Raw genomic sequence first — 63,952 nt, forward strand, 5'->3', positions numbered from 1 at the left:
GCCTTGCTTGGCTGGGATCGCTGGTGCTGCTTTCTCGCTGCGCGGGCTTCGCTAGGCGCGGGCCTGGCTTCGTGCTGGTGTCTAGCAAGCTCGTCCGATGATTATTTCGTACGTCGCGCTTCCGATTCGTTTTCCGATTTCGAAATTCATTTCCGATTCGAACAATATTTAATTTTTCCGATTCCGGAATTTATTTCCGTTTCGAACAAATATTTAATATTTCCGATTCCTGAATTTATTTCCGATTCCGATAATATTTCTGATTTCGGCAATATTTCCGTTTCCGGCAATATTTTCGATTCCGGCAATATTTCCATTTGCAATAATATTTTCCGATACGTACCATGTTTCCGGCAATATCTACGACTTGGATAATATTTATATTTCTGATACGATCTCCGTTTCCGGCAATATCATCGTTTCCGGAGTATTAATATTTTGCCTTTTGACGATTTCAGCTCCCACTCGAACCGAGATCCGTCGATTCCGAATATTCATAAATGGAGTATTTAATTCACTTAAATACTTGATCCATTCACGTACTATTTTTGTGACCCTACGGGTTCAGTCAAGAGTAAGCTGTGGATTAATATTAATAATTCCACTCAAACTGAAGCGGCCTCTAGCTAGGCATTCAACTCACTTGATCTCATTGAATTATTAACTTGTATAATTAATTAATACTGAACCGCATTTATTAGACTTAGTATTGAATGCATACTTGGACCAAGGGCATTATTTCCTTTAGTATCCCACTTGTCCTTAGGGACAAGTGTGCATTGCCTAATTCCTTTGTCTCTTGATGCTTGCTCATGAACATAAGGTAAGAGTAGTCATCCTTATTATGTCTAGAGGTATTTTCCCGGTTTCAGAGTTCAACTGATCAAATAGACAAATAATCATAGCCTATGATTCATCTGAGCACGACCATGCATTTTTCAGTTTCTAGCTCTCCGAGTGGCCTTGTACAACTTTCAGCATCTCATCCCGACTTATGGGAGGACAATCCCAATCTTGCGATCTTGAGGTTAGACTTCGTTTGATAAGTGATTACCCGAGCGTTGCCGTTATAGCCTCCTTTTACGGTGCGACGGTTGACAACGTCAAAGTAACCAGTTCTTAAACAAGTAATCTCAAATCACTCAGGTATTGAGGATTAGTGTCTAATAATGTAATGAAATTTACTTATGACAGATTTTCATCTCTTACAGTAAAGTTTCATAGTCTGTCCGATACTAGTCTTCTCAAAGTAAGTATCTATGTAAATGATTGCGACATTGCCATGTCCACATAGTTCAAGAAACAGAACTACTAGTCATCTTGCATTCTAGTCGTCTAGCGTTTTCTATGCGTCCACCTTTATAGAAAAACTTCCGACCAGGGACCATTTTCATCTTTTGACATTCAAGTTCACTTGATAGACATTTCTTAGTCACAGGACTGGTCCTGAAAGTCTACCTTGTGTTAGGTTATGATACATATGACAATTCATAAATCATGCGGGAAAAACCATAAAGCCAGGAAAACATATTATTTACACATAATCATTTAGCATAGTTTAGATGCATACTCTTTGTTGCGTGCCTTCCCTAGCTGCGCCCGAACCGAACAAGAACAAGTCTTTAGGACTCCAAGTGTCGTCCCTCCGTAGATAGTCCACAGCACGTCCGGATCCGCCTTAAGATTGACCAACTAGAATCGCACTTAAGGTACTATTATTTTCGGCACTTTATAGGCAAATGTGTGACTGAATTTTTCTCTCAAAAACTCACTTTGAATACTTTGAAAACTTGTTATAAATTGTGAGCCCTAGCCTCATATTTATAGGGGTATGGAAAGGGAATCGAAATCCTACTCAGATACAAATTAATTAAACCTAGAATCCTACAAGAACTCTAATTTAATTAATTTATCAAATAGAATTAGGAATTTAATCATTAACCGAACTCTGCATGTTTTAGGAAACGTGCACGAACACAAACACTTGCACACACACGCACGGCAGCCACGATGGGCCCCCATGCGTGCGCGCGAGCAGCAGCCCACGCAGCGCCCGCGCGCGCTGCGCGCTGCGCGTGTTGTGCGCGCTGTGCGCGCTGCGCAGCCTGCTGGGCCTGGCCTTGCGCTGGGCCTGGCGAGGCTGTTTGTGCGGCGCGCTTGGCTTGCTGGGCGATGGCCTGGCTTCGTGCTGGGCCTCGTCCGGCAGGCCTCGTCCGATGCTTATTCGTACGATGCGCTTCCGATTAAATTTTCCGATTCCGGAATTCATTTCCGATACGAACAATATTTAATATTTCCGATTCCGGAATTAATTTCCGTTTCGAACAAATATTTAATATTTCCGTTTCCGGAATTATTTTCCGATTCCGGTAATATTTCCGATTCTGACAATATTTCCGTTTCCGGCAATATTTCCGATTCCGGCAATATTTCCATTTCCGATAATATTTTCCAATACGTACCATGTTTCCGTTTCCGGCAACATCTACGACTTGGATAATATTTATATTTCCGATACGATCCATATTTCCGTTTCCGGCAATATCATCGTTTCCGGAGTATTCATTTCTTGCCTGTGACGATCTCAGCTCCCACTGAAACCAAGATCCGTCGATTCCGAATATCCATAGATGGAGTATTTAATGCCATTAAATACTTGATCCGTTTACGTACTATTTGTGTGACCCTACGGGTTCAGTCAAGAGTAAGCTGTGGTTTAATATCATTAATTCCACTTGAACTGAAGCGGCCTCTAGCTAGGCATTCAGCTCACTTGATCTCACTGAATTATTAACTTGTTAATTAATACTGAACCGCATATATTAGACTTATCATTGAATGCATACTTGGACCAAGGGCATTATTTCCTTCAGTCTCCCACTTGTCCTTAGGGACAAGTGTGCATTTCCTAATTCCTTTGTCGCTCGATGCTTGCTCTTGAATATAAGGTAAGAGTTGTCATCCTTATTATGTTCAGAGGTGTTTCTCGGTTTCAGAGTTCAACTGATCAAATAAACAGATAATCATAGCCTATGATTCATCCGAGCACGGCCATGCATTTCACAGTTTCTAGCTCTCCGAGTGGCCTTGTACAACTTTTAAGCATCTCATCCCGATTTATGGGAGGACAATCCCAATCTTGCGATCTTGAGATTAGACTTCGTTTGATAGGTGATTACCTGAGCGTTGCCTTTATAGCCTCCTTTTACGGTGCGACGGTTGGTCAACGTCAAAGTAACCAGTTCTCAAACAAGTAATCTCAAATCACTCAGGTATTGAGGATTTAGTGTCTAATAATTTTAATGAAATTTACTTATGACAGATTTTCATCTCTTACAGTAAAGTTTCATAGGTCTTGTCCGATACTAGTCTTCACAAAGTAAGTATCTATGCAAATGATTATGACATTGCCATGTCCACATAGTTCAAGAAACAGAACTACTAGTCATCTTGCATTCTAATCGTCTAACGTTTTCTATGCGTCCAATTTTATAGAAAACTCCGACTAGGGACCATTTTCAACCTTTGACATTCAAGTTCACTTGATAGACATTTCTTAGTCACAGGACTGGTCCTGACAGTCTATCTTGAATATATCGTCAAATTGAAGGGACTCATCATTTAATAAACCACAAATTAAATGGGAAAATGAATTCTTTTCATTTATTGTGAATGATTAACCAATAATGTTTTACAAAGATTTAAACTCTAAAACTTTAAAACATTAAACAGGGTCATCAAAGCCATTCTCCAATATGCTTGATTCCCATAGCTGCAGTGTGCGAGTTGTGCTTCGCCTGCGGCAGAGGTTTAGTCAATGGATCTGATATGTTGTCATCAGTTCCAATTTTGCTTATCTCGACTTCTTTTCTTTCAACGAACTCTCGTAGAAGGTGAAATCTACGAAGTACATGCTTGACTCTCTGGTGGTGTCTAGGCTCCTTTGCCTGTGCAATAGCTCCGTTATTATCACAATACAGGGCTATTGGTCCTTTAATGGAGGGGACTACACCAAGTTCACCTATGAACTTCCTTAGCCATATAGCTTCCTTTGCTGCTTCACGTGCAGCAATGTACTCCGCTTCAGTTGTAGAATCCGCAATGGTGCTTTGCTTAGCACTTTTCCAGCTTACTGCTCCTCCGTTGAGGCAGAAGACAAACCCAGACTGTGATCTGAAATCATCTTTGTCGGTTTGGAAACTTGCGTCCGTATAGCCTCTAACAATTAATTCATCATCTCCACCATAGACCAGGAAGTCATCTTTGTGCCTTTTCAGGTACTTCAGAATATTCTTGGCAGCAGTCCAATGCGCCTCTCCTGGGTCTGACTGGTATCTGCTCGTAGCACTGAGTGCGTACGCAACATCCGGGCGTGTACATATCATAGCATACATTATTGAACCAATCAATGATGCATATGGAATCCCATTCATTCGTCTACGCTCATCAAGTGTTTTTGGGCACTGAGTCTTGCTTAGAGTCATTCCATGAGACATGGGTAGGTAGCCTCGCTTGGAGTCCGCCATCTTGAACCTATCAAGCACCTTATTGATATAAGTGCTTTGACTAAGTCCAATCATCTTTTTAGATCTATCTCTGTAAATCTTGATGCCCAATATGTACTGTGCTTCTCCTAGATCCTTCATCGAAAAACATTTTCCAAGCCAAATCTTGACAGAGTTCAACATAGGAATGTCATTTCCGATAAGCAATATGTCGTCGACATATAATACTAGGAAAGCAATTTTGCTCCCACTGACCTTCTTGTATACACAAGATTCGTCCGCGTTCTTGATGAAACCAAAGTCACTGACTGCTTCATCAAAACGTATATTCCAGCTCCTGGATGCCTGCTTCAATCCGTAGATTGACTTCTTTAGCTTGCATACCTTTTTAGCATTCTTTGGATCCTCAAAACCTTCAGGCTGTGTCATAAACACAGTTTCTGTTAAAACGCCGTTTAAGAAAGCAGTTTTGACATCCATCTGCCATATTTCGTAATCGTAATATGCAGCGATTGCTAACATTATCCGAATAGACTTTAGCATTGCAACTGGTGAAAAGGTTTCATCGTAATCCACACCGTGGACTTGCCTGTAACCTTTTGCGACCAATCTAGCTTTGAAAACTTCAAGTTTCCCATCCTTGTCCTTTTTCAGTTTGAAAACCCATTTGATTCCAATGGCTTGGTAGCCATCTGGCAAATCGACCAAATCCCATACTTGGTTTTCAGACATGGAGTCTAATTCAGATTGCATGGCTTCTTGCCACTGCTTGGAGCTAGGGCTCGTCATAGCTTGCTTGTAAGTCGCAGGTTCATCACTTTCAAGTAATAGAACGTCATAGCTCTCGTTCGTCAAAATACCTAAGTATCTTTCCGGTTGAGATCTATATCTTTGCGATCTACGCGGGGTAACATTTCTAGATTGACCATGATTCTCACCAGATTCTTCTAAAGATCTCTGAGTTTCATCCTGAATGTCATCTTGAGCATTCTCTAGAGTTTGTTGTTCGACTCGAATTTCTTCGAGGTCTACTTTTCTCCCACTTGTCATTTTGGAAATGTGATCCTTCTCCAAAAAGACACCATCTCGAGCAACAAACACTTTGTTCTCAGATGTATTGTAGAAGTAATACCCCTTTGTTTCCTTTGGATAGCCCACAAGGATACATTTGTCAGATTTTGGATGAAGTTTGTCTGAAATTAATCGTTTGACGTATACTTCACATCCCCAAATCTTAAGAAAAGACACATTTGGAGGCTTTCCAAACAATAATTCGTATGGAGTCTTTTCGACAGCTTTAGACGGAGCTCTATTTATAGTGAGTGCAGCTGTATTTAGTGCATGTCCCCAAAATTCTAATGGAAGTTCGGCCTGACCCATCATTGACCTGACCATGTCTAGCAAGGTTCTGTTCCTCCGTTCCGACACACCGTTCCATTGTGGTGTTCCAGGAGGAGTCAATTCTGATAGAATTCCACATTCTTTCAGATGGTCATCAAATTCATAGCTCAGATATTCACCGCCTCTATCAGACCGCAGTGCCTTAATCTTCTTGCCTAATTGATTCTCTACTTCACTCTGAAATTCCTTGAATTTGTCAAAGGATTCAGACTTATGCTTCATTAGGTAGACATAACCATACCTACTGAAGTCATCAGTGAAAGTGATAAAGTAGCTGAAACCACCTCTAGCATTTGTACTCATTGGTCCACATACATCTGTATGGATTAAACCCAATAGTTTATTTGCTCTTTCTCCAACTTTAGAGAAAGGTTGCTTTGTCATTTTGCCAAGTAAACATGATTCGCATTTACCATAATCCTCTAAGTCAAATGGTTCTAGAATTCCTTCTCTTTGAAGTCTTTCTAAGCGTTTCAAGTTTATATGGCCTAATCGACAATGCCACAGATAGGTGAGATCTGAATCATCCTTTTTGGCCTTTTTGGTATTTATGTTATATACTTGTTTGTCGTGATCTAATAAATAAAGTCCATTGACTAATCTAGCAGATCCATAAAACATCTCTTTAAAATAAAACGAACAACTATTGTCTTTTATTAAAAAGGAAAATCCCTTAGCATCTAAGCAAGAAACTGAAATGATGTTTTTAGTAAGACTTGGAACATGGAAACATTCTTCCAGTTCCAAAACTAGCCCGGAGGGCAACGACAAATAGTAAGTTCCTACGGCTAATGCAGCAATCCGTGCTCCATTTCCCACTCGTAGGTCGACTTCACCCTTGCTTAACTTTCTACTTCTTCTTAGTCCCTGTGGATTGGAACATAAGTGTGAGCCACAACCTGTATCTAATACCCAAGAAGTTGAATTAGCAAGTATACAGTCTATAACGAAAATACCTGAAGATGGAACGACTGTTCCGTTCTTCTGATCTTCCTTTAGCTTCAAGCAATCTCTCTTCCAATGCCCCTTCTTCTTGCAGTAGAAGCATTCGGATTCAGAAGTGGGTTGACTGACCTTCCTCTTTGCAGATTTGGCGCCAGTTTGCTTAGTTGGGCTGGCCTTGTTGCCACCTTTCTTAGCATTCCTCTTCTTTCCAGATTTCTTGAACTTGCCCCCACGCACCATAAGCACATCCTGCTTATCACTTTTGAGCGTCTTTTCAGCGGTCTTCAGCATACCGTGAAGCTCAGTGAGCGTTTTGTCCAGACTATTCATACTGTAGTTCAGTTTGAACTGATCATACCCGCTATGAAGAGAATGGAGGATGGTGTCTATAGCCATTTCCTGAGAAAATTGCTGATCCAGCCGACTCATATTCTCAATGAGTCCAATCATTTTGAGAACATGTGGACTTACGGGCTCGCCTTTCTTAAGCTTGGTCTCAAGAATTTGCCTATGAGTCTCGAATCTTTCGACTCGAGCCAGATCTTGGAACATGTTCTTCAACTCACTGATGATTGTGAAAGCATCTGAGTTGATGAACGTTTTCTGCAGATCCGCACTCATGGTGGCGAGCATTAGACATTTCACATCCTTGTTGGCATCAATCCAACGATTGAGGGCTGCCTGAGTGACCCCGTCGCCTGCAGCTTCGGGCATCGCCTCATCTAGGACATACTCCTTTTCTTCCTGCATAAGAACTATTTGCAAGTTCCTTTGCCAGTCAAGGAAGTTTTTCCCGTTCAACTTCTCCTTTTCGAGAATTGATCGAATGTTGAATGAATTGTTGTTTGCCATATTAAAAACTACAATTGAAAAGAATAAACAAATAAATAACCATTCACAGTTTCTCTTAATAAACTTAAATTCTAGCATACATGCATAATTCAATGTTTATTAAGCATTTTATTCAAATTATGTGTTCCGGCAGGTGTGAATAAAATGATTCCAAGATCCTAAAATCATTGAAGAACTAAGCACAGTTTGTCGACTTAATCCTAGAACATCTTAGGTAAGCAAAAGCCTTTTGCTAATAGTCTAGAAACTATTCTTGGTTGATAGGTACGTCTAAGAACTTATTAGGTAAACCTATCGAATTTGCCACGACATAAAAGGACTCCTTACTTATATCGTTGAGTTTCACCAAAACTAACATGTACTCACAATTATTTGTGTACCTTGCCCCTTTAGGACCAATAAGTAACACCTCGCTGAGCGAAAACTATTACTAGATTGATGTAAAGGATATCCAAGCAAGTGTATATTTTGGCATGGCACCTTTTAACTCAATTTTTAAGTTTGGAACTTAAGGCTCTTACTATGTTGGTTAGATTTTAAGTGAACTAAAATCCTTAATCATGCAACATAATCAAGCTTTTGATCTCATGCATTTTAAGACATATTTAAAACAATAAATAACTTAAAACATGCATAAGATATTTGTGATCTAGTATGGCCCGACTTCATCTTGAAGTTTTGACTTCAAAGTCTGTCTTGAAAATCTCCGTGGGAGGCACCATTTTCTTCAAATAGGATAAGCTATAACTAATTACAACTATTTGATGGTTCGCAGACCATATTTGAATTGAAAAAATAACTTTGGTACTTTAGACCAATTACATTCAAATTAATGGTACGCAGACCATATTTTCTATCCTATTTGGGCCATACTAGTCACTTCATAACCTGCAAAACAGTACATATACAATATATACCATTCACCCATTCATTATCATGAATGGCCCACATAGCTGGTTAGTAAAACACATTATGCATCACGTAAACATTTGCAGCAATTAATCAAGGGCACCAATAATCTACCAATTATTCAGTCCTTATTAATTCTAATCAAGTTGTTTTAACCTTAAGGATTTGTAGACCTAATCAAGAGTTTATGACTAAAATACGCTCCCACTTAAACCAATAAATTCATATGCTTTACTAATTTTAAACATAAAAATGTATTTCTAGTCTAACCGGAAACATACAAATTTAATTAAAATTTAAAGCTTATATAAACTTATAATTGAATCCAAAAATTTTAATTTAATTTCAGTCGTATTTAAATTAATTCATGATTTTAATTTTAGTAAAATAATTAGAATAAATAAAATTTATTATAATTACAATATTCAAAATTAAAATCCAAGAAAATAATTTAAATTATTAATTTTAAAATTAATTAAAATTACGTGAACTGAAATTTTCAAATTAAACATTCAAAACGATCTTTAATCGTAACGCAAACACCCTACGCGTTGCACGCCCATGGGCCGCACGCACACAGCCATTGCTGGCCATGTGCGCGCAGCCCATGCGCTCGTCGCATAGCTGCTGCATCCCCATCGCAAGCCTCCGCACGCATTGGTGCTCGCTGCGCGCGCCAGCGCTCATCGCACGCGAGCTATCGCTCGCAGTGCGCGCGCGACATCGCTCGCTGGGCGCGCGACAACGCTCGCTGGGCGCGCGAGCCATCGCTCGCTGGGCGCGCGACATCGCTCGCTGGGTGGGCGACATCGCTCGCTGTGCGCGCGAGCAATGCTGGGGGCAGCGCTCGTGGCACGCGAGCTTGCGCTCGCTGCGCGCGAGGCTGCGCGCTCTTGTGCGAGGCAGCGCGCGTTGTGGCGCAGCTCGCTTGCTGCCCACACGCGACTGCCTTGGCTCGCCCTTCGCCCATGCCCATTCGTCCATTGCTCGTGGCACACGACACAAGGCAGGGCTTGTGCCTTGTGCTCGTGCACTACGCCCTTGCTCATTGCATTCGTGCCGCACGGGCGACGAGCTCCCTTGCTCGTCGTCGCATGCCCGCATTATACAACACCCCTTAAGGGTTACACGAAGCGTCCATTGCTTTGTGCGTGCAAGTTATATGAACGAATCGCATAAAAAATTTAAAATTTATAAAATTAATGACAAATTAATAAATATTATTAATTTCATAATTTTAGGGCGAAAAATCGAAAATTTATTATCCAATTGATTTCCGATTGTTATGGATTCAAGTCTAGGTCATAAAAATTTAAAATTTATCATAAATTTACAATTTTTATGGTGGTTTTTAATCATAGGTTTCTAATTAAATTACAATTAATTATGAAAATCAAATTAATTCTAAATTATTCTAATTTTCAACAAATTAATCATAATTACAAATTAGATTGCATAATTAACAAGACTAGGCATTCAAACTTGTTAAACATATGCAGTAGGTCAATCAAAAATTCAAGATTTATCAACAAGAATCGCAAATATTTAATTTAACATCTTAAATTTACGAAATTTTGCATTCGAAAAACTAAAACCTTCGAAAAGTCATAGTTAGGCTTCGAATTTGAGAATTCTGGGTTCGACAGAAAACATATTATTTTTGTCAAAATTTTAGAATGCCTTTTACATGCGGAATTGACACAAAAATCACTCAATTCGGATGAGTAACGAAGAAACGGCCGAAAAACTGCGTACGTATAATTAAATAAACGCAATTTGCAATTAATTAACAATTACGAAAATTAATCACCCCTTTTAATTCTTGCAAATTTGTAATGTTTAACCATGTTCATGCAATTTAGATTATGAAAATAATAAGGGGCTCGTGATACCACTGTTAGGTTATGATACATATGACAATTCATAAATCATGCGGAAAAACCATAAAGCCAGGAAAACATATTATTTACACATAATCATTTAGCATAGTTTAGATGCATACTCTTTGTTGCGTGCCTTCCCTAGCTGCGCCCGAACCGAACAAGAACAAGTCTTTAGGACTCCAAGTGTCGTCCCTCCGTAGATAGTCCACAGCACGTCCGGATCCGCCTTAAGATTGACCAACTAGAATCGCACTTAAGGTACTATTATTTTCGGCACTTTATAGGCAAATATGTGACTGAATTTTTCTCTCAAAAACTCACTTTGAATACTTTGAAAACTTGTTATAAATTGTGAGCCCTAGCCTCATATTTATAGGGGTATGGAAAGGGAATCGAAATCCTACTCAGATACAAATTAATTAAACCTAGAATCCTACAAGAACTCTAATTTAATTAATTTATCAAATAGAATTAGGAATTTAATCATTAACCGAACTCTGCATGTTTTAGGAAACGTGCACGAACACAAACACTTGCACACACACGCACGGCAGCCACGATGGGCCCCCATGCGTGCGCGCGAGCAGCAGCCCACGCAGCGCCCGCGCGCGCTGCGCGCTGCGCGTGTTGTGCGCGCTGTGCGCGCTGCGCAGCCTGCTGGGCCTGGCCTTGCGCTGGGCCTGGCGAGGCTGTTTGTGCGGCGCGCTTGGCTTGCTGGGCGATGGCCTGGCTTCGTGCTGGGCCTCGTCCGGCAGGCCTCGTCCGATGCTTATTCGTACGATGCGCTTCCGATTAAATTTTCCGATTCCGGAATTCATTTCCGATACGAACAATATTTAATATTTCCGATTCCGGAATTAATTTCCGTTTCGAACAAATATTTAATATTTCCGTTTCCGGAATTATTTTCCGATTCCGGTAATATTTCCGATTCTGACAATATTTCCGTTTCCGGCAATATTTCCGATTCTGGCAATATTTCCATTTCCGATAATATTTTCCGATACGTACCATGTTTCCGTTTCCGGCAACATCTACGACTTGGATAATATTTATATTTCCGATACGATCCATATTTCCGTTTCCGGCAATATCATCGTTTCCGGAGTATTCATTTCTTGCCTGTGACGATCTTAGCTCCCACTGAAACCAAGATCCGTCGGTTCCGAATATTCATAGATGGAGTATTTAATGCCATTAAATACTTGATCCGTTTACGTACTATTTGTGTGACCCTACGGGTTCAGTCAAGAGTAAGCTGTGGATTAATATCATTAATTCCACTTGAACTGAAGCGGCCTCTAGCTAGGCATTCAGCTCACTTGATCTCACTGAATTATTAACTTGTTAATTAATACTGAACCGCATTTATTAGACTTATCATAGAATGCATACTTGGACCAAGGGCATTATTTCCTTCAGTCTCCCACTTGTCCTTAGGGACAAGTGTGCATTTCCTAATTCCTTTGTCGCTCGATGCTTGCTCTTGAACATAAGGTAAGAGTTGTCATCCTTATTACGTCCAGAGGTGTTCCTCGGTTTCAGAGTTCAACTGATCAAATAAACAGATAATCATAGCCTATGATTCATCCGAGCACGGCCATGCATTTCACAGCTTCTAGCTCTCCGAGTGGCCTTGTACAACTTTTAAGCATCTCATCCCGATTTATGGGAGGACAATCCCAATCTTGCGATCTTGAGATTAGACTTCGTTTGATAGGTGATTACCTGAGCGTTGCCTTTATAGCCTCCTTTTACGGTGCGACGGTTGGTTAACGTCAAAGCAACCAGTTCTCAAACAAGTAATCTCAAATCACTCAGGTATTGAGGATTTAGTGTCTAATAATTTAATGAAATTTACTTATGACAGACTTTCATCTCTTACAGTAAAGTTTCATAGGTCTTGTCCGATACTAGTCTTCCCAAAGTAAGTATCTATGCAAATGATTATGACATTGCCATGTCCACATAGTTCAAGAAACAGAACTACTAGTCATCTTGCATTCTAATCGTCTAACGTTTTCTATGCGTCCAATTTTATAGAAAACTCCGACTAGGGACCATTTTCAACCTTTGACATTCAAGTTCACTTGATAGACATTTCTTAGTCACAGGACTGGTCCTGACAGTCTATCTTGAATATATCGTCAAATTGAAGGGACTCATCATTTAATAAACCATAAATTAAATGGAAAAATGAATTCATTTCATTTATTGTGAATGATTAACCAATAATGTTTTACAAAGATTTAAACTCTAAAACTTTAAAACATTAAACAGAGACATCAAAGCCATTCTCCAATATGCTTGATTCCCATAGCCATCTTTAAATCCACTTCTAAAGTCCTTAAAGAATAAGTGTTCGAATTTTCTAAAGAACTTCGAAAAGCCTTCGGAATGTCCGTTTTATGTTTGTTGTTTGCCTCGAATACTTTCGAGGTCTATTTTCTTCCACTTGTCATTTTGGAAACGAATCTCCAAAAGGACATTATTTCGAGCAAACAAACATTATGTTCTCAAAAATTCGTGGTAGAAACAATACCCGTGTGTTAGAGCTGATCATGGGCGGGGTAACCCGCTAGGCCCGACCCGCTCGGCCCTCTAAAATAGCGGGCTTGGACAAAGCTTTTTGAAAAAAATTGAAAGTTGGGAGGGCTAGGCCCGGCCCGTTAATAAAAATGGGCGGATTATGGCGCACAAAATTTATTAACGGGCAAGCCCGCCCAGCCCGCTAAATTAAAATAAACTTACTTTTTATTTGAAGTAAACTTGCTTACAATTCTGATGGTAGATCATTCTAGGTTTCTAGAGTAACTAATTAATACTTCCTATTGCCTAAAAGAAACCCTAAAGCCCAAAGGCAATCTAATAGACTAACACTTTCATTTCACAAAAATGCCGCCAGTTACCCTTAGTCCTCTACTCTCTTACTCTCTTACCTCCTTCTTCTTCTTCTTCTTCTTCTTCTTCTTCTTCTTCTTGCTCTACTCTCTTACTCTATTGCAAATATCTAGTAGGTATAACAAGGTTAATTAATTAACTACCAGTTAAAATAGTGCTGAAAAAATTATGTATTACACTTTCATAAGCCCGATAGCTCGCGGGCAGCCCGCATTTTATGTACAGGGCGGGTAAGGGTAATAAATATATTTTTGGCGGACGGGTAAGGGCAGCATTTTTAAGCCCGTTGGACAGATTTTTGGGAAGGTTGCCCGTCCGTTTCCCGTCCAAACCCGCAAACGATCAGCTCTACCGTGTGTCTCATTTGAATAAATCACAATGAAACATATATCTATACCTGGGCCTTAGTTTGTCGAATAACAAACACTAAGCTCCCACTGAGTTTAGGAACTCTTTAGATATATATTATGAAAGGATATTCTGAAATTACTTTTCAATAGCTTTGACGAATTTGGTTTAGTTTGGTGGTAGTTGAGCATTTTGTTTTAGAAATTATAGGAAAAGTCATTATGATTCATCATTGATCGAATCAAGTACTAATTGACTTCGATCATTCCAACGTAGATATGCCATATCTTATGGAGCTAGATCGTGAAATTACAACACACAATCATTGATGATCATTTTTGGTCTTAAAGTAATCATCGTCATGAGCTAGATCTTTATGATTTCTTGCCATGTGGATTTTATACTTCTGAATCTTTGAACTAGCCAAACATATTCGAACTTATATCACATTGAGTAAATAAACCTATATTCACTCAAATCCATGTGAAATAATAAAGTCATAAAATCTTTCTTTAGCTTTGAACTCTATTGTCTAGGTGTTCTAACAATAGTTCATTTCTTTTGTTACTTTCAACAAGTAAGACTAACTCGTCTTGAATGATCTAGAAATCAATCAACTTTCAAAAGTCCATCAAAATAGAGCTTTTGAATGTTAACTTGTTGACATGGTCTAAGTAACAAAGCCAAATATTAGTGGAACTCAAATCAAGAGTTTGATTTGAACCTAGTAAAGTTCTTATTGTTAAAGAGTTGTTTGTTTTAATCAAGCATACTGACTCAACCCGTAAATGACCATTTCATTCAAATAAACAAACAAACATTGTTTTTGTTTTTCTTGAATGTGAGTCTTTCTGTGTTTGAAAACAGAAATTTAGGTATGTTGATTATGGAACAAAATAGCCTTTAAGTTCCAGCCTTTGAAAGGACTTAAAACAAACTAGATGACCCTACAACTAATGTAGCATCAATAGTGTAGCCTAGCTTCCATTGTTTGAGTTATTACCAAAGTAAGAACCTCAAGCGGTATATGATACCAAGGAAGTTTGATTGCCAGGTTACTTTTCTTTAAACATAAACTTATAGGTAGAAACGGAATCGTAAATTCCTTTCATTTGTTCCTTGTTTTCCTATTTCTTGTACCCTTTCTTATAGTCTTAAGAATTGAATTCTTTAGTGTTGACTTTTATACTTTGTTAGACATGTCCAATGTCACTCCAACAAAGTTCTTACCATTTTATTTATGTTGAATATTCTGTTTCAACTAGACGATCTTACCAGAAGCTTCTAAAGTTCTCTAAGCATCGATCTATGCGAATGTCTAGGGACTAGACTCATTCGAGAATTAAATGGATAAAGATATTAGGTTGTTAACCATTGGTAAAGCTGAGTGTTAAACTCAATGCTTTATGATCTCAAAACTACATTGTATTTTGAATTCACAAGCACCAATCGGTTTGCCATTCGACTTTGATATTCGAAAACAACCATAAAAGTCGCTAAAAGAAACGTACATTTTAAATTGCTCATTTTCACTCATTTCCGTGAATCGTTCTTGGATTCACTACCAATCGAGGAAATTTAATGTTACCTTTCTAAAAGGATTTACTGCAGTGCAAGATATTTAATTATAAACAATAATTAAAACATACATTGAAGCATGCAAAGTCCAAAAATTTATCATGAGTAATAACTTGAAAATTAAAGCAATCGTGCAATTTAAACAAGTCATTGGCATTTTATTCGAATTTATTGTTCCGGCAGGTGTGAATAAAATGAATCCAAGATCCTAAAATCATCGAAGAATTAAGCACATTATGTATTTAGACTCAATTCTAAAATATTTTAGGTAAGCAAATCCTTTGCTAATAGTCTAGAAACTACTCTTGGTTGATAGGTACGTCCAAGAGCTTATTAGGTAAACCTATCTCATTTGCCACGACATAATAGGACTCCTTACTTATATCGTTGAGTTTCACCAAAACTAACATGTACTCATAATTATTTGTGTACCTTACCCCTTTAGGATCAATAAGTAACACCTCGCTATGGCGGAAAACTATTACTAAGATTGATATAAAGGTTATCCAAGTAAGTGTTATTTTGGCATGGCACCTTTTAACTCAATTTTTTAAAGTTTGGAACTTAACTACTTAAGGCTCTTACTATGTTGGTTAGATTTTAAGTGAACTAAAATCCTTAATCATGCAACATAATCAAGCCACAATCTCATGCATAATTAAGACATATTTAAAGCAATAAATAACTTAAAGCATGCATAAGATATAAATGTGATCTAGTATGGCCCGACTTCATCTTGAAGCTTCAACTTCAAACTCCGTCTTGAAAATGGATTGGAAACTCCGTCTTGAATTTCACCATGGGAGGCGTCATTTTCTTCAAATAGGATACGCTATAATTGAAACTAATTACAACTATTTGATGGTACGTAGACCATATTTAAAATTAAAAACTTTGGTGCATTAGACCAATTTTACATTCAAATTAATGGTACGCAGACCATATTTTCTATCCTATTTGGGCCATACTAGTCACTTTCCATAACCTGCAAAACCGTACATTTACAATATACCATTCACCCATTCATTTATCAATGAATGGCCCACTTAGCAAGTTAGTAGAACATATTATGCATCACATAAATATTTGCAACAATTAATCAAGGCTTCCAATAATCTACAAATTATTCAATCCTTATTAATTCTAATCGAGTTGTTTTTAACCTTAAAAGAATGTAGACCTAATCAAGAGTTTAATGACTAAAAGCTCCCACTAAAACCAAGAAATTTACATGCTTTACGAATTTTAAGCATAAAATTGTATTTCCTAGTCCAACCGGAAACGTACAAATTTAATTAAAATTTAAAGCTCATATAAAATATTATTTAAATCCTTTATTTTATTTTCAGTTGATTAAATTAATTAATTTAAATTTTATCAAGGTTTTAATTTTAGTAAAATAATTAGTATAAATAAATTTATAATAATTAAATTATTCAAAATTAAGTTCCGAGAAAAAATTAAATTACGAACTTAAATTTAATTAAAATCGTTTTCAACCGAAAAATTAAAACGAACAAATCGGGCTAAGACAAGGCCATAGGCTTGTGCCCATGCCTCGTCGAGGCCTTGAAGCAGCAACACCCATGGGCCGCCACTCGTATTGGTCGTAGCACAAGCATGAGCAGCCACGCGTAGCACGCAGCAAGCCGAGCAAGCCACGCCTACGCGCAGCAGCTCCCTCGCTAGGCGGGGCAATGCTCGTTGGGAGACCCAGCGCACACTGCCCGCGCCCGGCCTTGGTGCTCGATGCCTTGTTCTCTCCTCTCTCCCACGTGCACACAGCACACACCGCACAATAGGGATCCCCCCCCCCCCCGCGTGCGCGCGTGTGCCATGCCTTGCTCACTGCATCGTACCGCATGTCGTCGCATGCCCGCACTATGCAACACCCCTTAAGGGTAACACTTAGCTCCCATTGCTTCGTGCGTGCAAGATTTGTGAACGAATTTTCATAAAAATTAAAACTTTTATAATTTAAATTTATTGACAAAGTAATAGCTCATATTAGTTTCATAAATTTAGGCGAAAAATCAAAAATTTATTATTCAAATTAATTTCCGATTATATTTATTTTCACGGATTCAAATCAAGGTCATAAAATTTTAAAACCTTAAATTTCAACAAATTTTATGGTGGTTTTTTAATCATAGGATCCTAATTAAATTGCTAATTAATTATGAAAATCAAATCAAATTCTAAATTATTCAAATTTCAACAAATTAATTACAATTACAAATTAGGTTGTATAATTATCAAGTTTAGGCTTTAAAATTGTTAAACATATACAGTAGTTCAATCACAGATTCAAGATTTACATACAAGATTCGCAAATATTTAATTTAACATCTTAAAAATTATAAATTTTGCGTTCGAAAAACTAAAACCTCCAAAAAGTCATAGTTAGGCTTCGAATTTGGAAATTCTGGGTTCGGCATCAAATCTTTGATTTTAGTCAAAATTTTAAAACGTCGTTTACATGCGAAATTCACTATAAAAATATACGATTCCGACCATTATTGACTAAACTGCCGAAAATCCTGCGAACATATAATTAAATAATAGCACGAATTTGCAATTAATTACTTTCAACGAAATTAATCACCCCTTTAATTCATTGCAAATTTATAAATTTAACCATGCTAACTATAATTGATTATGGAATTATTTAGAGGCTCGTGATACCACTGTTAGGTTATGACAAATATAAAACATATATTTCATGCGGAAAAATCATAAAGCCAGGAATCCAAATTAATTGCCACATAGTCAATCATCATAATCTAGGATACATACATGTGACGCGTGGCTTCCCTGGCTACTCCCGAACCGAACAAGAACAAGCTTAGAACTCCAAGTGTCGCTGTGAGGAGGTCGAAAAAGCACGAGGCTAATGCGTGACCTCATCCCTCGTGGGTGTGACGATTCTTTTTATTCAATCAAGTGTAATTGGATTTCTTGTGAGTTTACACCCAATTGACTAGTAATATAGGAGTCGCCATTCAGTTTTTAACGACAATGAGAAAAACTGACAAAACCCGGTTATCGTGACATAAAGGGAGTGCAATTATGTTTGACCACGACGGCCGTAGGTTCCCTTGTGATCCCTGGTGTGGGGATCTCTCAACATACACCCGCAAGGTAGAGATTGAGGGTTCGGGGGACTGTAACTACCGAGAGGAGTACTCGCTCGTCGATAACTCCAGAGGCAGGATATCCTTACTAGCTCAGCATAAATAATTGAAGGGACATGCGTTAACTATTAAACTAATCTGAGTTGATTTTAGCAATATGCAACATATAATACTAGATCGATCGCGATTATCTGATTTAGATTGCATTAAGGGACCTAGCATGATAATCCAATTTCCCAAAAATATTATATTTATTAAGCGTGATAGAACAATCAGATTTAGTTAGTTTAACAGTTCATAAAAAGGGCGAGGAAAGCAATTAAATCATAGAAAAGGGACACATTACGACGCACCCTTGAGAGGTGCGTCACGGTTCTCAGGAAACTAGCCACGTTGACTTTGCTATTTCTCCTTTTTATTTAACGAATCTCAAATTATGGGACAGGATACGTTCTGTTCGATTTATGGATCGATTGCGACAGAACGCGTGAACAATTTCGCAGCGTGAGGCTTAGGCTAGGGGTTGGAGTCAATACTCAGAATATGAATTGTGTGTTGTTGTTTCACGTCGAACTTGGGCTATATTTATAGAAAAGAGTTTGTGGAAAGATAGAATTGCAGAGCTCTAATCCACAAAGAATTAGGAAAAAACACGTACCCAGGTAATTCCAGCGCCCAGGCCTGGGCGCCGAAGATTTCGGCGCCCAGAGCCAGGCGTTGAAAATAGGGTCTGGGCTGTTTTCTTAGTCAGATTCGGATTCCTGAAATCCGTAGTGTTTGAGACTTAATCGAGTCTTTTAGTGCGTATCAATTTCATGACGGAATGCGTCTGGGCCCGTTACGAACTCTAGGCTCGTTAGGATTTTAATTAATACGTAACTCTTATTTTCGAATCATATTAGGAATAGGATTCTCGCAGTTTTCTATCTCATTTAGGATTTATGTTGGAGTGCAACACCTAATTCTGACAGGTTTCTATTTTTTATGACTTGCCACTTTTAGAAGCTACCCTTTACGGCAGTTACTATTTTTAGCAGGTTTCCATAAATAGCAGGTTTCTATAAATAGCAGGTTTCGGGTGAAACGAGAAGGGTGATTGAGATTCGTTATTTTATAGGAGATGCGTTGTTAAGTGGAGATTTATGTTTTCATCATCGAACCTTCCCTTTCGGGAATGGGGACAAAAGTAGGTGTCTACAGTTAGCCCCCACTTTGACTGAGTCTTGGAGTAAGACGATGGTCAAAGTATTAGACGGAGTGCGTCACACAAGCCATGGTGACCTGTTTTTTTGCGAGGGTCTCACGAGCCCCCGAGTGATAACATTTGACTTAAGGGTCATCACTTTGAAGTGTCGACATATCCCTCACGTGTCATTGGGATTTGTCAACTGATAGTATAGAAACTTCCTCACTTTGTCATTGGAAGGATCTAAAGGTGCGTAGAAACTCCCTCACTTTGTCATTGGGAGTAGCTACAGATGTTTTCGAAATCAAAGCTATAAAGTGTAATTGGGCCTGGCCAAGCCCAACCACGAGGTAAAAATGTTTTTAAAGATTCTCATTTTCAGGGTTAGCTAAACGAGAAAAACCCCCTTGTTTTTATGGGACGTAAAACGAAGGAAAATCCAGCACATCGTTCTTTTTTGGAAAAAACGGAAAACCAATCCTTTAATATTTGGAAAAAGGGAAAACCGATCCTTTAATTTTTGGAAAAAGGGAAAACCGATCCATTAATTTTTGGAAAAAGGGAAAACCGATCCTTTAATTTTTGGAAAAAGGGAAAACCGATCCTTTAATTTTTGAAAAAAGGGAAAACCGATCCTTTAATTTTTGGAAAAAGGGAAAACCAGAAAAAGTTATCGCTGCAGCGACTAAGGACCTGCGGTTAGTGGCGCAGACCCCGCCGGCTAAAGATGGCGAGCCTGTCCGCTAAGGGTGGACACCCCGTCCGATAGAAGTGGACGAATCTGTTTTTAAGTTTGTTTGCTTTTTTTTGAAAATAAGGACCTACGCGGCTTGTGACGTAGACCCCGCCGGCTAAAGATGGCGAACCTGTCCGCTAAGGCTGGACACCCTGTCCGATAGAAGTGGACGAATCTATTTTGAAATTTGTTTGCGCTTTTTGAAAATAAGGACCTACGTGGTTTGTGACGTAGACCCCGCCAGCTGAAGATGGCGAGCCTATTTTGAATTTGAAGACTTTATTTTTCGAAAACTGAGGACCTAAGCGGCTAGTGACGCAGACCCCGCCGGCTGAAGATGGCGAGCCTATTTTGAATTTGAAGACTTTATTTTTCGAAAACTGAGGACCTGCGCGGGTAGTGACGCAGACCCCGCCCGCTGAAGGTGGGCGAGCCCTGTCCGCTAATGGTGGACGCCCCGCTCGCTGGAGGTGAGCGAACCTGAATTCGTCTTTTGATTTGGGATTCGCGTGGTTCGTGGCGCGATCTTGCCCGATTGAGGTGGGCAAGTCTTGATTTCTTTTGAGAATTTCTTTTATTCATTCTTGCAAGAGCGAATTCTTTCGAGGGATGCTCGGATTTAGTTGTAACCTGAATGTGGGTTGACAACGTGCTTGAACGGACCATTGTCTCGTGGTCATCACCTTTTCATGGTTTTGAGCTAGTCTTTTCGGCTCAATTTTGCCACCACCTGGGTCCTTGATTATGGCACTATGTATAAGTATCAACGGCGACCTTTGTCTTGAGGTCGTAAATTGGTTTTATTTTTTTAAGACATCCAAACACGGGACTTCGTACAGCGTAGTCTGGGAATATTGTTTTAACTTTGCATAATATATATTTTCTTTCGAGCCCCCAAGCATTCGTGCTTGACGGTCATTTCTTGTCAAAGAGGTTCCTTGGGGATACGCATTCTGTAATGTCCTTGATTGTGTTTGGGATCGTGCTCGTAAGTGCGAGCGATCTTCGTAGTGGTGTGCTACTCTTGACAAAGTCGTGAGGTGCAACTTTCAGTAAGGAAATTGGCAATTTTCGAGTCAAATGGATGCGGCAGGGCCCAATAGAAGTTAGGACCTTTTTTGAGCCTGGGTTCATTTTCGGCGCCCAGGCCTGGGCATTGAAATAATTCACGCCCAGGTGGGGCGTTGAAAATGTTGTTTGGGCTGGTCTTTTGATGACACAGTTGGCCTCTTGTTCATTCGTTTATTTCACTTGGAAGTTCTATGTATTCTCTTCTCTTTTGTTTTTTCTTTATTTTTAGAACGTGATGATTTTCTTGAGAAGCCGTAGCCGATTGGTGGACTACGGTGCTTGTCGCTTTGGGGCGATTATTTTAAGGAACTGTTGCTCTTAAGGCGTACAGTTATTGCGATAGTTGGGCGAGTCTTTATGGCCCGAGGAACATACCTTGAGGCATAAGACTTTGACCGCTCTTGTTGTTGTATATTTTTCCTCTTGAACGCGTTCGTGAATGTTCGATGTATGTGCGAACGAGCGTTCATAGAATGGCCGTCGTGTGCAGTCCATTAATCAGTTTGCTTGAATCATTTTTTTTGAACAATGACTGATTTTGAATAGTTTGCTTAGAAGCTTGATATGGGTCAGGCCCATTCATGAAGTGGGCTCAAACATCGTGCCCTTTCGATTGTTCAAACATTAGCTTCGAGATTTTTTATTTTTCTATGGTTGTTTCGTAGCTTGGAGCCCCCAAGTATGTATGTTGGGATGCTTCCTTTTGGCGTACGATTTTTGTAGGTTCTTTCGAAAAAGATGCCTTGGGGTTCCTGCTCGTGTGGGTGCGAGCTATCCCTTCCGTGGTAGGTAATGTTTTGCTACCTTTAATCCTTAATATAGAAGTCGTGTGGCTTGCATTTTGAATTTGGGCGATAAGTAGTCTTTGCCTCTTTTACACATGCTCTTTGGTCGTGCCCGCATTAGTGCGATATGCCTTACTCTTTTTTTAGACTTGTACCGTGGGACGGTTGAACGTAGGCTTGTGTGGCCTAACGGTGTGTCTTAGAACATTCCTCCAGGCGTTGGGATATCATTATTATTTTTGCATTGGAGTACTTCATCATGCCTCGTTCAGGTGTTCGAACAAGTGTAGCACCTTCTGCGTGGGTTTGCACGGCTTATTACTTCGTTCGATGCGAGGATTCATAGGTGTTTCTTTTTTATTTTTATATCTGGGCAAAACATGGCTAGCAGAAAGATTCAGCGCCCAGGCTGGGGCGTTAAAGATATCGGCGCCCAGCTCTGGGCGTTTGAAAATGATTTCTGGGTATATTTTGACAGTTCTTATCCTTGATTTTTTTCTTTCGCTTTTGCTTTGGAACGATGTAGACTGTGTAACGGGCCCTTTATAGGGCGAGCGTTATGTGCAGTGGTTTGATCGGAGTTTTGGTGACTCGCGATTTTCAGTTACCCTTGATAGTGGGGTGACTTTATATATTCTAAGTAGTGCTTTAGAATTTGGGAGGGGTTGTAGCCATTCTAAGGTTCGTTTTACATGATTAAAGCTTAGGATTGTGCCCCTATGATGTATGTATAGCATTAGCGTCGAGAATTTGCGATAAAATCGTCATTTCGAGCATTTTTAGAGTGTTTTTCTCAAGCCCCCAATTGTAGCTACGGGATTGGCTTGGTTCTATAATGCTTTTCATACGTCTTTATGCATTCATGGTGACATGGATCATGAATAGTTTGAACCAGACTCGTTTAGTGCGAGGTACGTTCGAGTAGTGACCTGCTACTTCTCTTGTAAATGTCGTATTATGCGACATCGCCATGGTCAAGGTAGTAACATGTGGAAGTGTGCCTTGACCAAAAGTTAGGTGCCTTTCTTTACCCATAATTATATTTAGAAATCTTTTTGACTCACTTGCAACATCGGGATAAACGCATACTTAGATTAAACCAACGACTCTTTATTATGTTCGAAGAAGTCTTTGAAAATTATTTGGAAATTATTTAAAATCCGAATCCTACTGTGTAGAATCCGAGGTGTCCTAAGTAAGTTGACTTATAGAAGGGTTCGTACAGGATTATATGAGTGAATCAAAATACTGTTACGATTTTTGGAATGCTGTCTAAGGATTTGCTGGAAGCCAGGGTGCAGGTGTCAAGATATTACTTGTGCCCGTTTGGCATATGCTTTAGGCTTTTAGGGCCATCTTTTCCAGAATTTGCGGGAATATAAACCGTTTTCAAATCGACTTAGATTTACTTGGTGTATGTCTGCATAAAAGGTCAAGGTATACTTAGTTCTTTCCCTAGCTCTTTCATTTCAATTTTTAGCCCCCAGTTGCTATTATGTCTTCCCATTAATGATGCTTTTAGATTTCTATTTTAGATGCCCGTATCATATGTCTGAGTAGGGTGAGCCTTGGTTAAGTGCCAAGTCCTATTGACAATGTCTGTTTTTTTTTTCAAAGGGGATTCGCAAATATTTGAATTACCACGAACGGGTGCCCTGAGTTCGAATGAACGATGGGGCGATGCCGTAGAACAATCCTCTTTATTGCAAGCTTACTGCCTTTACTACTTGTTGGCGATTATGACTGTGTCTAGTGGTGAAAGAAGGTCTTTAAGCGAATGACTATGACTAGTGGTGAAAGAAAGTCTTTAAGTGAGTTAGTTCGCTTTAGGGAGGGTCAAGTTGAGTACTTTAGAGGTCATGGACGCTTGCGCTAGCTCCCATTCAATTGAGGCAAAGCGATCTTTTGAGTCTTGGCTAAGTTCTTAGGAGTGTGAGTGCTCCTTCTGGCAAGGGTACGTGCCCTTTATTATTTTTCGATGTGTGCTCATTTTGGCATCTTGACGACTTGGATTCTTTCCTTGACTTGAATTTTTCTTTCGACTTGGACTGCGAGTAATTCAATTTCAATAAGGGACTCTATTTCTTATTCTTGTTTTTCTATAGGCTTTAATATTTTTGCAAATTGGTTGGACCGAATCATGGATTGCCTACGTATCCGCTTTAAATAGATTTAATTTGGAATTAGGTCTTGCGTAGTTCTTAGCCTAGAAAATGGTTTCTTAGAATGCCGATTTTAAACAAGTACGTTCCGAGGTGGAAACATATTATTTGAAATGGTAGAATAAGTGAAGTTTATTATTATTTAAATCTGCTGCCTTGCCGTAAGCCAAAAATTTGTTTTATATCATATTTTTTTGAGTACATGTATTTTTTGGTGGTACGTATATCTGAATACGTGTTGTACCCCTCCAAGTGTTCGTTATTTTTCCGTGCATGTGCGGATAAAATGACGAGCACTTCTGGACAAATTTTAGCAAGCAGAGAGATTCAGCGCCCAGGCTGGGGCGCTAAAGATTTCGGCGCCCAGCTTTGGGCGCTGAAAATGACTTCTAGGAGGATCTTTTTTGGTGCGCTAAATGCTTCTTTTTCTTTTTAGACGAACTTTTAAAGGCGCTTTGCAAAGTTTCTTTTTTACATTTTATTTTTATTTTTACGTTGAGCGTAGAATGTACTCTTCATTTGTCTCTCTCTTTTTTTTTACATTCGTGACTCAAGACGGTTTGAAAGATGGGTTGAATGAGATAGGATAATTTGTATAGGTATTGGTCAAGCATGAGGATTACATTTGCTAGGGCTCACAATTTGCAGCCTCGAACTAGTGTCATGAGTTTACATCAACCAAGGTCAATGAGTAGCATGGGGACGGCTCAAGGGAATATCAACAGGATGCATTCAAACAAGTTATATGGTCATTATGGTGGTGTAATAATGGGTTTGGGCTTTGGAAATAACGGGTATGACGCACGTGTCAATGGCCGTGCGTGGTTTGCGGTTGACAACAAGTTCAAGAGCAAGAGTCGAGGTAATGGTTTCTTTGGGTTATGGCGATGAGAACATGGATGGGTTAAATGAGCTGAACAGGGACCCCAGAGCGAAGGCGTCTAAGAGCATAAGGATTGGAAAGGGTAGATATCGTAGAATCCTATGATTTGGATTGGTTGACTCGATTCTTTTCCTTCGTTTACTTGGGTAAATGTTGCACTTTTGGGAGGTACGGGATAAGTATTCCATGGCTCGCTCTTTTCGCTCTCCCTTTTCTCTTTCTCTTTTTTCTTTGTTTGCACTTTGGGAGGTGCGGGCTAAGTATTTCATGGCTTGCTCTTTTCGCTCTCCCTTTTCTTTTTCTCTTTTTTCTTTTTCGCTCGAGATTTCCCTCCCCTTTTTATTTAGGCTAAAAGGTAGATGGTTGTGGTCTTTGAGTCACGAGGCGAGACTGAGTGAGCCTCGTTTGGTAGGCCTATAGTGGACCTTTAGCTTTAATAGGCCTAGGGTGGACCTTTTAATTGTCTTACTTTGCAAGCATATTTAGTCGTTTCTTAAAGTGTGCAAATAGCGTAGATTCGAAACGTTGTTTTTACCTTATTGAAATTTAACGAAAGAATTACATCGAAAATAAATTTTTTTCGTTTCTTTTCAGACTCCAGTTTCTGGGATTTAATTGGAAGTTGTGATTTAGACTCGAACTTTCATTAATCTTTCTGATTATAACCCGTGTATGAATACAAGGAGGTGGCCTAGACTCAAAATAATGACGTGGCGTAAGCCTATAACACTTGACCAAGCGACTCTCAGACTTAGGCTAATTGGACCATACCTTTCGTTGGTTGACACTTTAGATTTTAACCCTTGGGTGTTCATTTGTCATGCGCCATTTTGCTTAATGTTGGCAAGGTAGTTAATTGGGGAGATCGAATTTTTATTTTTGCAAGACTAGAATCATTAGTGCGGCTTCTCTCTTAGTGTGTATTGCTTTACCCCAATGGTAGCCTTATGGTATGCCGATTTGGGTATTTTCATGGTTGGTCATGTTGCATTCATGGAAAATCTTTTAGTCCGTACTTAGTAGTATTTCAAGGAGCGAGTGACTCGAGAGGACTATGATAGTCGTGACCCAATGTGATTATAAGCCTTGAGGCCATTAATTTTTTCTTTTCCAATGGTATTGACACCTTAGGTTCACTTTGGGGGTTGTGCGACTATGGGGGAATGATTTTCAGAATGTGACCGTTTCCATTTTGCAAATACATAACATATTCTTTTTGTGGGTGAGAGAGAGTATTGAGGCCGTAGACTCTTAGCAAGGGATGACAATTACATATGGGTGCTTATTGATTTAAATGTTAGGAAGGGAGACTCAATATGGTTTAACCTTTTGACTTGCAGAACGACACCAAGCATTAGGACCGATTTTATGGATAAGACAACTAAGACTTAGGATTTAGATTGTACTTTTGGCATAGCCTAGTCTAGACTCGGTTTTTTTTTTTATTCGAACATTATTTTTCTTTAAAGACTCTATTTGAACATTATTTTTTTTGAATACTTTGCCCATGTGACATCCAAGGTTATTTTGATTAGCGTGCTCGGTTTTGGAGCCGAACATTGTCGTCATAAGAGGCCTAACGACGACACAAAGAGTTATTTTATTTTTTTACAAGTCGCTTTTAGAATCGAGTGCCTTTTCATACGCCCTCGCAGCAATTTTTTCGAAAAGTTTTTCTTGCTACGTATATTTTTTTTATGCGCGGGCACCGAGGCTACTGTGCCTGACCAAAAGGTCAGGCAGCAACTTCAGCGCCCAGCAGTGGCCGTGAGAAATATTGGCGCCCAGCCAGGGGCGTTGAAAATGCGTCCCTGGCTGGTTCTCGTTTTCAGTTTTCGTCTACTTTTGTTTCTGCGACTTTAATTTTGCGTGCCTGCCTAATAACGTCCTTTACGCGTTGTGCAACGTTTGTGGGATTCGTTACAGGCCATCCCGAGCGTCGCTTATTTTTGTGGCGATCATTCGGGTTTGCGGAACACGTATTTCGGTATAACTCTTTGGCAAATTAGTCTATGAATGTTTGGGCAATTTTTAAGGTTGTTGGTTTTCTAGGATAGTTTGTCACACACAATCATATATTTCGCTACACATAACTAACATTCCATCATGAGGCAATAATAATATGTCATGTAGTTTATGATAGGCTTCTATGGGTAGTTATTTGCGCCTGACTTGGTACTGCTTCTATCGTAGATCCAACCCATGCCCCGGTCGAGGTAGTGTCTTCAACAGACGAATTTCACTCAAGAGGCCAACCCGCAAGTGCAAGCCAAGGGGGCATGCAGGCGAGAGGGACCTAATGGGCGAGCGATTGGGTTCGGGATAGGTGTACTACCTGCACAAGTACCTAGTGGGAAACATGCGCGGCGTGTGCACCCCCCTATTGGCGAAAAGAGGGTATCCTTAGTCCCAACTCCCGAGGGAGCCGAGATTCGTTATGCGGTTCTGTCCCTTCACATTAAAATGTTGATTTTCAGGTCGTCCCAACTTGATGGGGAAATAAACGCGGGGTAGGATCGTTTCACCCTTCGGCTATTTTGATTACCTACGAGCACGAGTATTTCCTTCACTATCCCCAGTGGAGTCGCCACTGTGAGGGGGTCGAAAAAGCACGAGGCTAATGCGTGACCTCGTCCCTCGTGGGTGTGACGATTATTTTTATTCAATCAAGTGTAATTGAATTTCCTGTGAGTTTACACCCAATTGACTAGTAATATAGGAGTCGCCATTCAGTTTTTAACGACAATGAGAAAAACTGACAAAACCCGGTTATCGTGACATAAAGGGAGTGCAATTATGTTTGACCACGACGGCCGTAGGTTCCCTTGTGATCCCTGGTGTGGGGATCTCTCAACATACACCAGCAAGGTAGAGATTTGGTTCGGGGGACTGTAACTACCGAGAGGAGTACTCGCTCGTCGATAACTCCAGAGGCAGGATATCCTTACTAGCTCAGCATAAATAATTGAAGGGACATGCGTTAACTATTAAACTAATCTGAGTTGATTTTAGCAATATGCAACATATAATACTAGATCGATCGCGATTATCTGATTTAGATTGCATTAAGGGACCTAGCATGATAATCCAATTTCCCAAAAATATTATATTTATTAAGCGTGATAGAACAATCAGATTTAGTTAGTTTAACAGTTCATAAAAAGGGCGAGGAAAGAAATTAAATCATAGAAAAGGGACACATTACGACGCACCCTTGAGAGGTGCGTCACGGTTCTCAGGAAACTAACCACTTTGACTTTGCTATTTCTCCTTTTTATTTAACGAATCTCAAATTATGGGACAGGATACGTTATGTTCGATTTATGGATCGATTGCGACAGAACGCGTGAACAATTTCGCAGCGTGAGGCTTAGGCTAGGGGTTGGAGTCAATACTCAGAATATGAATTGTGTGTTGTTGTTTCACGTCGAACTTGGGCTATATTAATAGAAAAGATTTTGTGGTAAGATAGAATTGTAGAGCTCTAATCTACAAAGAATTAGGAAAAAACACGTACCCAGGTAATTCCAGCGCCCAGGCCTGGGCGCCGAAGTTTCGGCGCCCAGAGCCAGGCGTTGAAAATAGGGGTCTGGGCTGTTTTCTTAGTCAGATTCGGATTCCTGAAATCCGTAGTGTTTGAGACTTAATCGAGTCTTTTAGTGCGTATCAATTTCATGACGGAATGCGTCTGGGCCCTTTACGAACTCTAGGCTCGTTAGGATTTTAATTAATACGTAACTCTTATTTCCGAATCATATTGGGAATAGGATTCTCGCAGTTTTCTATCTCATTTAGGATTTATGTTGGAGTGCAACACCTAATTCTGACAGGTTTCTATTTTTTATGACTTGCCACTTTTAGAAGCTACCCTTTACGGCAGTTACTATTTTTAGCAGGTTTCCATAAATAGTAGGTTTCTATAAATAGCAGGTTTCGGGTGAAACGAGAAGGGTGATTGAGATTCGTTATTTTATAGGAGATGCGTTGTTAAGTGGAGATTTATGTTTTCATCATCGAACCTTCCCTTTCGGGAATGGGGACAAAAGTAGGTGTCTATAGTCGCCCCTCCGTAGATAGTCCACAGCACGTTCAGATCCGCCTTAGATTCAATTAACTAGAATATTATCTAAGGTTTTATGTTATTCGAAAGCTTAATTATTTGGCAAATTATTAAGTTAGTTAAAACTTAAAACTATATAAATACTTGTGATTGTGATCTGTAAATTGTGATTATGTATCACCTATTTATAGGGAGGAAATATCGGACTTAGATTTCCACTAGGATTCAATTTACTAATTCGATTAGAATTCTACTTAAATTAATCCTTTTGAATTAAGTGTTCAATCAAACAACTAACTCTTGTGGATTTAGGAAAACCATTAATCGAACAATCCTAAGCGTCTAAGGATTCGAAGCATCGCACGAACACACACACACACACACACACACACACGCAGCCCACGAAGGGGCGCGATGTGCGCGGCTCGGCCCAGCATTGCTGGTAGCACGCGGCCCATTGCTTGGGCGCTGCTGCTGGCCTGCCTTGTTTTGCTCGGCTGGCCTGGCCTTGCTCCGTGCTCGGCTGGGCCTGCCTTGCTTGGTTGGGCTCGCTGCTGCTGCTTGCTCGCTGCGCGGGCTTCGCTAGGCGCAGGCCTAGCTTCGTGCTGGGCCTTGCGTCTAGCAAGCTCGTCCGATGATTATTTCGTACGTCGCGCTTCCGATTCATTTTCCGATTCCGGAATTCATTTTCGATTCGAACAATATTTAATATTTCCGATTCTGGAATTTATTTCCGTTTCGAACAAATGTTTAATATTTCCGATTCCGGCAATATTTCCGATTCCGGCAATATTTCTGTTTCCGGCAATATTTCCATTTCCAATAATATTCCGATACGTACCATGTTTCCGTTTCCGGCAACATCTATGACTTGGATAATATTTATATTTCCGATACGATCCATATTTTCGTTTCCGGCAATATCATCGTTTCCGGAGTATTCATATTTTGCCTTTTGACGATTTCAGCTCCCACTGGAACCGAGATCCGTCGATTCCGAATATTCATAAATGGAGTATTTAATTCACTTAAATACTTGATCTGTTCATGTACTATTTGTGTGACCCTACGGGTTCAGTCAAGAGTAAGCTGTGGATTAATATTATTAATTCCACTTGAACTGAAGCGGCCTCTAGCTAGGCATTCAGCTCACTTGATCTCTCTGAATTATTAACTTGTATAATTAATTAATACTGAACCGCATTTATTAGACTTAGCATTGAATGCATACTTGGACCAAGGGCATTATTTCCTTCATGTGACTACCCATCAACAACATAAAACCAAAACAGAAGTGCAAGATCTATATATTAAAATTATATGACAACTAAATCGAACAATCAATCAAAAATTATATACATCCAAAGTAAGATATAATATCTAAAAATCTAAAATGTAGTGGGCATTCTCCAAGTTCGTAGCTTTTTTATGATAACAGGCTGCCAAAATTTCCTTGAATAAATAGCCCTGCCAAAAACAGAACTAAAGATATATAATAATATTAGCTTTTTTAGAAATAAAACGGAAACAAAAATTAGATCGGAGAAATTATAATCCACGAAATTATTCATAGACAAACGTATAATCAAAGAAATTATTCATACAAATCCACGCAAATCGATGAAAATACACAAACCATACAAATCGACGAAAATATTCTTACACAAACATGCAAATCTAGAAAATTATTCTTACATAAACATTCAAATCACAAAATTACTCTGAGATAAATTTATAATCCAAAACAATTATTATTGAATTATGATGAGAAACCATGCATTAATATGCAAATCCATAAAGTATTATAAAATGAGCAATAATGAAGTAATTCTTGAACGAAAATTGAAATAAAGACATAAATCATTGTTAAATAAATTAAATAATACCTTTATTTCCCTTTATCTAGTTGAGGAGGAACACTGAGAGAGTTGCAGTAGTAGAAACGTAGTTTAATTGAGGAAGAATCAATCAGAGAAGCCACCGCCGTGATTGAGAGAGAGAGAGAGAGGAATGAGAGAGAGAGGGAGGTGGGAGGCTGAGAGAAGTAGAAAATGAAGGGAAATGTTAGGGTTTTCTATTTAAACCAACTAATACATTTGGGTTTGGGCCTTTGGTCCAAATCTAAAGTATTGTAAAATACGGACATATCTTTTTCAGTTTACCTAAATGGAAAATTCGTTGCTTCTTCTTTTATTTCGGGTTATCAGGTCGGGTCAACCCGACCTGAAATTGACCCATTTAATTAATCGGGTTACACAGGTTAGTTCCGGGTTGAAATTTTTAACCTTAACCTAACCTATTTAACTTCAGGTTGGGTTCGTGTCGACCCATTTAATTAATCGAGTTGAAAATCTCAACCCGAACCCGACGTTATCAGGTCGGATCAGCTTTTTCCAGCCCTATCTCCAACAAGAACTATCTCTTGGCCCAACATTGGGGCTCTTGAGTAGTTCTTCAGGGGCTATTGAGCGGCTATTCATGGAGAGCTACTTCAAGGTAGCTCTTGCCCAAGAGGCCTCTAAGAGTAGATTCTTGTTGAAAAGTGGATAGTAACTTTGGTTAAAAGACAATTAATTATGGACCACCAAATGGTAAAAGAGATTGGAGAGCTCACTTGAAAACCCAACCAATGTTTGGTGTTTTTAGGAACGAATTCTTGAGTGTGTCTTGTAGAGAGATAGTGGTAGAGAAATAGTGGAGAGCCCTTCAAGAACTCTTTTTAAGAGCCAACAAATGTACATGCTCTTATGCCAAATTTGTGCTTTAATTGTGTTGAGAGGCTCATTGATTTTTTATTGTGTCAAATCCTGACTATACTGTCTTTCCCTTTAATTATTTTTCTTTTACACTAGTTTTTTGGGTGCGAGTTAAGGTGGCATGGACTGGCGGTGCGGGTGTTAGTGTTGTTGCATTTTCGATTATGCCTTTAGAGTTAGTGATTTTGTCTTAGAAGAGGAATTCGCTCCTCTTCCATCCAAAACCCACCTCTCAACATTCTGATAGAGAAATATACGCTTACGCAATTATATTCTACTGATTAATCTAGTATGAAGTACTCCCTATGTTCCAGAATACTCTAACCGTTTTGACTTTTTGCACTACTCACATAATTCACTTTGATCCTATTTTATTTATAGTATATGAAAATAAATGTTAGTATATAACAATTCCTCCGTTCATTTTTATTCGTAACGTTTGTCGCTTTCACGCATGCCAATGCACAACTTTGATCATTAATATCTTTAATTCTCTTTAAGCAAAAATTATAAAAATTAATATTTTGAAAATATAAATCAAGACGAATCTAATAAGATCCCACATGACTATGTTTTAACTTACGTATAAATTACCAACAATAGTCAAAGTATAATATGTGAATAGTATAGAATTCACAAATGTTGCGAGTATTAAAAATCAGAGTAAGTATATTTTTGGCTTCATCTTATTATATATTTAAATTTTTATAATATGTAGTTAAATATATTGGTGGTCAAAGTTGTACATTAATAAACATGTCGAGTTGTTAAAATGGTGCGACTATTTCAAAATGGATGGAGTATTTAGTTTGGATTAAAATTTTTTTTAAAAAAAATAACATGTAGAATTGTGACACATTTTAAATGAGGTAAACTTGCAATCTTTTATAAAACATCCAAACTGAAAACAGCGCGTACGATAACATTTCCTCCTTTTTACAGAGTAGAGTACCATTTTATTTCTCTGGTCGCTCATTCAAACCTAGACTTGTGGGAAAATAACAAAAAAAACAAATCTCAAACCACTTGAGTCGTCATCTTCCCCATAACACATACTCCAATAAAAAAAAAAAAAAAAACTGAGATTCAATATTTGAATCCTTTCTAGTTTGTAACCTCATCTCAACAAAAATATGATAGAAGAAGCAGGACGGGGTCCTCCTCACGGCATCCTATTTGCAGTAGTAGTATTACTAGTAGTCTCAGCACCCGTCTTAATCGGCGACTGGGAAGCCATTACTGAGTCAATCTCCGAGTTACTCAGTCCAATTGGACTCCTTTTACTCCCTATTATACTCCTTTTAACTATTCAGTTTCTTTCTTCAGATCGAGGCAACTTTTTCACCTCCATTTTCACCGCCACCGGTGAACCTGACTCTATCCACCGTGCTAGTGGCTCCCCTTTCGGTGTCGCACTTGTCCTTGTCATCGTACTCTTCCTTGTCTACAACCGTATGTCGCTCTTTGGCGGTGACGATGATTCCGATGATTAATGGTCATATCATTATATATTATTTATATACACGTCTCCATAGATCTGTCATCATGGGTTCAATGTTTTTGAGTTGGAAATTTGTGAGATCTACTGTGGATTTGTTTTCTTCTTTCTCTAATCAACTTTGTATTTCAGTTTTTGCTTAATTTTGTTGCTTTTCATTTTGATTGTGCATATATGTCAGTGTAATACATTCTTCGTAGTTACTATAGTTAACTAAGTGAAGCTTGTTTTTTTATTACTGTATCAGTATTATCAAATTTGACATTAATGCATACACGTTTCGAGATTTACTGCTATTGCCTTATGATTTTTCAAAACCAGCTACTATGTTAGCTACTATGTTAGCTACTATGTTGACAATTGCAAGACTTAGTTTTTTCTTTCTTTTAGGGTTTTTTTTTTTGTTTTTTTTGACATATGCTTAGTTTGTATAAAATAAAAGGATTACAAACTAAAAGTACAAACTAAAACTAAAATTAAACTAGGGTCCATGAAATACCCTTCACCCTTACATAGCTTATAAACAGGGGGCCAAAGATCACTAGACGTTCCCTTGAGAACCTATCATACTTGGAAGATAAAAAGGGAAGATATAGAAGAAGACAAACAAGCAGGCAAGCAGCCCTAGTTGGGATATCCTTGTGATTCATTCACAAGAGAAATGAGTCACTAACAGTGACTTGAAAAAGATATTATGAACCCCAAAAACATTTGGGGAGCAGCGTTCAAACATGAGTTTTTGAAAGCAGTGAGAACTAATCTCATTGCTAACAGTGGCGGAGGCAGGAATTTTTTTTGGGGTGTCGGCAGTGGTGTTCCCAGGATTTTTAGAGTGTTGTGTCCGGTGATATTCCACAACACACAATATATTACTAAAAAAATGTATCATCCTAAAATTAATCAATATTCATATTATAATCGTGCAAAATTATTACAATTATAGATGTGTGGTAAAAACTGAAAAGAATTACTTAATTTAAGAAAGCGGGTGTTTAAATTCAAAACCCTAAGTGAGCAGTTATTTATAAAACTGGTCTCTTAGGATTATCCCCCTATATTTTTCCAGAAATCTAAGAGATCAGTCGTTTCGCAAGGTTGGTCTCTTATGATCATCTCTATAGTATACCCGATGTCTTACATGCGGAGCGGGTGGTTTTAAGTATAACCTAAGACATCGGTGTTATATAAGAACAGGTCTCTTTGATTTCAGCTATAAGTATTTTTTTTCCAATTTTTTTTTGGGGGGTCGGTGGACCCCCCATGCACCTACCTGGCTCCGCCACTGATTGCTAACCTAAAATGCGATTTTACAAAATATCAAACACCAACACACAACCAGGACCCAATAGCACCACACCCTACTTCCACCCTAACTACCTTACCTCATCGACCAATCTGGAAAAATTCCAACAGCCCTAAGACCACTAATAAAGGCAATTAAGTCTGATAGAATAATATGTATGTATTCTATCAAAGTCCTTCAAACCAACACCCAATACTATTTCTCCTCCAAAATCCAAACACCACTTGTCAGAGGAGGTAAGGGGGGTGTTTGGGAAATGGCTTTTTGGTGGCTTTTTCACTAGCTTTTAGTTGTTTGCTTTTTAAGTTGCTCAACCAGCCAAAAAAAGTTTTTTGGTAAAATGGCTTTTTGGTTAGCTGAAAAGCCAACTTATTCGCCAAAAATGAAAAGCTAGTCTTAGTAGCATTTTTGTATGACTTTTGTCTTTTCAATCTTCAAATTACTTTTCGATCCTTACTTTTTCACTAATTAACAATTAATAATTAATAAATAATGATATTAATAAATAATTAGCAATTAAAAAATTAATACAGACTAAGGAATGATAATAAAACATAATAGTGTCCATAAATATCAGTGTGGGTATGTAAGGGCGGACGTTGGTGTGGGCGCACAATGGGGGTATGGGAGCACAATGGGGGTATGGGAGCACCAATATGGGTATGTAAGGGCGCACCAAGAATTGGTGTGGGTGCACAACTTTAGTGAGAGAAATCCAGGAGAACCAAAACACGATATCTGTGACGTGTGGGCGCACCAAAATGGGTGCCGGAGCACGCCTCCGAGGCGCTGATGCGTTTGAGGGCGCAAATGAGAAATCCGAGGATCGGCAACAGTGTCCGGTGCGGGCGCACCTCGCTAGAAAGCTTAATTTGACCAAAACAGTAGCTTCTGGAAAAAAAATCTACAGAGGTACTTCCCGTCCAGTGCGAGCACACAGAAAAGGGTGCGGGCGCACCACCCTGCATATATGATTTCTTTTGAAAACTCTTTTATGAACTTCTACGAGCGCTTACAATTTAGTGTGGGCGCACCAGTTGCTTTAATTCCCTTTTCTTTCTTTGAATTTGTAAGTTCCTACAAAATTGAAATAAACGAATAGAAACAAAATAAAACTAAGGAAAACAATCTAAACTAAGAATTATTAAGAATAAAACTAAAACTAAAAATATCAGTAAAATCATAAAGTAAAAGAAGAAATAAGAAAGAAAACTAGATTAAAAGGATAAGAAAATAAATATTTAGAGCAACATAAATGTCGCTCATCAATGGGCCTCCTCGAGTTTGACGGGGTTGACTTGTATTACAACTTGGGGCACCATGTGGTGTCTCGCTTCCGAGCCGGTAGGGCTGATTATGACACTGTTTGTCGGCGCTATGGTGGGTCCGTGTTCGTGGCTTATTTAGATAAGCTGGATGGGAGGACGCAGAAGGTGGTACAGGCTTGTCCCCTTTACCAGACCGTGCTTGTCATTAGGGAGTTAGTGTGCCTTATTGCGTCTAGGAGGTTTTTGCGGTTGATTATAGAGTGGTGGTGGGATACTACCAACACTTTCCACTTTCCTTGGGGCGAGATGAATATTCCCCCCGAGTAATATACTTCCCTTACGGGTCTGTCTTTACTGAAACTTCAATTTTTCTCCATAGGGACGGCGAGTTGCCTCCGGAGGACGTAGTTACACGGTGCATCGGTGAAGATTTGGCCGCCGAGGTGAAGAATACAAGGGGAAGGGGATACCTTACTCCTTGCTGGTGATAGTTTTGACGGAGGGTCGTCCCTCCGGTGCTTCTGCGGAGTTATATGCCCGCATATTTTATCTGTTGTTCTTGAGTTCACCTATCTCGTCGAACCGTTCTTAGAGGGTTGACCCCTAGCTGATCCCATTGGTAAGGGATCTTTCTTTGATGGGCTCGTATTGCTAGGGCGAGCCATCTTATGGGAACTTGATCAGCCACATGAATGGGGTTGTGACAGTTCTGGACGGTCCTGATAGAAGGATGACTCTTATTTCCTTATATGCTCTTCTGCGGATTATCGAGGTACGTGCCTAGTTATCTCTAGGAATGCTAATAAATAGATGGTTTTATTTTAACTTTGCTTACGGTTATGTTCTTTGCAGCTCCGGGCCTTTGAGCGCCTGCCATTTTTTGCTCCTCGATCTGGGAGGAGGGACATGGGCTATCCCGTAGACTACTGTTGGGGTGCTGCCGGGAGTTTGAAGAGGCGGCCCAGCGTATCGAGATTCAGAGATATGATTGGGACCACGCATCCTTATTTGGTAAGTGTGGTCGACTTTCTTTATATTGTCTCGTTTTATGCGAGATTCCTGATCTGTTTGTGTTCATCTGCTTTTTTTTTATATTTCTTTTTCCAAACAGGTGGTTTGGTCCCCCTGGGAGCATCTGGGTGACATTGAGGAGTTGGAGGTGAAGGAAATAATGCCCTTGGTCCAAGTATGCATTCTATGTTAAGTCTAATAAATGCGGTTCAGTATTAATTAACAAGTTAATAATTCAGTGAGATCAAGTGAGCTGAATGCCTAGCTAGAGGCCGCTTCAGTTCAAGTGGAATTAATGATATTAATCCACAGCTTACTCTTGACTGAACCCGTAGGGTCACACAAATAGTACGTAAACGGATCAAGTATTTAATGGCATTAAATACTCCATCTATGAATATTCGGAACCGACGGATCTTGGTTTCAGTGGGAGCTAAGATCGTCACAGGCAAGAAATGAATACTCCAGAAACGATGATATTACCGGAAACGGAAATATGGATCGTATCGGAAATATAAATATTATCCAAGTCGTAGATGTTGCCGGAAACGGAAACATGGTACGTATCGGAAAATATTATCGGAAATGGAAATATTGCCAGAATCGGAAATATTGCCGGAAACGGAAATATTGTCAGAATCGGAAATATTACCGGAATCGGAAAATAATTCCGGAAACGGAAATATTAAATATTTGTTCGAAACGGAAATTAATTCCGGAATCGGAAATATTAAATATTGTTCGTATCGGAAATGAATTCCGGAATCGGAAAATTTAATCGGAAGCGCATCGTACGAATAAGCATCGGACGAGGCCTGCCGGACGAGGCCCAGCACGAAGCCAGGCCATCGCCCAGCAAGCCAAGCGCGCCGCACAAACAGCCACGCCAGGCCCAGCGCAAGGCCAGGCCCAGCAGGCTGCGCAGCGCGCAGCGCGCGCGGGCGCTGCGTGGGCTGCTGCTCGCGCGCACGCATGGGGGCCCATCGTGGCTGCCGTACGTGTGTGTGCAAGTGTTTGTGTTCGTGCACGTTTCCTAAAACATGCAGAGTTCGGTTAATGATTAAATTCCTAATTCTATTTGATAAATTAATTAAATTAGAGTTCTTGTAGGATTCTAGGTTTAATTAATTTGTATCTGAATAGGATTTCGATTCCCTTTCCATACCCCTATAAATATGAGGCTAGGGCTCACAATTTATAACAAGTTTCAAAGTATCCAAAAAGTGAGTTTTTGAGAGAAAACTAAAACACACATCTTGCTCATAAAAGTGCCGAAATTTTCTAGTACCTTAAGGGCGATTCTAGTTGGTCAATCTTAAGGCGGATCCGGACGTGCTGTGGACTATCTACGGAGGGACGACACTTGGAGTCCTAAAGACTTGTTCTTGTTCGGTTCGGGCGCAACTAGGGAGGGCACGCAACAAAGAGTATGCATCTAAATTATGCTATATGATTATGTGTAAATAATATGTTGTCCTGGGTTAATGGTTGTTTCCGCATGATCTATGTAATGTCATATGTATCATAACCTAACAGTGGTATCACGAGCCCCTTATTATTTTCATAATCTAAATTGCATGAACATGGTTAAATATTACAAATTTGCAAGAAATAAAAGGGGTGATTAATTTTCGTAATTGTTAATTAATTGCAAATTGCGTTTATTTAATTATACGTACGCAGTTTTTCGGCAGTTTCTTCGTTACTCATCCGAATTGAGTGATTTTTGTGTCAATTCCGCATGTAAAAGGCATTCTAAAATTTTGACAAAAATAGTATTTTTCTGCCGAACCCAGAATTCTCAAATTCGAAGCCTAAATATGACTTTTCGAAGGTTTTAGTTTTTCGAATGCAAAATTTCGTAAATTTAAGATGTTAAATTAAATATTTGCGATTCTTGTTGATAAATCTTGAATTTTTGATTGACCTACTGCATATGTTTAACAAGTTTGAATGCCTAGTCTTGTTAATTATGCAATCTAATTTGTAATTATGATTAATTTGTTGAAAATTAGAATAATTTAGAATTAATTTGATTTTCATAATTAATTGTAATTTAATTAGAAACCTATGATTAAAAACCACCATAAAAATTGTAAATTTATGATAAATTTTAAATTTTTATGACCTAGACTTGAATCCATAACAATCGGAAATCAATTGGATAATAAATTTTCGATTTTTTCGCCCTAAAATTATGAAATTAATATTATTTATTAATTTGTCATTAATTTTAAATATAAATTTTAAATTTTTATGCGATTCGTTCATAAAACTTGCACGCACGAAGCAATGGACGCTTCGTGTTACCCTTAAGGGGTGTTGTATAATGCGGGCATGCGACGACGAGCAAGGGAGCTCGTCGCCCGTGCGGCACGAATGCAATGAGCAAGGGCGTAGTGCACGAGCACAAGGCAGCAGCCCTGCCTTGTGTCGTGTGCCACGAGCAATGGACGAATGGGCATGGGCGAAGGGCGAGCCAAGGCAGTCGCGTGTGGGCAGCAAGCGAGCTGCACCACAACGCGCGCTGCCTCGCACAAGAGCGCGCAGCCTCGCGCGCAGCGAGCGCAAGCTCGCGTGCCACGAGCGCTGCGCCCAGCATTGCTCGCGCGCACAACGAGTGAGGACTCGCGCGCACAGCCAGCATTGCTCGCGCGCATAGCGAGCGATGTCGCCCGCCCAGCGAGCGATGTCGCGCGCCCAACGAGCGATGGCTCGCGCGCCCAGCGAGCGATGTCGCGCGCAGCGAGCACCAATGCGTGCGGAGGCTTGCGATGGAGATGCAGCAGCTATGCGACGAGCGCATGGGCTGCGCGCACATGGCCAGCGATGGCTGTGTGCGTGCGGCCCATGGGCGTGCAATGCGTAGGGTGTTTGCGTTACGATTAGATCGTTTTGAATGTTTAATTTGAAAATTTCAGTTCACGTAATTTTAATTAATTTTAAAATTAATAATTTAAATTATTTTCTTGGATTTTAATTTTGAATATTGTAATTATAATAAATGTTATTTATTCTAATTATTTTACTAAAATTAAAATCATGAATTAATTTAAATACGACTGAAATTAAATTAAACTTTTTGGATTCAATTATAAATTTATATGAGCTTTAAATTTTAATTAAATTTGTATGTTTCCGGTTAGACTAGAAATACATTTTTATGTTTAAAATTAGTAAAGCATATGAATTTATTGGTTTAAGTGGGAGCGCTTTTTAGTCATAAACTCTTGATTAGGTCTACAAATCCTTAAGGTTAAAACAACTTGATTAGAATTAATAAGGACTGAATAATTGGTAGATTATTGGTGCCCTTGATTAATTGCTGCAAATATTTACGTGATGCATAATGTGTTTTACTAACCAGCTATGTGGGCCATTCATGATAATGAATGGGTGAATGGTATATATTGTATATGTACTGTTTTGCAGGTTATGAAGTGACTAATATGGCCCAAATAGGATAGAAAATATGGTCTGCGTACCATTAATTTGAATGTAATTGGTCTAAAGTACCAAAGTTATTTTTCAATTCAAAGATGGTCTGCGTACCATCAAATAGTTGTAATTAGTTATAGCTTATCCTATTTGAAGAAAATGGTGCCTCCCACGGAGATTTTCAAGACGGACTTTGAAGTTAAAGCTTCAAGATGAAGTCGGGCCATACTAGATCACATTTATCTTATGCATGTTTTAAGTTATTTATTGCTTTTAAATATGTCTTAAAATGCATGAGATCAAAAGCTTGATTATGTTGCATGATTAAGGATTTTAGTTCACTTAAAATCTAACCAACATAGTAAGAGCCTTAAGTTCCAAACTTAAAAATTGAGTTATAAGGTGCCATGCCAAAATATACACTTGCTTGGATATCCTTTACATCAATCTAGTAATAGTTTTCGCTCAGCGAGGTGTTACTTATTGGTCCTAAAGGGGCAAGGTACACAAATAATTGTGAGTACATGTTAGTTTTGGTGAAACTCAACGATATAAGTAAGGAGTCCTTTTATGTCGTGGCAAAATCGATAGGTTTACCTAATAAGTTCTTAGACGTACCTATCAACCAAGAGTAGTTTCTAGACTATTAGCAAAAGGCTTTTGCTTACCTAAGATGTTTTAGGATTAAGTCGACAAACTGTGCTTAGTTCTTCAATGATTTTAGGATCTTGGAATCATTTTATTCACACCTGCCGGAACAATAAATTCGAATAAAATGCTAATAAGTTGTTGAAATTGCATGATTGCTTTAATTTTCAAGTTATTATTCATGATAAATGTTTAGACTTTGCATGCTTCAATGTATGTTTTAATTATTGTTTATAATTAAATATCTTGCACTGCAATAAATCCTTTTAGAAAGGTAACAGTAAATTTCCTCGATTGGTAGTGAATCCAAGAACGATTCACGGAAATGAGAGAAAGTGAGCAATTTAAAATGTACGTTTCTTTTAGCGACTTTTATGGTTGTTTTCGAAGATCAAAATCGAATGGCAAACCAATTGGTGCTTGTGAATTCAAAATACAATGTAGTTTTGAGATCATAAAGCATTGAGCTTAAACGCTCAGCTTTACCAATGGTTAACAACCTAATATCTTTGTCCATTTAATTCTCGAATGAGTCTAGTCCCTAGACATTCGAATAGATCGATGCTTAGAGAACTTTAGAAGCTTCTTGTAAGATCATCTAGTTGAAACAGAATATTCAACATAAATTAAAATGGAAAAGAACCTTGTTGGTGACATTGGACATGTCTAACAAAGTATAAAAGTCAACACTAAAGAATTCAATTCTTAAGACTATAAGAAAGGGTACAAGAAATAGGAAAACAAAGGAACATATGAAAGGAATTTACGATTCCGTTTCTACCTATAAGTTTATGTTTAAAGAGGAGTGACCTAGCAATCAAACTTCCTTGGTATCATATACCGCTTGAGGTTCTTACTTCGGTAATAACTCAAACAATGGAAGCTAGGATACACTAATGACCTACAAGTGGGAAATGAAGCATGGCAATGCTACATTAGTTGTAGGGTCATCTAGTTTGTTTTAAGTCCTTTCAAATGCTGGAACTTAATGGCTATTTTGTTCCATAATCAGCATACCTAAATTTCTGCTTCAAACACAGAAAGACTCACATTCAGAAGAACAAAAACAATGCTTGATTGTTTGTTCATTTGAATGAAATGGTCATTTACAGAATGAGTCAATATGCTTGATTAAAACAAACAACTCTTTAAAGAACTTTACTAGGTTCAAATCAACCCCTTGATTTGAGTTCCACTAATCTTTGGCATTGTTGCTTAGACCATATCAACAAGTTAACATTCAAAAGCTCTATTTTAATGGACTTTTGAAAGTTGGTTGATTTCTAGATCAACTTAAGACAAGCTAGTCTTACTTGTTGAAAGTAACAAAAGATATGAACTATTGTTAGAACGCCTAGACGATAGAGTTCAAAGCTAAAGAAAGATTTTATGACTTTATTATTTCACATGGATTTGAGTGAATATAGGTTTATTTACTCAAATGTGATATAAGTTGAATCTGTTTGGCTAGTTCAAAGATTCAGAAGTATAAAATCCACTTGGCAAGAAATCATAAAGATCTAGGTTAGATCATGTTGATGATTACTTGAGACCAAATATGATCATCAATGATTGTGTGTTGTAATTTCACAATCTAGCTCCATAAGATATGGCATATCTAAGTTGGAATGATCGAAGTCGATTAGTACTTGATTCAATCAATGATGGATCATAAAGACTTTTCCTATAATTTCTAAAACAAAATGCTCAACTACCACCAAACTAAACCAAATTCGTCAAAGCTATTGAAAAGTAATTTCAGAATATCTTTTCATAATATATCTAAAGAGTTCTTAAACTCAGTGGGAGCTTAGTGTTTGTTATTCAACAAACTAAGGTCCAAGTATAGATATATGTTTCATTGTGATTTATTCAAATGAGACACAAGGGTATTGTTTCTACCACGAATTTTTGAGAACATAATGTTTGTTTGCTCGAAATAATGTCCTTTTGGAGATTCGTTTCCAAAATGACAAGTGGGAGAAAATAGACCTCGAAAGTTTTCGAGGCGAACAACAAACATAAACGGACATTCCGGAGGCTTTTCGAAGTGCTTCAGAAAATCCGAACTTATTCTTTAAGGACTTTAGAAGTGGCTTTAAAGAATAGATATCTCTTAGAAGACTTTACAAGTGCTTCAAGGAGAACAGAATATTCAAAGGACTTTCAAGTGGCTATTGATATTCTATTGTTTGATGTTCTATACCCAAGTAGGCATAGAATTCAAGTCACTGAAACTATGAGATTCTTCTATTAGATAGTGAAGAAACATAGAGATCAGGTCAATGAAACTATGAGATTCTTCTATTAAATAGTGAAGAAACCTACAACTTGCAGTCAAACTATTATCATGTAGATTAATGAGTTTGTGACTTGTAAGAAAGCTATGACGAAACCCAGATTCCCTAAAATGGTTAGAGGCCATATATAGACTCAAATGTTTTAAATGGTTAGAGGCCATAAAACATACTCAATGTTTTGATGACAAAATTGAAATTTTGTTGATTTGCAAGAATAGTTTCACACCTATTGGTTGCAAGTTTGTTTTAAGGATAAAAACCATCAAACATGGAATTGTGTTCACACACAAAGCTAGATTAGTTGCTAAAGGTTACAAGCAAATTCATGGCATGGATTGTGTTGAAACCTCATGCAAAATCGTAATGCTTAAGTCTATAATTCAAGCAGTGATTGCATATTGGTACATATGGCAATTGGATGACAAAACGTATTCCTCAATCAAATGATGGAATACAATATGTACATGGTATGTCATAGAATTTGTGGATCCAAATAAATGCTTGAAAAGAAAGCTAGCTTACGAAATCTAAGTACAGATTTAAGCAAGCAATTGGGAGTTGGAACTGTATTTTAGTGAAGCTAATAAGTATTTTAGTTTCATAAAATGTACATGATTCTTATAGATGTATAAGAAGTTTAGTGGGAGTACATAAAAACTTATTTGGTCCTATGTGTATCACACACATATCTCTCTATTGTGAAATAACATTCAAATGCTAATGACTTAGATTTGAAATTATTCATCAATGATGGACCATGGCGAAACTTAGTACATATTGGGTATTAAGATCTATTTACAAAGATCTTATAATATTGTTTTAGATTAAGTAATGGCATTTACTAAATCAAACACGAAAGTCTCCATTGGAGATATTCGACCCATGTGAATAAATCTAAGTAAAGAATGTTTGAACTATGTATAAGCATTTACTAAGTTAAACATCAAAGAGTCTAAATGAGATTCTTAACCTATATTATATGTCAAAGAATTTAGCTGGATTCAGTATCTACTAAAATTGAATGAGCTAAAGTTACATGAATAGAATTCAATTGGGAATTATTCTGCAAAAGAATTTATCATGTATGATATAATATGAGGATCGCCAAAAACGTATCGTATGACTTTAGGCATGACGAACATATACCAATCTCTATTGATCTAAGTGAAGATCAACTAGATTGAGATCAAGAATACTTATGGTACTTGAAAAGGTACATAGGAATAGTTCTTGATTCAAGGAAATAAAGATACGCTAAATATTGATGCTACACGCATAAACACTGGCAAAGGATCAAGCAAGACCCTTTGGAGTTAACCATTGATAAGGACGAGCTATAGAGCATCGTGTTTTGAAATGGCAACATGGATTGGAGACCATGAGTTGTTGCGTGGGAAATTAAAATATTAATTTCTATGTTCTAAGATATAGTTAGAGAGTCTTCCACATATCTATGAATTGCTTGGATAGGTAAATCCAAACAAAGCATCACTAGCAACCTATACAGTTGAAGTAAAAGTAATTATTGCCTAAGAAGCAATAAAACAGGGTTGTTTAAAGTTCTTCACTGAACTTGGGTAGATCACCTATCTGCTGGCTTGATGGTTCTTCATTGAAAAATGCGTGGAACCACTCTTGAAGCAAGAAAAACGTCTGCTAACTTAATGGTTCTTCATTGCAAAATGCGTAGAACCACTAATGTAGTAAGAAAGACTAGATCACATAATAAACAAACTCGAAAAGATCTTATCATCATATCTCAAAGAAAATTCGATGAAAAGGATGTTAAGATTGGCAAAGCATGATAACTAAACCTATGCAACAAGTGAGAAGCAACACTCACATTGTCGCACTGGAAATCAAGCATAGCTTTGAATTCCATGAATTGTTTTAGAAAATGGGTTTGAGGCCCATGGTTGTAAAACATTGGGGTTGAACATTTATCATATATGAAATGTATTTTCATATTCCATTTAATCTTGGTTTAGTATTAAATGATGAGTCCCTTCAAATTTGACGAAATATTCAAGATAGACTGTCAGGACCAGTCCTGTGACTAAGAAATGTCTATCAAGTGAACTTGAATGTCAAAGGTTGAAAATGGTCCCTAGTCGGAGTTTTCTATAAAATTGGACGCATAGAAAACGTTAGACGACTAGAATGCAAGATGACTAGTAGTTCTGTTTCTTGAACTATGTGGACATGGCAATGTCATAATCATTTGCATAGATACTTACTTTGGGAAGACTAGTATCGGACAAGACCTATGAAACTTTACTGTAAGAGATGAAAATCTGTCATAAGTAAATTTCATTAAAATTATTAGACACTAAATCCTCAATACCTGAGTGATTTGAGATTACTTGTTTGAGAACTGGTTGCTTTGACGTTGACCAACCGTCGCACCGTAAAAGGAGGCTATAAAGGCAACGCTCAGGTAATCACCTATCAAACGAAGTCTAATCTCAAGATCGCAAGATTGGGATTGTCCTCCCATAAATCGGGATGAGATGCTTAAAAGTTGTACAAGGCCACTCGGAGAGCTAGAAACTGTGAAATGCATGGCCGTGCTCGGATGAATCATAGGCTATGATTATCTGTTTATTTGATCCGTTGAACTCTGAAATCGAGGAACACCTCTGGACATAATAAGGATGACAACTCTTACCTTATGTTCAAGAGCAAGCATCGAGCGACAAAGGAATTAGGAAATGCACACTTGTCCCTAAGGACAAGTGGGAGACTGAAGGAAATAATGCCCTTGGTCCAAGTATGCATTCTATGTTAAGTCTAATAAATGCGGTTCAGTATTAATTAACAAGTTAATAATTCAGTGAGATCAAGTGAGCTGAATGCCTAGCTAGAGGCCGCTTCAGTTCAAGTGGAATTAATGATATTAATCCACAGCTTACTCTTGACTGAACCCGTAGGGTCACACAAATAGTACGTAAACGGATCAAGTATTTAATGGCATTAAATACTCCATCTATGAATATTCGGAACCGACGGATCTTGGTTTCAGTGGGAGCTAAGATCGTCACAGGCAAGAAATGAATACTCCAGAAACGATGATATTACCGGAAACGGAAATATGGATCGTATCGGAAATATAAATATTATCCAAGTCGTAGATGTTGCCGGAAACGGAAACATGGTACGTATCGGAAAATATTATCGGAAATGGAAATATTGCCAGAATCGGAAATATTGCCGGAAACGGAAATATTGTCAGAATCGGAAATATTACCGGAATCGGAAAATAATTCCGGAAACGGAAATATTAAATATTTGTTCGAAACGGAAATTAATTCCGGAATCGGAAATATTAAATATTGTTCGTATCGGAAATGAATTCCGGAATCGGAAAATTTAATCGGAAGCGCATCGTACGAATAAGCATCGGACGAGGCCTGCCGGACGAGGCCCAGCACGAAGCCAGGCCATCGCCCAGCAAGCCAAGCGCGCCGCACAAACAGCCACGCCAGGCCCAGCGCAAGGCCAGGCCCAGCAGGCTGCGCAGCGCGCAGCGCGCGCGGGCGCTGCGTGGGCTGCTGCTCGCGCGCACGCATGGGGGCCCATCGTGGCTGCCGTACGTGTGTGTGCAAGTGTTTGTGTTCGTGCACGTTTCCTAAAACATGCAGAGTTCGGTTAATGATTAAATTCCTAATTCTATTTGATAAATTAATTAAATTAGAGTTCTTGTAGGATTCTAGGTTTAATTAATTTGTATCTGAATAGGATTTCGATTCCCTTTCCATACCCCTATAAATATGAGGCTAGGGCTCACAATTTATAACAAGTTTCAAAGTATCCAAAAAGTGAGTTTTTGAGAGAAAACTAAAACACACATCTTGCTCATAAAAGTGCCGAAATTTTCTAGTACCTTAAGGGCGATTCTAGTTGGTCAATCTTAAGGCGGATCCGGACGTGCTGTGGACTATCTACGGAGGGACGACACTTGGAGTCCTAAAGACTTGTTCTTGTTCGGTTCGGGCGCAACTAGGGAGGGCACGCAACAAAGAGTATGCATCTAAATTATGCTATATGATTATGTGTAAATAATATGTTGTCCTGGGTTAATGGTTGTTTCCGCATGATCTATGTAATGTCATATGTATCATAACCTAACAGGAGGAGAGTCGACGTCAGTCCTAGTGTCGAATCTTATATCAGGGTACCAGGGTCCAGCTGGTTTCCCGGGGAGCGGGTACTCCGACAGACGACTGGCCTCTTGCGGGTGCCTTAGCCCCCTCCGACTAGCATATTGCGCGTTATTGGCATTCCCATTCGCCGTCGTGCGAATTTAGGGCAGGGCGTGCCGACCAATCATCTGGTGATTGCAAATGCCAGTTCTCTAGACATTTTTCGTGACCGGATTTTGCTTCCTCCGGTCGTCGAGGTATGTGTAATCTTTGATTTTGTTGATATGCACATATTTATTTCTTGATGTGTTGACTATGAAGGAAATAATGTCCTTGGTCCAAGTATGCATTTAATGTTAAGTCTAATAAATGCGGTTCAGTATTAATTAACAAGTTAATAAATTCAGTGAGATCAAGTGAGCTGAATGCCTAGCTAGAGGCCGCTTCAGTTCAAGTGGAATTAATGATATTAATCCACAGCTTACTCTTGACTGAACCCGTAGGGTCACACAAATAGTACGTAAACGAATCAAATATTTAATGGCATTAAATAATCCATCTATGGATATTCGGAATCGACGGATCTTGGTTTCAGTGGGAGCTAAGATCGTCAAAGACAAGTAAATGAATACTCCGGAAACGATGATATTGCCGGAAACGGAAATATGGATCGTATCGGAAATATAAATATTATCCAAGTGGTAGATGTTGCCGGAAACGGAAACATGGTACGTATCGGAAAATATTATCGGAAATGGAAATATTACCGGAATCGGAAATATTGCCGGAAAGGGAAATATTGTCAGAATCGGAAATATTATCGGAATTGGAAAATAATTCCGGAAACAGAAATATTAAATGTTTGTTCAAAACGGAAATTAATTCCGGAATCGGAAATGTTAAATATTGTTCGTATCGGAAATGAAATCCGGAATCGGGAATTTAATCGGAAGCGTATCGTACGAATTAGCATCGGACGAGACTTGCTAGAAGAAGGCCCAGCACGAAGCCAGGCCCTCGCCCAGCAAGCCATACACATCAAACCACACGCCAAAGCCTCGCCAGGCCCAGCACAAGGCCAGGCCCAACAAGGCGTGGCGCGCGCACGCAACAAGTGGGCTGCGAAGCAATGGGCTGGGCGCCGTGCAGTTCGTGTGGGCCGCGAGGCATGCGCGCGGGCTGTGCGGTGCTCGTGCTCGTGTGCGTGCTATACGAATCCCAAAGCTATCGGAATTCGTGCTATGATTAAATCCTAATCCTAGAAGATAGAAATTAATTAAATAGAGTTCTAAAGGGATTCTAATTAATTAATTTAGTATTCTAATAGGATTCTAAATCCTTTTCCATGATTATATAAATATGTGCCTAGGGTCACAAATTTATACACGAGTTTTTCAATAAGTATTCAAACAATAAAAGCTGTGATTTTTGAGCAGAAAAATCAGCCACATTACTTGCCTATTTTAGCCGAAAATAATAGAACCTTAAGGGCGATTCTAGTTGGTCAATCTTAAGGCGGATCCGGACGTGCTGTGGACTTTCTACGGAGGGACGACACTTGGAGTCCTAAAGACTTGTTCTTGTTCGGTTCGGGCGCGGCTAGGGAGGGCACGCTACAAAGTGTATGCATCATAGACTAATTATATGATTATGTGCAATTAATATGTTTCCTGGCATTAAGGTTTTTCCGCATGATTTATGTTATTCATATGTATCATAACCTAATAGTGGTATCACGAGCCTATTATTATTTGCATAATCTATAAATTGCTTAACATGGTTAAATTTTACAAATTTGCAAAGAATTAAAAGGGGTGATTAATTTTCGTAATTGTTAATTAATTGCAAATTGCGTTTATTTAATTATATGTACGCAGTTTTTCGGCAGTTACTTCGTTACTCATCCAAATCGAGTGATTTTTGTGTCAATTCCGCATGTAAAAGACAATCTAATATTTTGACAAAAATATTGTTTTTCGGCCGAACCCAGAATTCACAAATTCGAAGCCTAACTATGACTTTTCGGAGGTTTTAGTTTTTCGAACGAAAAGTTTGTAAATTTAAGATGTTAAATTGAATATTTGCGATTCTTGTTGATAAATCTTGAATTTTTTATTGACCTACTTATATGTTTAACAATTTTGAATGCCTAGACTTGTTAATTATACAACCTAATTTGTAATTATGATTAATTTATTGAAATTCGAATAATTTAGAATTGATTTGATTTTCATAATTAATTAATGATTTAATTAGGTATCCATGATTAAAAACCACCATAAAAATTGTTAATTTATGATAAATTTTTAATTTTTATGACCTAGATTTGAATCCATGTTAATCGGAAATTAATTGATTAATAAATTTTCGATTTTTCGCCCTGAAATTATGAAATTATTTCATTAATATGATTTATTAATTTGTCATTAATTTTGAATTAAAAATTTTAAATTTTTATGAAATGCGCTCATAAATGTTGCACGCACAAAGCAATGGAAGGTACGTGTTACCCTTAAGGGGTGTTGTATAGTGCGGGCACGCGACAACGAGCAAGGGAGCTCGTCGCCCGTGCGGTACGAATGCAGCAAGCAACAAGCTAGGCGGCACGCAAGGCTCGAAGCCAAGGCGTGCATGCTGGGCGATGGGCGAGGGCAATGGGCAACACATGCGACGAGCAAGATGCGTGTGGGCAGCGATGTGCTGCGCCACGACGCACCAAGCCCGCCGAGAGATAGGCAGCCACGACACAGCACGAAGCTGCGCACAGCGTAGCCAGCAAGGCTGCGTGTGTGCGTGGCAGAGGGGCAGTGTGCGGTGTGGCTGTGCAAGTCGTGTGCAACGATCAATGGCACGGGGCATGGGGCCTCGTAGCTCGATGGGGCTTGGGCGCAAGCCCAAGTGCCTCGTCTTGCGACAATTGATACGTTTCGTTTTAATTTTAAAATTTCAGTTCGGAAATAATTTTAATTAACATTAAAATTAATAATTTAAATTGTTTTCTCGGATTTTAATTTTGAATATTATAATTATTATAAATCTTAATTTATACTAATTATTTTACTAAAATTAGACCTTGAATTAATTTAAATTCGTTTAATTCAACTGAAAATAAAATAAATAAATGGATTCGATTATAATTTTATATGAGCTTTAAATTTTAATTAAACTTGTATGTTTCCGGTTAGACTAGAAATACATTTTTATGTTTAAAATTAGTAAATCATATAAAGTTATTGGTTTGAGTGGGAGCATTTTTAGTCATAAACTCTTGATTAGGTCTACAAATCCTTTAAGGTTAAAACAACTTGATTAGAATTAATAAGGACTGAATAATTGGTAGTTTTTTGGTGCCCTTGATTAATTGCTGCAAATATTTATGTGATGCATTACAATGTGTTTTACTAACCAGCTATGGAGGCCATTCATGATAATGAATGGGTGAATGGTATATATTGTATATGTACTGTTTTACAGGTTAATGAAAGTGACTAGTATAGCCCAAATAGGATAGAAAATGTGGTCTGCGTACCATTAATTTGAATGTAATTGGTCTAATGCACCAAAGTTTGTTTTTTAATTTCAAATATGGTCTGCGTACCATCAAATAGTTGTAATTAGTTTAATTATAGCTTATCCTATTTGAAGAAAATGACGCCTCCCACGGTGAAATTCAAGACGGAGTTTCCAATCCATTTTCAAGACGGACTTTGAAGTTGAAGCTTCAAGATGAAGTCGGGCCATACTAGATCACATTTATCTTATGCATGCTTTAAGTTATTTATTGCTTTAAATATGTCTTAAATATGCATGAGATTGTGGCTTGATTATGTTGCATGATTAAGGATTTTAGTTCACTTAAAATCTAACCAACATAGTAAGAGCCTTAAGTTCCAAACTTAAAAATTGAGTTAAAAGGTGCCATGCCAAAATAACACTTAATTGGATAACCTTTACATCAATCTGAGTAATAGTTTTTCGCCATAGCGAGGTGTTAATTATTGATTCTAAAGGGGTAAGGTACACAAACAATTGTGAGTACATGTTAGTTTTGGTGAAACTCAACGATATAAGTAAGGAGTCCTTTTATGTCGTGGCAAATTCGATAGGCAAACCAAGAGTAGTTTCTAGACTATTAGCAAAAGGCTTTTGCTTACCTAAAATATTTTAGAATTGAGTCAAAATACATAATGTGCTTAATTCTTCAATGATTTAAGGATCTTGGAATCATTTTATTCACACCTGTCGGAACAATAAATTCGAATAAAATGCTAATGACTTGTTTAAATTGCATGATTGCTTAATTTTCAAGTTATTACTCATGATAAATGTTTAGACTTTGCATGCTTCAATGTATGTTTTAATTATTGTTTATAATTAAATATCTTGCACTGCAGTAAATCCTTTTAGAAAGGTAACAGTAAATTTCCTCGATTGGTAATGAATCCAAGAACGATTCATGGAAATGAGAGAAAATGAGCATTTTAAAATATACGTTTCTTTTAGCGACTTTTATGGTTGTTTTCGAGTATCAAAATCGAATGGCAAACCGATTGGTGCTTGTGGATTCAAAATACAATGTAGTTTTGAGATCATAAAGCATTGAGTTTAAACGCTCAGCTTTACCAATGGTTAACAACCTAAAATCTTTTTTCCATTTAATTCTCGAATGAGTCTAGTCCCTAGACATTCGAATAGATCGATGCTTAGAGAACTTTAGAAGCTTCTGGTAAGATCATCTAGTTGAAACAGAATATTCAACATAAATGGTAAGAACTTTGTTGGAGTGACATTGGACATGTCTAAACAAAGTATAAAAGTCAACACTAGAGAATTCAATTCTTAAAGCTATTAGAAAGGGTACAAGAAATAGGAAAACAAAGGAACAAATGAAAGGAATTTACAATTCCGTTTCTACCTATAAGTTTATGTTTAAAGAGCAGTGACCTAGGAATCAAACTTCCTTGGTATCATATACCGCTTGAGGTTCTTACTTCGGTAATAACTCAAACAATGGAAGCTAGGCTACACAAATGGCCTACAAGTGGGAAATGAAGCATGGCAATGCTACATTAGTTGTAGGGTCATCTGGTTTGTTTTAAGTCCTTTCAAGGCTGGAACTTAATGGCTATTTTGTTCCATAATCAGCATACCTAAATTTCTGTTTTCAAACACAGAAAGACTCACATTCAGAAGAACGAAAACAATGCTTGTTTGTTTGTTTATTTGAATGAAATGATCATTTACGGTTTGAGTCAATATGCTTGATTAAAAATAAACAACTCTTTAACAATAAAAACTTTACTAGGTTCAAATCAACCCCTTGATTTGAGTTCCACTAATCTTTGGCATTGTTTCTTAGACCATATCAACAAGTTGACATTCATAAGCTCTATTTCGATGGACTTTTGAAAGTTAATTGATTTCTAGATCAATTCAAGACAAGCTAGTCTTACTTGTTGAAAGTAACAAAAGATATGAACTATTGTTAGAACGCCTAGACAATAGAGTTCAAAGCTAAAGAAAGATTTTATGACTTTATTATTTCACCTGGATTTGAGTGATATAAATTTGAATCCGTTTGGCTAGTTCAAAGATTCAGAAGTATAAAATCCACTTGGCAAGAAATCATAAAGATATAGGTTAGATCATGACTATGATTACTTTAAGACCAAATATGATCATCAATGATTGTGCGTTGTAATTTCACGATCGAGCTCCATAAGATATGAAATATCTACGTTGGAATTATCGAAGTCAATTAGTACTTGTTTCGATCAATGATGAATCATAAAGACTTTTCCTATAATTTCTAAAACAAAATGCTCAACTACCACCAAACTAAACCAAATTCGTCAAAGCTATTGAAAAGTAATTTCAGAATATCTTTTCATAATTATATATCTAAAGAGTTGCTAAACTCAGTGGGAGCTTAGTGTTTGTTATTCAACAAACTAAGGCCCAAGCATAGATATATGTTTCATTGTGATTTATTCAAATGAGACACAAGGGTATTGTTTCTACCACGAATTTTGAGAACATAATGTTTGTTTGCTCGAAATGATGTCCTTTTGGAGATTCGTTTCCAAAATGACAAGTGGGAGAAAATAGACCTCGAAAGTCTTCGAGGCGAACAACAAACATAAACGGACATTCCGGAGGCTTTTCTAAGTTCTTTAGAAAATCCGAACATGTATTCTTTAAGGACTTTAGAAGTGGCTTTTAAAGAATAGACATCTCTTAGAAGACTTTACAAGTGCTTCAAGGAGAACAGAATATTCAAAGGACTTTCATGTGGCTGTTGATATTCTATTGTTTGATCGATGTTCTATACCCAAGTAGGCATAGAGTTCAAGTCACTGAAACTATGAGATTCTTTTATTAGATAGTGAAGAATCATGGAGTTCAGGTCACTGAAGCTATGCGATTCTTCTATTAGATAGTGAAGAAACCTACAACTTGCAGTCAAACTATTATCATGTAGATTAATAAGTTTGTGACTTGTAAGAAAGCTATGACGAAACCTAGATTCCCTAAAATGGTTAAAGGCCATATATAGACTCAAATGTTTTAGATGGTTAAAGGCCATAAAACATAACCAATGTTTTGATGACAAAATTGAAATTTTGTTGATTTGCAGAATGGGTTAACACCTATTTGTTGCAAATTGGTTTTAAGGATAAAAACCATCAAACATGGAATTGTGTTCACACACAAAGCTAGATTAGTTGCTAAAGTTTACAAGCAAATTCACGGCGTGGATTGTGTTGAAACCTCATGCATAATCGTAATGCTTAAGTCTATAATTCAAGCAATGATTGCATATTGGTACATATGGCAATTGGATGACAAAAACGAATTCCTCACTCAAATGTTGGAAGAAACTATGTACATGGTATGTCATAGGATTTGTGGATCCAAATAAATACTTGAAAAGGAAAGCTAGCTTATGAAATCTAAGTACAGATTTAAGCAAGAAAATTGGGAATTAAAACTGTATTTTAGTGAAGCTAATAAGTATTTTAGTTTCATAAAATGTACATGATTCTTATAGATATATAAGAAGTTTAGTGGGAGTACATAAAAACTTAATTGGTCCTATGTGTATCACACACATATCTCTCTATTGTGAAATAACATTCAAATGCTAATAACTTAGGTTTGAAATTATTCATTAATGATGGACCAAGGCGAAACTTAGTACATACTGGGTATTCAGATCTATATACAAAGATCTTAAGATATTGTTTTGGATTAAGTAATGGCATTTACTAAATCAAACACGAAAGACTCCATTGGAGATATTCGATCCATATGAATATATCTAAGTAATGAATGTTTGAAGTATGTATAAGCATTTACTAAGTTAAACATCAAAGGATCTAAGTGAGATTCTTAAACCTATATTATATGTCAAAGAATTTAGCTGGATTTAGTATCTACTGAAACTAGAATGAGCTAAAGTTACATGAATAGAATTCAATTGGGAATTATTCTGCAAAAGAATTTATCATGTATGATATAATATGAGGATCGCCAAAAACGTATCGTATGACTTTAGGCATGACGAATATATACCAATCTCTATTGATCTAAGTGAAGATAAACTAGATTGAGATCAAGAATACTTATGGTACTTGAAAAGGTACATAGGAATAGTTCTTGATTCAAACAAATAAAGATATGCTAAATATTGATGCTACACGCATAAACACTGGTAAAGGATCAAGCAAGATCCCTTTGGAGTTAACCATTGGAAAGGACGAGCTATAGAGCATCGTGTTTTGAAATGGCAACATGGATCGGAGACCATGAGTTGTTGCATGGGAAATTAAATATTAATTTCTATGTTCTAAGATACAGCTGGAAAGTCTTCCACATATCTGTGAACTGCTTGGATAAGTAAATCCAAACAAAGCATCACTAGCAACCTAAACAGTTGAAGTAAAAGTACTTATTGCCTAAGAAGCAATAAAACAGAGTTGTTTATATTAATGAGTTCTTCATTGAACTTGGGAAGATCACAAAATAAACATACTCAAAAGATCTTATCATCATATCTCGAAGAACATTCGATGAAAAGGATATTAAGATTGGCAAATCATGATAACTAAACCTATGCAACAAGTGAGAAGCAACACTCACGTTGTAGCACTGTAAATCAAGCATAGCTTTGAATTCCATGAACTGTTTTAAAGATGGGTTTGAGGCCCATGGTTGTAAAACATTGGGGTTGAACATTTATCATATATGAAATGTATTTTCATATTCCATTTAATCTTGGTTTAGTATTAAATGATGAGTCCCTTCAAATTTGACGATATATTCAAGATAGACTGTCAGGACCAGTCCTGTGACTAAGAAATGTCTATCAAGTGAACTTGAATGTCAAAAGTTGAAAAAGGTCCCTAGTCGGAGTTTTTTATAAAGATGGACGCATAGAAAACGTTAGACGACTAGAATGCAAGATGACTAGTACTTCTGTTTCTTGAACTATATATGTGGACATGGCAATGTCGTAATCATTTGCATAGATACTTACTTTGGGAAGACTAGTATCGGACAGACCTATGACACTTTACTGTAAGAGATGAAAATCTGTCATAAGTAAATTTCATTAAAATTATTAGACACTAATCCTCAATACCTGAGTGATATGAGATTACTTGTTTGAGAACTGCTTACTTTGACGTTGTCAACCGTCGCACCGTAAAAGGAGGCTATAAAGGCAACGCTCAGGTAATCACCTATCAAACGAAGTCTAATCTCAAGATCGCAAGATTGGGATTGTCCTCCCATAAATCGAGATGAGATGCTTAAAAGTTGTACAAGGCCACCCGGAGAGCTAGAAACTGTAAAATGCATGGCCGTGCTCAAATGAATCATAGGCTATGATTATCTGTTTATTTGATCAGTTGAACTCTGAAACCGAGAAACACCTCTGGACATAATAAGGATGACAACTCTTACCTTATGTTCAAGAGCAAGCATCAAGCGACAAAGGAATTAGGAAATGCACACTTGTCCCTAAGGACAAGTGGGAGACTGAAGGAAATAATGCCCTTGGTCCAAGTATGCATTTAATGTTAAGTCTAATAAATGTGGTTCAGTATTAATTAACAAGTTAATAAATTCAGTGAGATCAAGTGAGCTGAATGCCTAGCTAGAGGCCGCTTCAGTTCAACTGGAATTAATGATATTAATCCACAGCTTACTCTTGACTGAACCCGTAGGGTCACACAAATAGTACGTAAACGGATCAAATATTTAATGGCATTAAATACTCCATCTATGGATATTCGGAATCGACGGATATTGGTTTCAGTGGGAGCTAAGATCGTCAAAGGCAAGTAAATGAATACTCCGGAAACGATGATATTGCCGGAAACGGAAATATGGATCGTATCGGAAATATAAATATTATCCAAGTCGTAGATGTTGCCGGAAACGGAAACAGGTACGTATCGGAAAATATTATCGGAAATGGAAATATTACCGGAATCGGAAATATTGCAGGAAACGGAAATATTGTCAGAATCGGAAATGTTATCGGAATCGGAAAATAATTCCGGAAACGGAAATATTAAATATTTGTTCAAAAAGGAAATTAATTCCGGAATCGGAAATTTTAAATATTGTTCGTATCGGAAATGAAATACGGAATCGGGAATTTAATCGGAAGCGTATCGTACGAATTAGCATCGGACGAGACTTGCTAGACGAAGGCGAAGCCAGGCCCTCGCCCAGCAAGCCATACGCATCAAACCACACGTCAAAGCCTCGCCAGGCCCAGCCCAAGGCCAGGCCCAGCAAGGCGTGGCGCGTGCGAGCAGCAAGTGGGCTGCGAAGCAATGGGCTGGGCGCCGTGCAGTTCGTGTGGGCCGCGAGGCATGCGCGCGGGCTGTGCGGTGCTCGTGTGCGTGCTATATGAATCCTAAAGCTATCGGAATTCGTGCTATGATTAAATCCTAATCCTAGAAGATAGAAATTAATTAAATAGAGTTCTAAAGGGATTCTAATTAATTAATTTAGTATTCTAATAGGATTCTAAATCCTTTTACGTGATTCTATAAATATGTGCCTAGGGTCACAAATTTATACACGAGTTTTTCAATAAGTATTCAAACAATAAAAGTTGTGATTTTTGAGCAGAAAAATCAGCCACATTACTTGCCTATTTTAGCCGAAAATAATTGAACCTTAAGGGCGATTCTAGTTGGTCAATCTTAAGGCGGATCCGGACGTGCTGTGGACTTTCTACGGAGGGACGACACTTGGAGTCCTAAAGACTTGTTCTTGTTCGGTTCGGGCGCAGCTAGGGAGGGCACGCTACAAAGTGTATGCATCATAGACTAATTATATGATTATGTGCAATTAATATGTTTCCTGGCATTAAGGTTTTTTCGCATGATTTATGTTATTCATATGTATCATAACCTAACAGACTAATATCGTATTCATATTTCTGTCATATGCAGCATGAGCCTACGGAGCACGACGGATGGGTGCCGCCTGAATTTCGTATCACCTACATCATGGAGGGTGGCTCCGAGATGACTGAGGTGGAGGGAAGGGAAGAAGAAAGGAGTGAGAGAAAAGAAAAAGTAATTAGGGGGAAAATGGGTTAATGGGTGGGTTAGTTAGGGTTGATGACGTCATAAGGGTATTTCGAGTATTGAGTTTTGAAATAGGGGTATTTTGTGTATTATTGAAAGTCGTGGGGCATTTGGTGAATTACGCCAAAAGTAGTGAGTATTTCATGAAAAAACCGTATAATAATTATACATAGGTTTGGATAGATAACAAGTCATCTAACCCAATTCTACTGGTCATGGTCTAATATCACAACCCTCGTGAGCCTGAGGTTAGTTATAATCCAGTCAATACTTACCATGTGTGACTCTATATGATAGGATTATAGTTAGCATATACATCTAATTGATTACACTACATATATATCATATATAATTGATTTCTATCTAAATAAATATTGCGACCACCTAAATAACCGAACAATATTTTTTTTTTTTTTAAAATTCTTACATTGTTATAAAGTAATTGTCATCTTTTTTTTTTTGACAAGTTCTAACTAAACAAATTACGGGAAATTAGAAAAATAAATTAAATCTCGAGATGCTCCAGTTGCGAGATCATGCGCTTGACCCACCCGCGCCCGCTCCACCTTGAGAACACTGCACCAAGAGAAAGCATTGCCTAGGTTCCTAATTTCTTCTAAGGTCCAACGAATCTGCATGTCCTGAGTGTCTTCCTTCACAAGCATTTGCACCAACTGCTGAGAATCTGTAAGAATTGTAACATTCTCCAAACTAGCATGTTGAGCCCACTTCATACCATAGAGGCAGGCCAATGCTTCAGCATGTAAAGGATTGTTCGTCGTCCCTGAAGAAGCTCCGCCCATTATTAAATCATCAACCCTTAGGCTATATATTCTCCCAAACCCAACCAATACCTGCATTGTGGTTATTCTTATGCCAAGACCCATCCACTTGAATATTCGATGTTGAACACTCAACAGTAGTAGGGTTAAAGACAACTTAATACGTTAATCGCAAACTTGTAAGCACACATCTCTTAAAATCTCTCTCACCAAAAGGCGAGTAAATTGGTCCCTAAGCGATTAGGGTTTTGTTCTTCAATTCGTCGCTCCGAATCAAGTAAAATCCTTTTAATTTCAATTCCTTTTGTCTTAATCTCTTCTAATCTTTGGGTTTTCGGTTAGTGGGGTAAGATTCTACTCTTTAATTTCTTTCTAAACACCTGTAATTGCTTGTCTGCTTCCCGTAGACATCTGTTTATTTCTGAAAAATTTCCCCTCTTAATCTTTTTTTACTCTGTTAACATCTGTCCTTATCTTTCCTTTAAAATTAATTAATCACAGCTTACAACTCTATCAATTCAAAACTCTCTGTTTCTAGGATTTACTTTGCTGTAGTAATTTCTCACTTCTCTGTCTCTTTCTTTCTACTCTTCTTTAATCAGCTTGTCTTTTCATTTACTCTTCTTTATTCACCATCCTTTCTTTTTACTCAAAAGGCTTTTATTGTCTGTACTCTTAATGAATCAATTGAATCCTTGGAGTACTTATAGGATGGGTCCTCTTGTTGACCCTCCTCATCAGTTTCATATGGCCGAAATTGATTGGGAAAAGTCAGTTGTGGGTCATTTCTTTGACACAAATCCGCCATGTGAGTCTATGGTTCAACATATGGTGGATTCTCGATGGCTCAAACGGGAGACTATCACGGTTCATCGCACGGGTCCTTATTATGTTTTTGTCTGCTCTCATAAAGCTGATGTGGAAGCCATAATTGAACTTCACTCCACCATCATAGATGGCAGAATTATTACGTTTCATAGAGGCACTATCAGCACAATCTTGGATAATATTAACTTCTCAAGAGCATGGTTGTGGATTCGAGTTGTAGGCCTTCCCCTGGGTTTGCTTGATCCTGAATGGGCTCTCCAATGCCTTCGTCTCATAGGCTATGTAGAAATTTTGGAACAAAATGGGAATGTGATGCCAGCAAGACCGGAATTCAGAGCTAAGGTATGGTTAGACTTGTCGAAAGCTTTAATTCCGGGCTGTTTTGTTCCTGTTCCAGGGGGGATCTTGTTTGGGTTTACTTTTGTTATGAGGGTATTTATAAATTTTGTAAAAAATGTGGGCTAGTTGGTCACTATATGTGCAATTGTGAGTTTACTGCTTATCATGCATTCCATGAAATTAGAAGTAGAATGGAGGGTTTAGAAGCAGCTGGCCTTACTGTTATTCATGGGCCAATGGAAACACCCTTATACTCTAATAGGGTGGAAGGTTTGCCTGATAGATATAGGTGCCGAAATGTTCGGGTTAATCTGCTTTTACTTGGTTTGGATGCTGAGGTAGAGGAGGAAGCAGATGATGAGGGAGGTGAACCCGAAGTTGGGGATGATAGTGATACCACTGATCACGTACTCTTCGAATGAAAATGGAGGAAATGATGATAATCATGGTGGGGATAATTCGAATAATATGATTTTTGAGAATGGTGATATTGATTTTCCACCTGGGAATGGGAATGGGGAGGAGAACAATGATGCAAATGGTAATAATTTGGGGCAGCCTAATGGTGGTCACGTTGATAATGGGTTTGTTCTCGAGCAAGCAGATGATGTGGTTAACACCTCTGATTCAGATGAATATGCCAGTGCAGAAGCTAATTCAGAAGCTAATGTTGAAATTCAAAATGCAGATGCTGGTTATGAATCTGATCCACTCACTCCAGAGAATTACCATCACCCAGTCAGGTTTAATGCGCAGAGACATGCTGATTTTCAAGTTTCAATACCCTTCAATGATCCATATGTTCCTTATTATCCTTAAAACCAGCAATTTTACCATCCTAGTTTTCATATGAGGGTGCCATCTCTTCGTAGTGACAGTAGTGATAGCAACATTTCAGAGGCTGATTGTGAGGGAATTCGAAGTGATGTAAATGCAGGCATATGTTCTGTCAAAGTGGGTGAATCTTCAAAGGTGGCTGAAGCTAATCAGTTAGTTAATGGTGCTACTGAAGAGACAGGTTTGCTTGGTTCATGAGACAAACCTTCTGTTGAGCTTCAGCAAACAGTTAATGAATTGGCAAATATGGATATCTATTCTACAGGTAATTTTGGTGAATCTGATCGTGCACGAATGTATATTCCATCTCGAGGTTTCTCAGACACATTATTGAGGCGAGCAACTCATGTGCAACCACCTGCAAGTTTTAAAATTCCATGAGTAACATCTGGTATTAATGATTAGTATGGTTTGACTGAGGGTTCTTCAGACCCTTCAACTCCTGTTATATCTAAAATACAATCTCCAATTGTTAATATTGATGCACAGGGTGTTAACCAAGTTCCTGCACCAATGTTGTTTAAGGCTTCACCTTCAGCTAGGGTTATGTCCAAGAATAGAAAGCAACCAAACACCTTTATGCGAGCACGATCTTATGATTCAAAGGCCCATTTTGGTTACGCTGGTTCCTGTTGGTCTCATAAAAGATACAAAAGTTTTGATGATCTGATTAATCTTGTAGCTGTTGATTCAGGTTCAGTGCCTAATCTTTCAGCTATGTTGCAGAATGATCTTGTTAGGGTTAATGACAGGCTTGATGAACTTGGCCAGAAACGTTGCCTTGATTTTAATTTAACCTCACCTTCTAAAAAAGCCAAGTTAACCATATCCTTGTCCGGAAATTATGCGGAGCCCTTGCCTTCTACCACTAAATGAAAGCTGTTCTTTGGAACTGTAGGGGTGTTAATGAGCCTGACTCACCTAAACTTCCCTATATATTTGGGCTTTTGCGTGCTTATAATCCAAGTTTTTTGTTTCTTTCTGAAACCAAAATGAATGTACTTAATGTAGTAGATAAAATGAAGCTGTGTAACCCCTCCTTTAGTTGTGGAGTTGATCCAGTAGGGTCTAGTGGTGGCCTGGCAGTTTTTGGTTGGAGTCCTTTTGGCATTTCTTGTGTAGTTAGTAGTACTAACTTTGTACTTTGTAAAGTTGAAGAATCTAGTGATAATTTCTACTATGTGTTGTTCTTTTACGGTGCTCCAATAGTTGAAAATAGACCTTTAATTTGGGATCAACTTTTAAATTTACTTCGTCTGTACCCTAAATGTGTGTTGCTAGGGGATTTTAATCAAATTGAGACCCTAAGTGATAAGTTGGGAGGCTCGAATTTCATTCGTGGATGGGATGATTTTGTTAGTCGGAGGTTTAATAGTCAACTTCTTGATGTTCCTTTCTCTGGACCAAGGTTTACCTGGACTAATAAGAGTGATGGCTCAGCTTTAATTTTAGAAAGGCTAGATCGAGGGTATATGTCTAATGAGTGGTTCGTTTCATTTCCCGATAGTCATATTTTAAACCTTTCATTGACCGCCTTTGATCATGCTGCAATTATTTTTACAAATAATTCTACCGTTCTTAATCGGCGGAAAAATATCTTATAGAAATTATTATTTTCAAATTCTTGCCGTTTCCTTATATAAAAAAAAAAAAAAAGAATCATAAGGGTTGACAATCCAATTTATTATAAATGGTTAAGCAAACATTTTTCATATCTTCATTAATTATTAATAGTGGTAGGCAAGAATTACATGTATAGTTGTGATGTCCACGTAGTGGATCAAGTAACTACCTTAGTTGACTCTTCAAAAGTTTAACATGAAACAACATATAATAATTAGTTGAAATCGTTGATTATGAATCATATATAGATTTTTATTATATGTAATTAATTTCATAAAACAATTTATTACAAATTAAGATTATAATAACATGGCAAAATCCATAGTTGAATTTTGTGATATATTATATTAAATAAGTGCAAATTGGTAATAATTATATTATTAATACACAGCAAATGTCCTTGTTTACACAACTGGACAAACATCATTGACTACGATGCATGCTACACATATAATTTTAAGTAATTCCTTTTCAAACCCTTTATTAACTAATCTTATATGATCATTTCTTGTCGATCTACTCAAATCTGCCAAAAAAGATACTAAAAAAGTCGGTGATTTATCATGGGAAAAAATACTTTGCTTTTCGTCTTATTTCTTGGTTTCGCCTTTGTTCTTTGCAGCATAACGCTAGTCTCTGCATCTTCTGGTAAGTTTTTATTTTGTGATGAAATCATTAACTTCTTAATCATGCGTTAATATATAAATCTATATTGATATGATGTTAAATGGTAGTATAGCTCCGGGAGTATTCTAACAGGTTGTACTAATATAATCAACGCTTTTTTTTTTTTGACTGATTTGGGCTTCTAAATAAGAAAATGAGCAAAGAAAATCGGCTTAATTAATTAGGTATAAGCTTAAAATTCATAAGTCTGTACCATGGTACAAGCTTAAAATTCATACGTTTGTAGCATGGTACAAGCTAAAGATGCATAAGTTTCTAAAAAAATTCCGGACAAAAAAAAAACCTCTTGTGAAGACTTGTCGCTGACGACGTGATGGTGGCGGTGGTGGCCGGAGGTGGTGATTAGATTTGGGGTGGGAAGGCAAGAGGGTAAATGAGGGGGGTAAATAAAGGTGGGTATATGGGTAAATAAATGGGCCGATTTTGAGTAATATGGGACGGTAAATAGTAAGCTCCATAGAAAATTATCTATTAGTTCTATCGATTTCGAATCGTGTACAAATCGATTTAATAAAGATGATTAATTGTATCTTACCTAGC

At 38.0% G+C, this 63,952-nt stretch overlaps 1 protein-coding gene across 1 annotated transcript; it reads left to right on the plus strand.

Moving 5' to 3' along the window:
• Positions 1–33,228: 33,228 nt before the first annotated feature.
• LOC110803249 (uncharacterized) lies at positions 33,229–33,588 on the plus strand. The gene has a single exon (XM_022008744.2). The coding sequence runs from the start codon at positions 33,229–33,231 to the stop codon at positions 33,586–33,588; it is 360 nt and encodes a 119-aa protein (XP_021864436.1).
• Positions 33,589–63,952: the final 30,364 nt, after the last annotated feature.

Source organism: Spinacia oleracea, chromosome 5, assembly GCF_020520425.1.
Source record: "Spinacia oleracea cultivar Varoflay chromosome 5, BTI_SOV_V1, whole genome shotgun sequence".
Lineage (NCBI taxonomy): Eukaryota > Viridiplantae > Streptophyta > Magnoliopsida > Caryophyllales > Amaranthaceae > Spinacia > Spinacia oleracea.

What these genes read in the sequence shown, in the direction of transcription:
- LOC110803249 (XM_022008744.2), top strand. Translation starts at nt 33,229, where the DNA reads ATGATAGAAGAAGCAGGACGGGGTCCTCCTCACGGCATCCTATTTGCA.